Source organism: Papaver somniferum, chromosome 3 (assembly GCF_003573695.1).
Source record: "Papaver somniferum cultivar HN1 chromosome 3, ASM357369v1, whole genome shotgun sequence".
In the NCBI taxonomy this organism is placed as follows: domain Eukaryota; kingdom Viridiplantae; phylum Streptophyta; class Magnoliopsida; order Ranunculales; family Papaveraceae; genus Papaver; species Papaver somniferum.
This window is the reverse complement of record NC_039360.1, coordinates 55,030,509-55,102,597: the sequence shown is the minus strand read 5'-3', so window position 1 is coordinate 55,102,597 and position 72,089 is coordinate 55,030,509. Positions and strand designations below refer to the sequence as shown.

At 36.6% G+C, this 72,089-nt stretch overlaps 4 protein-coding genes across 4 annotated transcripts; 3 read left to right on the top strand and 1 right to left on the bottom strand.

Moving 5' to 3' along the window:
* The first annotated feature begins 416 nt into the window (after positions 1 to 416).
* LOC113356190 (probable alkaline/neutral invertase D) lies at positions 417 to 3,941 on the top strand. The gene is made up of 5 exons (XM_026599243.1): positions 417 to 560; positions 824 to 1,301; positions 1,406 to 1,837; positions 2,637 to 3,195; positions 3,455 to 3,941. The coding sequence occupies exons 2-5, from the start codon at positions 897 to 899 to the stop codon at positions 3,748 to 3,750; spliced, it is 1,692 nt and encodes a 563-aa protein (XP_026455028.1). The 5' UTR covers positions 417 to 560; positions 824 to 896; the 3' UTR covers positions 3,751 to 3,941.
* Positions 3,942 to 13,004: 9,063 nt separating this feature from the next.
* Positions 13,005 to 15,961, bottom strand: LOC113356189. The gene is made up of 2 exons (XM_026599242.1): positions 15,780 to 15,961; positions 13,005 to 13,522 (listed from the first exon to the last, which is right to left on the bottom strand). Exons 1-2 carry the CDS (start codon positions 15,850 to 15,852, stop codon positions 13,302 to 13,304), a joined length of 294 nt encoding a protein of 97 aa, XP_026455027.1. The 5' UTR covers positions 15,853 to 15,961; the 3' UTR covers positions 13,005 to 13,301.
* A 12,566-nt stretch (positions 15,962 to 28,527) lies between these two features.
* Positions 28,528 to 41,454, top strand: LOC113356188 (DEAD-box ATP-dependent RNA helicase FANCM-like). Its single transcript, XM_026599241.1, has 22 exons — positions 28,528 to 28,728; positions 28,822 to 29,182; positions 29,279 to 29,428; positions 30,519 to 30,601; positions 30,715 to 30,829; positions 31,575 to 31,666; positions 31,782 to 31,836; positions 31,926 to 32,047; positions 32,179 to 32,292; positions 33,243 to 33,436; positions 34,171 to 34,301; positions 34,955 to 35,015; positions 35,721 to 35,791; positions 36,212 to 36,261; positions 36,336 to 36,501; positions 36,890 to 37,017; positions 37,118 to 37,432; positions 37,518 to 37,584; positions 38,134 to 39,399; positions 39,535 to 39,586; positions 39,718 to 39,867; positions 40,538 to 41,454. The coding sequence occupies exons 1-22, from the start codon at positions 28,675 to 28,677 to the stop codon at positions 41,025 to 41,027; spliced, it is 4,287 nt and encodes a 1,428-aa protein (XP_026455026.1). The 5' UTR covers positions 28,528 to 28,674; the 3' UTR covers positions 41,028 to 41,454.
* Positions 41,455 to 58,303: 16,849 nt separating this feature from the next.
* LOC113359465 lies at positions 58,304 to 59,137 on the top strand. The gene is made up of 2 exons (XM_026603090.1): positions 58,304 to 58,404; positions 58,582 to 59,137. Exons 1-2 carry the CDS (start codon positions 58,304 to 58,306, stop codon positions 59,135 to 59,137), a joined length of 657 nt encoding a protein of 218 aa, XP_026458875.1.
* Positions 59,138 to 72,089: the final 12,952 nt, after the last annotated feature.

Below are 72,089 nucleotides of genomic sequence, written 5' to 3'. Positions count from 1 at the left end.
TAGCTTCAAAAAGAAAATAAAAAAAATCAATGTGAGGCACCGTCCCATGTCCTCTTTGGGCAACAACACGCTTCCAAAACAAGCAAAAGCAAGAAACATGAGTTTTTCTATAGTTTGACTTCCCATTAACCCGGTAAACGATCACTTTATAGGACATAAAACCCAAAGACTTCCCCATAATGTACCATGTTTTAAATTTAATGACCGGCTGCAGTAGTAGTTGCAACTTTTCTTGTCAGGTAGATGGATGATAGATCATTCCAATCCAATTCTCTCCTTAATTTCCATTTAATTTTATTTCCAATGTTGATAAAATAAAAAATATATATTAACGTTAATAATAAAAATAATTTCGACGAATAGTGACGATTACATAGACATAGTACATAACATCCCTCCCTCCTCTCTCTTGTCCTATAAATATACAGGGTTCATCAATCATGAAATTTTTCCTTCTCTCTTCACATTTCTCTACCCTTAGATTCATTGTAATCATCAACAACAACAACAGCTTATACTCCTCTTTCCTCCTCTATTGCCTTATTCACCTCTCCTCCAAGGCCAGTTTCTTTCTTTCTTTAATGTTTTCTTTTTGTTTCTATGTTTAATGTTTGTGTTTATCTTATGTTTTTTCTTGTTTCTATGTTTAATTTTAGTTCATAGATAGATCTGATCTCTATTTCTTACTTCATTTAATCTAGTTTTTATTTTCTTGGTGTTAAAGATAAGGTCTTAATTTGATAATGTAGTTAGAATATCTATGTTTCCTTAAAAAGACTCAAACCTTGTTTAATTTGGTAAACTTTTGTTTTGGTTTATTTAGCTTGTTGATCTTGGAATTGAGAGAAAAAGAGACAAAGGGTTTGTTTGTATTGAGAAGAAAGATCCATTGATTGATGGGTTTGAAGAGGGTAGAGTCAAGACCAGAATTGTCAGGTATGAAGAAGGCAGCATCACGTACATCACTACCAGACTTGGATGATACAGACTTATCTAGGCTATTAGATAAACCACCAAGACCAATAAACATTGAAAGACAAAGATCTTTTGAAGAAAGATCTATTAGTGAGATATCAGTTGGTTTAAATCGAGGTTTAGGTAGTTCTGAGACTTTGTATTCACCTGGTGGACGATCAACATGGGAAACTCCAAGATCTTCTGCTCCTAATGCGTTCGAGCCTCATCCTATGTTTGCCGAAGCTTGGGATGCTCTTAGGCAATCTATTGTGTTCTTTAATGGACAACCCGTTGGAACAATTGCCGCTAATGATCAAACGGAGGATGCTTTAAATTACGATCAGGTGATTTGATTATTAATGCATAAGTTATTTGTTATTTGTGTTGTGCTTTTATGAGATCTAGAATTGGATGCATGTATAAGTTATTTGTTTTTTTTAATGTGTAGGTGTTTGTTAGAGATTTTGTGCCTAGTGCGTTAGCATTTTTGATGAATGGTGAACCAGAGATAGTTAAGAACTTTCTCTTGAAAACTCTTTACCTGCAAGGGTGGGAGAAAAGAGTAGACCGATTCAAGCTAGGGGAAGGTGTAATGCCAGCAAGTTTCAAAGTTCTTCACAATCCCAATCGCAAGACGGATTCTTTGCTTGCAGATTTTGGGGAGAGTGCAATTGGAAGAGTTGCCCCTGTTGACTCTGGCTTGTGGTGGATTATCTTGCTACGTGCCTATACAAAATCTACTGGGGATTCAACATTAGCAGAAACTGACGAATGTCAAAAGGGTATCAGGCTTATATTGACTCTTTGTCTTTCAGAGGGATTCGACACGTTTCCAACCTTACTTTGTGCGGATGGATGTTGTATGATTGATCGACAAATGGTAATATTCATGTTCATGTCCTTTTTTTATATGAATTCCTATGCTTTATTAAATGCTTTTGTCGTGTCGTAATGCCTTTTCTTTCCTAGCTTGTCGTATTCCAACTCATGTTCCGTACATATTAATACATCATTGTGATCTTGCATTCATTTAAGATTGTGATCTCGCATTCATTTAAGATATTGTTCAAACAATAACGTTAACTTGTTAGGTTAACCTTGTTAGTTGTTATTTATAATAATCATAACAGACATGCATGTGGTTAGTAACTTCATAAACAACACTTACAGGTAAACATGCTCGTAAAGGAATTAGATCATCAACTGAGAATATGAGAACAGGAATATCTTCTCTTTGTTTTTTCTCTTACTGGAACACTATGAATAGTATCAATTTGATATCTTCGTGTACTAAATACTAGTTAATAAGTGAGTGAATGTTTCATTTTGGAAGAATATGTTCCTTCCTAAACAAACTTAACAATGGGGTAATGTTTTCGAATTTTGTAAAACTATACCTGTCTTGCTTGACGGCTTGAGTTTACAGAGTGATGTTTGTAGCAATTCTTCCATTTAGTTTAACTTTATCAATCTTCCTTAAGTTTAATGAGTTATATTGATAGCAATTCTTTCATTTGTTTTAGCTGTTGGTGTTTTGTCTGAGTTCTCTGTACAGCTAGAATTACACTATAACGGCTTGTGAACTATTTAGGGAGAAAAGCATGCAAGTTCTGTCTATATTTGTTAATCGCTGGAAACATCTTACTTTTCCTAATCTTTGTGTGAATCTCGTGTTACAGGGTATCTATGGTTATCCTGTCGAAATTCAAGCATTGTTCTTTATGGTGTTGAGATGTGCTTTGGTACTGCTTAAACATGATACAGAAGGCAAAGAGTTCGTGGACAGAGTTTTGAAACGTTTGCATGCATTGAGTTATCATATGAGAAGTTATTTTTGGATCGATATCCAGCAACTTAATAACATATACCGTTATAAAACAGAGGAGTACTCTCATACAGCCGTAAATAAATTTAATGTTATTCCTGAGTCAATCCCTGAATGGCTTCTTGATTTTATGCCTAACCGAGGGGGCTATTTCATTGGAAATGTTAGCCCTGCAAGAATGGATTTCCGTTGGTTTGCTTTAGGTAACTGCATTGCAATTCTTTCCTGTCTTGCAACTAATGAGCAATCTATGGCTATAATGGATCTTATTGAAGAGCGCTGGGAGGAACTAGTCGGAGAAATGCCCTTGAAAGTATGTTATCCAGCTATAGAAAACCATGAATGGCGGATCGTAACAGGTTGTGACCCCAAGAATACCAGATGGAGTTACCATAATGGAGGATCTTGGCCAGGTTAGTTTATCTTACCTCTTTCTTTTTCTTTTGAGCACGCACGCGCTATTTCTCATGTGTGCATGTGAATAATGACACTTGAAACTGCTCTTAGTTACTTGCTTGTTACATTACATTTAAGGAGACCTTAGATGAGAATACTATATTCTCTTACTTAAAGAAGTAACTCATTTTTATCAACTATTCAAAGAAACTCATAGTACTTTTATAATTGCTCAATCAATCTAGTAATCTGCAATTTTTTGATCCTTGTAAACAGTTTTGTTGTGGCTGTTAACGGCCGCCTGCATAAAGACAGGGAGGCCACAAATTGCCAGGCGGGCAATTGATCTCGCAGAGAGTCGGTTGCTCAAAGACGGTTGGCCCGAGTACTATGATGGAAAACTTGGTAGGTACATTGGGAAACAAGCGAGGAAGTACCAAACATGGTCGATTGCTGGGTATTTGGTGGCAAAGATGATGTTGGAAGATCCATCACACTTGGGAATGATCTCGTTGGAAGAAGACAAAAGAATTAAGCCATTGATGAAAAGATCAACATCGTGGACTTGCTAGCTAGCTCATAGAGTAATCTTATGAAAGAAGAATGAAGAGAAGTAGTAGGCGATAATATTCTTGTTATTTACTACACTTCTATTCTTTGGTGGGTTTTTCTTTTTTCTTTGGTGTTTAATCTGTACAATAGGATTCCATTGAGGCAGGATTTTGCATTTTGCATTTCGAATAAAAATCCAGTTTTGATATTATATGTGTTCTCAACTCAGAGATGCGCTTTACATCCGCTGTCTGGCCCTGGCTACTAAAGCCATTCATAAACTAGTACCATAAACAGTACTCATTACACAAACAAATAAATGAAGTAGGGGAACATTACAAGAGAAACAATTAACCGTCTTGCCCACTTCTTTGCTCACATATACTACCTTAAAATCTGAGATGGAAAACTCTTCTGGGCATATGCCATGTTAGCCAATTTTGCCGAAAATCTGGACTACAGCTGAGGACAACCATTAGTGTTTTCCCACTACAAGGCAACGTAGGGCGCAACCCTGTTTGAATGCTTTTTAGTTCGCTTATTAGTACGTTAGCACGTTGGAGAGTGGTTAAACTGGACAAAACAAATTCTGAAGTGTTGGTTAGCTTACTTTCTGTATTTCTCTAGAGTTGGCGAAGGATGTTACAAGTTTGTTTTTTCTCTGGCACAACCGCAGAAATGACGTTCCTCCTTGGATGTATCGTTTGTCGTTTATTGTTTAAGCCCCCATAGTCATTGGAGTTTTAAAGTGCACCAATATTGAACCACGAGTTCTTTTTCAAATCAGTTGCGAGTCTGACCCTCATGCAGCAAGCCAATTGACAAACGTGCTTGAGGACGTCATTTCTGGTTGGGTAAAAGAAAGTTTTTAGCTCTGTGTAACCTAGTTTAATTGGGGGCCGTAACTTCTAATTGGGGGCCATGCACTACGGGACAAAAAAGGTCACCCAATCCTAATTTGGATCACTCCTTAAAAAAATATTTTCTAAATGGCAAAACTGCCCTTATATGATTAGTATTAGGAATTAATTAGTTTGATTAGTGTGGTAAGTGTATTAGATTAAAATCTGATTTTAGGAAAAAAATTGTGGAAAATGTGTTTTATGTGTTGAGAAGAAGAGGAGGAGTTTTGAGAGGAAAACCTAGGGTTTTTACAAATGAGTGATTCAAGTGGAGGGAATGAGATTGGTGAAGCTTCAAATAACAACAATGATTGTGTTGATGGTAAGATTGTCTCAACTAATGATATGGGTTGGATGTTTGATGAGGAGATGTTGATAGAGGAAGGCATGAACAATGATTGGAATGAAGATCCCATTGCTCAAGATGAAGGAACCGACACTCAAAATGAGGAACCCCAAGGCCAAAACAATCAGGTAAACTTCCTATACTCTTCAAATTGTCTGAATGGTGGTCCAAGTGGTCGATTGATGGCCGCCATTGAAACATCCAGTGTTAGGGTCGTTATAGTCGGGTGTAGGATAAACTAACGACTCTCTGTAGTCGTCAGCCTTTTTGAGATTATTTTGACGACTTTCACCTGCAACTTTTACATGTTATGAAAAATCGTTAGCGTTGTTTGATAAACACTGACGACTCTTTCATCTAGGTCACGCAGAGTCGTTAGTCTTTTTTCTTTTAATGTTGCCGACTCTAAAGCCAAAACTTCCTGTAAATAGAACAACAAGGGTCGTCATAAATTTAGTTATATTTACTGACGACCCTATGAATTTTTTTTGTAGTCGTTAGGTTGGATAGTTATATATATTAACGGCTCTCGGGCTGGAATATCATATTTTTTTGATTTCATAGAATCATTTCATTAATTCATAAAAGGCATACATCTTGCATAGCATTACATTGAAGGAAATGAAATAAAATAGATGATAACAGTGCACTTATACACTTAATCATATATGGCGTTGTTATACCTAGTGCCTTCCAAGATAAAGTAGCAATCGTGGAGCTCAAACTTTTTCCCACGAAGCTCCTCATAATAGCGATACGCCTTCCTCAACTGAAAATGCAAATATACTTAGTTAGTATAGATCAAAGCTTTTTATAAGTTTTACCTCTTGTTCAAATACTTAATCTTACAACACTCAGCATATCCGGAAAGGCTTCCCTAACAGCCTTAAGTTCTCTTTTCAAAACATCACACTCGAATTGTATCTTCTTGAACCATTCCTTGACTTGTTTCAAAGACCTTGAGTTGCAATTTCCGTCCAACGCCACAAAAACGATGAATATGTGGTTCCACCAAGCATCCGATGTTTCATCAATGTCTTTGTCTAGACTTTCAAAGTGGTTAGTGACTGTTTTCCAAGCTCTTGTAATGGCACAATTCTCTTCATTAGTGAATGGAGTCATGATGTTTCTCTTTTTTTTGCTCTTAAATGGTAATTAAATGAGAAGGAGAAGAGGAGGTTGATAATTAGGGTTTTGATATGGAATAGGTGAGATATGGGCCTCTATATATGGAATGGAGCGACCAAACTGCCTCAACCACATTTGGTTGAGTTAAATTCAAAAATAAATGCAACCACTAACATGAGTCGTTGATCCGTAAATATTAAAACCAAACGACTCTTCATATGTACCAGAGAACGACTCTTAGAGTCGTTATTTTAAATGTATACAAGGTGACGATTCAAGGTGAAAACTGGGCAGAGTTGGTTATATCTATCAATGTAGAGTCGTCACTTTATAAAAAGAGTCGTCATATGTCGAGAAAAAGGTCGTTTGTGTACAAAAAAATCTGGGTGACGACTTAAAGAGTCGTTCACCTGTAAATTATGTTGTCGACTGTCTGGGTCGTCATATTAACATCTTACAGAGTGACGACCCTATACTGATTTTGTTGTTCTTTTTCTGTAGTTGGTTGTACGGGTGAGCTCTCAACCTGAACCCCTCGACACTGTCGGCCCGGATACCTCCCAAGCATATATGACCGATTTGGTACGTTTTTATTGTTTGAGTCAATGTATATCCATACGAAAATTGTTTAATTAGTGTTTTATAATGAACGTGTTATTTGTTTAATGTAGAAGTGGAAAACAAAGGCTGAGGTCAAGGAATGGATTATTTCCAAGGCAAAAGATAATATGTGCGTAATTGTCCAAAGCAAACACGTTGATTGTAAGCAAATGGAGATGTATGTGAGGGAGTGGGGGATAAGGAAGAAAGTCACAAAGGGAAGAACTACAAGTATGTGAAGAAGACGACGAGGGTCTACAAAACTTCGTCTAAGAAGATAAAATGCCCCTTCAGGATTGTTTTCAAAAGGCATCCCGAAACTCTACTATGGTGGATGTATAGTATTCCGGATGGTCGTCACAACCATCCTCCACCTAGTACTCTTTTAGGGCACCCATCATATGCCCGATTGAAACCACATCAAATGGAAAAGGTTCGGCAGATGAAGCGATGTAGGCCCCTTAAGATTCTAAATGCAATAAAGGCGGAAGATAAGTCAAACTTGTCTATTCTTTCCACAATCTACGCTGCCAAAGCAACGATCAAGAGAACTGAATGGGATGGTAGATGAATTATGCAACAATCAGAGTGGTTGGCAGAAAAACATAACTATGCCATGCAAACAAGGGTCGGTCCGGGCGACAAAGTGACTCATATTTTTCTTGCCCATCCTAGGATGATGGATTTGGCACAGTGCTTTTACCAGGTCTTGTTCATAGATTGCACCTATAAAACCAACAAGTATAACATGCCGTTGTTGAACGTGTCTAGTCATACTTCGGATAAGCAATCATTCACCGTGTCATGGTGCTTTATGGAAAAGGAAGAAATAGAAGACTATGTTTGGGCTTGGAACAAGTTAGGTTGATTTACCGTGGCGAAGAGACACCGCAGGTTATATTTACGGATAGGGATTTTGCAGTCATGAGTGTCGTTCGTCAAGTTTTTCCCCTTGCTCAACATTTTCTTTGTACGTGGCACATCCAAAAGAATCTTTTTAATAATTGCAAGAATCAAATCCAAAAGATCAAACCTGCAAAGGGTAATCAACTTCCAAGGAGGAAGACGAGTGTCTTAGTAAACTTTCAAAAAAAGAGATAGCGGAAGAGAAAAAGAAATCCAAGGAAAAATTTGATGAAGAGGGGGATGTATGGGAGGATTTCTGCAAAGATTGGGACCTTTTGGTCCATTCGAAGACCGAAGTAAAGTACTATGAAAATTTGCAAAAGTTCATCGATATTTGGAGTACGGATTATAAGAAGGTGGTCGACTATTGCCAAGATACCTAGTTGAATCCTTGGAAGGAGAAGTTTGTTTATGCATGAACCAATAAGTACAAACACTACCAAAATGAGTCCACCAGTATCGCAGAGCAGTCCCATGGACGTTTGAAGAAAATTCTTCGAGAAAACATTGGTGGGGTAGTTACTGTACAGGAAGCTATTCATGAGCACGCCCAGGATGATCTTAGCAAGATAGTGACTCAGATGGAGTATAGTAAGGACCATTTTTTGAAGCAATACCTGGAAGACAAACAATTGCTACACAGGGTTTCGCACCAAGTGTCATGGTGGGCAATAAAGCATATGATGGCTGAACTTCACAGATTTCGAGCGAAAGCTTCAAGTGGAAAAGTGATGAACTGTAATTGTACAACTGAGACGTGGCTTGGCCTCCCGTGTAGACATAAGCTTGGTGGTTACAAGTCGCTCATTCCTATTGAAGATATTGATCCTTTTTGGAAGCAACTTTCGTTCACCCCTAATCCCACATGAGACGCTGATGAACAATTTGGAGACCTTGAGATTGGCAAGTATATCAGTGAGAAATATCAAAAAGCGCATTGTGAAGGAAGACATATATTGATTTCTAATTTGTGGTCGGCTGCCCGTAAGAGCTTGGGAGTAGAAGAAGAGCCAATCAAACAAAAACCACTGGGCAGACCAACAACAAAAAAATCATTTAGAGAAACCGTGAAGGCGGCCAAGAGTTGCAAAAGTGACCCGTCACGTCATGATTATGTCCAGGCGGAATATACAGAGTATGAGAAGTCTCTCCTCCCCAAGGCAAAGGGTCGACCAAAAAAGGATGATTTGACCCAAAGTGAAACAGAAGTGAAACAAATGGAAGACATGGATGTTGCAGAGCATGTGGTCAGTACCCAGAAAAGCCAAACTAGCGGAATGGTAACCATAAGAGGAATTAAGGGAAATCCGCGCACCCCTAGAGATTCTCAAGGAAGACCACATCGTGTTACTTATACTTTGTATAAAGAGTACACCGATCAACTTCATCACGTCATCTTGGATCACCTTATATCCACCGACGACGTTGACGGCGATGGAAATTGTGGTTACCATGTTGCAACAGAATAATTAAGGCATTTCAACGAGGCCGGCGAACTTAAGCTCACCCAAGTCCAATATGCAAGGAAAAAAATGGCAGAAAAGCTTGTTCAGGACAAACAACTGTATTTGACAATGCTCATGGAAAGAGATCCAAAAAAGAGGGAAATGAAGTTTAGGGAGTTGGTTTGTAACGTGAAATGGAGGACGGGGTCGAAAAAGGTCGGTTATAAGTTTTGGATGCAAATGCCTTTTGGTGGTCAACTCTTAGCGGACACATTCACTTGTGTGGTAATTGTATTCAGCAAAGGCTTCCCCGGAGCGTCTTGTATGTACGTACCCTCAAGAACTAGGTGCGACGCGGAGATAAAGAAATGAAGAATTGTAATGGCACATGTCAACAATAACCATTACATAGGTTTGAAGATTTCCGAAGAATGTACTTTACCACGGGTGGCCTATGGTGATTGGGGAGACTACACCAAGGAGTGGACAAATCAGTACAAGTATGGAATGAACCTTTGGAATGCTATGGACCCAACCCTGGTTTACGTAGACATGGGCGATGAATCGTGAGACAAGATGTACATTCAAACCTATGCATTGCATTTTTAAGCATACTTTTTGATAATGGTTGTATCCTGAACCCTAATATTTGTATTTTGAAGAATGCCTAATGAATACAATGCGTTTTATCCTGCGGCATAAGAATCAGTTAAACTTATGAATGTTTTTCCAACTTGGAGTCGTCATTAATATATACAGAAACCCTAACGACTCTAATGGTCCAAATTAGGTGGTCTCCTGGAAGGTTTTAATAATTGTAAGGTCGTCAGTGATATTTTCAGATACCCTAACGACTCTAATGGCCCAAATTAGGTTGTCTCCTGGATGTTTTCCCAACATAGGGTCGTCATTGATATTTTCAGATACCCTAACGTCTCTAATGGTCCAAATTAGGTGGTCTCCTGGAAGGTTTTTCAACATAGGGTCGTCAGTTATATATTCAGATACCTAAACGACTGTAGTGGATTACACAACAGTCGTCATATTTATAGTGTATACAATGACGACTGTTTGCAAAAAACCCCAACGACTCTTTTTCTATACACTTTTTCCCATAAAAAATAGCCGTTACAAATTATTCTATAAGTAGAGGAACATATCAAGGTGCAAAATCAATTGAAAACAACCTCATGAAAGTTTTTTTTCAATGGCAACTCCTTCATCAATTGAAAGCATACTTAGAAGATGCAAAACCCAAGAGTCGTTACGCCATATCCTACAAAGGAAGAATTAGAGATGCGCGAGGCTGAAAAACGGGTAAAAGAACAAGCGCATCTCCGGGAAGTATTCAAGCAAGTCGAGGAAGAGACCGAATGGGTTAAAAACTATTACAGCGTCAAAGATCTTGACGAAGAAGAAAAAGATGAAAGCATATTTTGGATAAACGTTGGTTGCGGTCCTTTCCTTAATTACCATGCGCATCTACGTTATGATTATGAACCGTCCCACATTCGTGATAAGACAATTCACGTTATGAGATTGTGCAACAAGTACAACGAGTTTCTCGCGGGGCACAAAGGCGATAGACGTGCGGCCCAAAAAGAATATACCAAATGGAGAGGAGAGCAGTTTTATCACATAGAAAGGAAGTTGGAATGTGTCGACTTCAGCGTGATACCTTTCACAGAAACTAGATACTGCGACCTTGTCATACGGAATCACAGAGTTCACAACGGCATTTTACAAACCTGAGTTTTCAACCAAATCTCTAACTCTTGCACATTCACCTTCTAGCGGCCACAACTCCATTTTCTTGAAAGAAGATTGGTGCCGGAAAAGACGTGCGGCATCCTTATGATCCTACAAAACATAAACAAACACGTATTTAAAAAACAAAACATAAACAAGTTAACACCAATTAATCAAATAGCAAGAAAATTTGGGATTCTTACGATTGTCTCACTAATGCAATGAGCCCACGATCCAGGATATCCAAATAGAACTTTGCCCCCATCTCTAAGTTCTCCTCTAAGTTTACCACCTCGAAGAGGAGGCAATATCAAATGAGTAGCGGGAACGTGTATCGTACTGGGTGCAATATCTGTTCCATCCTTCTTAACCCTCTTTACCGGCTTTTTCGCCTTTGCATTCTCTTCCTCATCCTCAACAGTGGTTTTACCATCATCACCACCTTCATCCTTTTCATCATCATTACCTTCATTCTCTTCCTCCTCATGATCATTATCATCACTGCCATTATTACCTTTATGTTGTTCCTCCTCATTACCATCATCCTCATCATCACCACTACCATTACCTTCACCCTCTTCCTCCTCTTCTTGCTCTTCTTCTTGTTCCTCTTCTTCTTCTTGAATCTCTTCTTCTTGTATCTCATGTTATACACCATGTTCCTCCTCTACTTGCTCTTCTTCTTGTTCATCTTCTTCTTCAGCACTAGTGTTAGCTGAAACAACAGGAGTGTCTGATTCTGACGAATCGGACAACTCATTACCTTTGTCTCTTGGTTCGGTGATAGAAAATGATACCTCACTCGGCCTTCTTCCACGCAATGGACCGGAAAGTAAGTATTTATCGTTGCGGGGAGGTTTCGAAGGAGGAGTTATCGTGATTTCAACCTTGTCTTTCGTTTTCTTGTCACTACATTCCAAACACGAATTTTTTTTTTATAAGACATCAACTTTATCTCTATCAGTTAAAGAGTCATCAATGATATGCTCTAAAAAACTAACGACTCTTCATTACAAAGTAACGACTGTAATTTATAAGGTAACGACTCTTTGCAAAAATTGGACAGTGAGGATGATTTTGGTCCTTAAAGGGGCGTTAATGATTAAACTTGAGTCGTCAAACAAGTAACTGCCGACTCTATAAAAGAGATGACGACTCTAGGGATTATAGATTACTGACGACTCTAGTCTAGGGATTATATACTACTGACGACTCTATCGTTTTCTCCAACAGAAGGCAGTTCAAGTTCAACCCAGAGTCGTTATGCACTAATTTGGGGTCGTCAAACTACAGTCGTCATCTTCAACCTAATATGGAGACGACTCTATTCTAGGGCACAAAAAGTCGAAGAGCAGAACAAGGGTCGTCATATTTACACTAACAGGTTAACGATTTTTCATAGAAAAAGCATAGAATGTAAGAGTCGTTAAGGTATTATTTCTTCAATACTAACGACTCTCACTCTGTAACTTCTATTTTTCAGCTACCAATCTCGATTGCACAATCAAAAAACAACCAAAACATCGAATAGGAGGTGGGTTTAAGTTCACGTACCCTCTAATTGGAGCCATTCCCTTTTTGGGTTTCGATTTGCTTGCTTCAGGAGCTCTTCGCACGTACACCTTTGCATTCACCGTATCTACAAGATTAGGAATTTGAAGTGCTTTGCGAGCTGTTTGCTTTGTTTTAGCCATATTTGTAGAAGAAGTTAATCGTCGATTAAAGTTTTATCATCGACGATTACGCGATGAATCGGTTCGAAGAATTTTCCTCGGTGGAGGTGGAGTCGTTAATGGTGGAGGTGGAGAAGAGAAAGGGAGGAGAGGAAGATGAAAAGAGAAACTGATTTTCTCTTTGATTTAATTAGGGTATATAGATTAGGAGCCTTAATTAGGATAATTAATTAGTGAAACTGATTTTCAATTAGTGAAGGGTAAAATAGTATATTTATATGACGATATTTACACCCTTGAAAATTTTGGGGGGCAAACAAAATTGGATGGCCCCCAATTGGAAGTTATGGCCCCCAATTAAACTAGGCTGTGTAAGCTTTGTGAAACACCAACCTATGAGTAAACCTCAACAAGGAAGAAACAATGTTTCCTTTCCTGGTTCCACAATAACATGGGACGGGTTTCTTTTCTGTATATTGATGAACACAGGTTTCTGAAGCTGAAAAACAAGCATCTCTTTCGATGTCGCACAACATGTTTCAAACCATTACGACTTTTCCCTCAATTTCTTTACATAAATGTCTATCAAACAATCAGGAGGTAAAAGCTAAGCAAAGAAGCAACACAGTAAAAAAAAAAAAAAAACATTGTCAGGCTAATATCTGGAATTACATGATTAAATTATCAGAAATAGCCTTTAAGAAAATAATGTTTTGAGCCAATATTGTATTATTAAGGCCCGACTCAGTTTCAAAAAAAGAAGGCCTGTACAGCCTAAAACCATGTTTCTTATTTGCAAGACAACTAGAAGAGACTTTTTCCTCAGCCAGAAGCAGTCTTCTTTTGTTGGAAAATGACAGCGTAAACTGGAACAGCCACACCAACGGCAAAGCAAGCAAACACAAAAGAACTCATCTTCAGTTTCTGATGCTTCATCCTATCCAAGTTATACATGTGTTTGGCATGAAGGTAGTACTCGGCGTCATTCCCATGTGCATGTCCACCCATCTTTTTCACTCCAGTAGAGTGGAATCCACGGTTAACTGATCAAACACAATTTAGACTGATAATGGTAAGTAGGGTCACACGGTACAAGTAGATACGATCATCTCGCATTATAAACAAAATCATAATAAGAAGAACGGACAAGAGTTAAAAATAAACGTAAAACTGGTTGGAGAAGAAAATGTGAACAATAATTTATCATTCCCACGTAAGAACAATAATACTGTACAATTGCTTTGTTGAAATACAGAATGATGTTCCAATACAAAAGCAGCACAATTATGCCAACCATTGAAAACACGTGTGCACTTGAATAGTGGTAGATGATACGCATGATGCATCAGACGCAACAAATTGATTTTTCACCAACAGACACAGCAAAATCGTCGATTAGTGAATAAAGAAGTACCAACTATTCGTTCAAAATGCCAAAGCCCATCACTACCATGTCAAGAATAAAATCCAACTATACCAATAATCTTTTAGAACTACAAGTAGCAGTGGCAATTTATAATGAAACCACAAGTATGTATTACAAGCAAACCTAGCATAGCAACAACATCACTCCCATACATATGTAAAATTTACTCCAGCTCCACTACTGTCAACAGCAAATCCAGAATATTTGCTCGTTCTACAGTAATTTATAGATTAAGCAAATATTGGTCTATGCTCCTAAGTTTCAATAGATTTTGGTGCAACTGCTTTGGTGCTACCAGGAGTGTTCCACCAAAAGGGTAACATTTTTCCCCAGCCGATACCACTACCAGGGAACTCTCTTTCACCTTTTTCATAACCCAAAACTAAAGAAACATACAGCATGAAATCTAATAAATGAGGTCCTTACAAGGACTCGTCCGTATGAAACATTTTAACAGCTGTATCGGCACACAACATAACATGAAAACCATATATCTACTACAGTGTGACAAGGAGTACCCTAGACACCACAATACTCACGATATGAAATATTAACATCACCCTCCTTGGAAAACGCTAATCATTAAAATCCACAGCTCATTTTGATATAGTGGTTACTGTGTTGGATTAGAATCAGAGAGACTTAACAGTCAACAACAAGTGATTGTACAAAAATCCAACACCACAAACGAAAAATACCCAAACTGGATTGTAAGATGTCACTAAACAGTAAATACACGCCTTTACAGATGTGAGATAATCAGAAATGAAAAGAGAAAAAAACTTATCAAAGTACAGAAATTTAAAACGAATCAATCAAGAGAGGTCAATAAAGAAGCGGGAACTCTTTAATCACAATTACGACAAATTAGAATAAATAGGGGCACCCAATACAATCATGTTGGTATATACAATAAAAATGTAAAGGAAAATAATAAGAGTGAGCATTGTTAAAATTCAATGTATAACTGGTTGCAGACGACGATCCATGGTAACAATATTACTGTTCATTTATTTCTATTATTTTTTCCAAAAGCAATGGATGCTAGTTGACTGATACAGAGTTCAATAATCATGTGAACCGACCAGAGCAGTAACATCCTCTAAACAGAGTTCAATAAACACAAACTATATTATAATAACAGCTGCAAAAGAACCCTGCAGTGAACAACAGTAGATGGTATGCATCAGAAGCCGCAAATCGTTATTCACTAATAGACACAATGGAATCATTAGTCGGACTATTAAGTTTTCCCTAGCCACACGAATCCTTCTGACCAAACTAAGAGGTAGCTCTCACTCTGCCTTTTCTAGATTAAAAGAAACTAAAATGAATAAATACAATGACAATCTTATAACTGTGAGTCCTAATGAAGACCAATATTATGAGTTCTAATAACCTCACACAGCAATCTACAGAAAATGAACTGTGAGTCCTAATGAGACCAATAAACCTTTTCAATACACAGCACACCAAGTAAAGCTTTAAATCTACAGAAAATGAACTAAAGTTTGACATCAGCATCCAACACAAGAAGAAAAATCCCTAAACTCCACAACAATTATGTCCGTGAAATGAAATATTAACATCACCCTTACAGGTGACTGTCGCCAGATATGAGGGTTACCAAACCCACAGTATTCAGACAAATCCCTGATGCCCAACAGTATTAGAAATGCAAAATACCAAAAATCGGAATTATTAGATTCATCACTGTCTATCGGATGTTATATGCTCAAAAATGAAATAAAGAAAATCGATCCGACTATAGAGATGTACAAAAATGTTGTGACCATGAAACAAAAAATGAATCGATCTATGAAGATTAATAAAAATAAAAAGGGGGAAATCCTGATAAGGAAGAGAAGAGTGACCTGATTTTGAGAGGAGTGATTCAGAAGAAGTGAGCAATTTCATGCCAGATCTCAATCCGGTGTTTAAAGCCATAGCCGTGATAATCTTTCTTCTCTGTGTGTGTAGAGCTCGGGGTTTCAGATGAATTCTTTGTGCCCTAAACTTGAGCCAGAGAAGACCTAATAAAACTAAGTGTGTTGTACTTGCTGTGACGCGCCCTATTGTAAGCTATTTTTTCTGTCGTACACGTGTTACTTCAGACGGAAACCGAAACATAGTATATCCTATGGCTTATTCATTAACAGCACGTTTCAAGGAATTGGATGCTCGGTAATCCAATTCCTAGGAAATGCACCTAATTCTTTGAACCGAACGGCGCAAATGAATTTTTTGTAATTGAAATTATAATTCCTAGAAATTCAATTTCCTCCAAAATAGTAGATTTTTATTGCATTGGTACAATAGCGCAATGGAATTGGATTCCGGAATACAAATATAATTGAATTACCTCAACCGAGCATGAATTTCTAGGAACTGAATCAAATTTTTTGGAATCCAATCCCAAGAATTGGTTTAACCCGTAATTGAATTCTTAGGTTTCCAATTCTCCCAAACGAAACAAGTTGTAATATTAATACAGAACTAGTCATAAAAACCCAAGGTGACCAAACTTATGATACAAAAACCCCGTTCAAATATTGGGAACCATTAAAACTTCGTCTTAAACAAAATTGATACAAAAAACCCGAAATTTTAAAATTTGATACAAAAACCCCAAATTTCAAAATTGGTTTCATCAAATTTTATGATGAAACCAAAATTGGTTTTATCAAATTTTATGATGAAACCAATTTTGATTTCATCAAATTTTTTGGGGTTTTTGTGTTACTTTTGTTTTTTTTGGTTTTTGTGTTACTTTTGTTTTGATGGGTTTTTTATAGATGAATAGTGACACCTTTGGGGTAATAACTCGCGGACCGAATTTAATACAAGAGTTGCTTTGCATATTCTACGGCCCTATTATTCGATAAAACAAGTTTTTATAAGAGTTACCAAATCTGCCCCCTCTTGCAGCGGTATTCAGAAAATCCAAAAGTCTAAGTGGAGTTAGGCCGTTAGATCTCCCATCTCTAAGGCTTAACTCCGAAATATCCGAAAAAGATTCACTTCACAGCTATTCTACACACCGTTGGATTTTTTCGTTTTTATTAACCGTTAGATTTTCCTCTTTCCGTAATTTATAGAAAAGTACCCCTTGTACATAACTCACCCAACACGATTTTCTTTGTTCTTTCTTTCACGAGTTTTTTTTCCTCCCTTAACTCGATGTTTCTTATAGAAAAGATGATTTCTTTATCGTCTAATTGTACGGATTCTTCTAACCGTGCGCTGGTAACACTATGTGCATATCTCTTTTATGATTTTTTGTTGGATTCGATCTCATATTAAATCCAACATTTTAAACAGAAATAGTCAATTTTCTCTTTTTTTGTTTCCTTTTTGTATATGGTTTTCCGATTTTGTATGTTTGTTGTAAGGTTAATCGGCAAAAGTATTACCAAGGAATAGGTTCTTTGGACGTTACTGAGGTGTTAGGGGCCTGTGATTTTATCAAAGAAGAATTTTAACGCAAAAGGTTGTTACTCATCAGCTGCGTTAATGCAGTTGAGATTCAACTATACCATACGCATACGTGTCGTCGCTGGAACGAGTACCATAAATGTGTGTTCAAATATCTTAACGTATGGGACAATATTGCTGAAATATTAGCTTATGAATGTGAAAGAAAAAATTGTTTGTTTTACTGGTGTGTTCGGATCAATTTTGTTGCAATGTCATAGCTCTCGGAAATGAAAAAGTAAGTGTCAAAAAACTTAATGTTTGTCGATGTGCAACGCACGTGCTCTCTACTTGTTTATATAAAATAAAATACTACAAGAGATATTAGAAATCCATGAGTATCCATTGCAATCTGATTTCTACAATCTTGTTCTCAGCTTCCTTTTGAGAATAGTTAATTTGCATATAATTAAGAGGGATATATGGAATTAGGTTAATACTGACTGACTATGCAGGTTGTTGCAGAGGAGCTAGAGGAATGGAGATTCCACAAGCAGACGCAAGGAACCCAAGGAACTTGGGCGGACTTGGGAAGTTTATTAATATGATAATAACAAATTTTAGTAATAATAAGATGTAATTGCTCTATTTATTTCAAATTTCTAATAAGTGAAGATTATTTACAATAATACTTGTATAAACTTTTTTCACATTGAATGACTAATGAGATAAATATAATTATTATTTTCATCATTAGATTTGAAGATAATATCTAAAATTACTCTAGATAGATAACAATACCAATTACTACCTCCGTTTCAAAATAATAGGCAGGTTTGTGTGTAAATTTACACACAAACATGTCTATTTTTTTTTTAGACGGAGGGAGTATAAAATAGTTTTATATAACTATATCATAGTTCTTCGGGTTGGGCGATTGCTTGGGTTATAAATATTTGTGCCCATGCTTTCCCAAATTTAACTCGGGTTTATAAAATTTGTGCCCAGGCTTGCCCAAAGTTTTGAAATATGTTGTCCATGTCCCCCTAAAGGTTAATAAAAACATAAGTTAAGACTATCAATAATGTTTATTTGATTTGATAAAGACCTTTACGATTGTATGTTTCGAGGTTAGTTTATCCTAGGTGTTGCATCTTTCTAATATTAATCAGAAATTCCTCCCCCTTCTCATACCAACTATCAGACTTTTATAGACTAGAAGATCATTCCTCCTTTATATTGCACACTACTCCATTTTTATGCTTGCATTCCATAGATCCTCTTTAAATTCAACTTCTTCTTTTGTCTAGTTTCTAGCTATTTAAATTTTTTCTTTCTCAATTTTCATCACAAAAACTCCAAGAAAACAACTTGTTTCCAACAAAAAAACTAAGAGAAAATCATCGACAACAAAAAAACTTAACCAGTCATTTACGTGTGTAAAACGTATTCTTATACTTCAAATTATGATACAAACTCATCTCTAACTACAATCTTTCAATTTCAATTAAGCTCTAAACCATGACAATAAGACTACAATAGTAAAACATACATCCCTGACCTAAATCTACATCATCATGGTTTTATTGTTACAAGATAATACAACTAGGTTTAAGGACTTACTTATATATTTACGCCAAAATCCAAGCTCCCATAGAGAAACTTGCAGAAATTTGAGAACTAAGGTTTAAAAGGAAAAGTTGGTTTATAGGGTTTTCTATTTGGATTGATAATCCCACTGGATGAAGAAACAACGATTATAAGGCATGAGTGGGTTTAATATCATGTGATTCCATTGTAATTTTATACAATTGTAGTCAAGCATAAAGATTAATCATAACCAAATTTGTCTATCATTACTTAAAACTAGCTACCACAAGCCTAATATCCAACCATTTTCAAAATTTAAAAATCGACTTCAACAGAAGTTCTAAATCATTAAATAAATCTAGTAACCAAACTACCAGATTAAACAAAATTAACTTCAACCAAAGGAAGTTTAACCGAATAACTTCTTAGAGGGAGGAAGGCGGGGGCTGGGGTGGGGCATTGTGAGATGCAAAGAAAAAACAATGATTTAAGTGGTTAATAAATTACTCAAAGGAAGAAAAAAAACAACTAAAAACATATACAAAACTAAAAATAAATAAATATTAAAAGCACATAGCAAAAAAAAAACAACTAAAAACACATACCAAAAGAAGTCGGATCAAAAATCAACTGGATTGGAAGCAGCATTTGGAACGGAATGAAGATAATAAGGGTTGCCTAAGTAACCCAAGGAATATCTCTAACTAGTTGCAGCTCAAAGGATTGAAACCAAAGTAATTAACATCCGATACTTCTCTGCAATTGCTCGAGTCATTGAGAGATTGATTAAAGCACCTCGTAAGATTGAAAAGATTGTAGATTTGACTCGAACTTTCTCAATAGGCGAATCCGAAACTTTCAACAACTCAGCTCCTTCTTTCTTAATCTTTTCATATCTACCCTTAAAAAGCTTCACCCTCTCTAACCTATCATAATTCGGGATTTCTAAATAATAATAATAATAAAAAAAAAAGATCTCAGCCCACATGTTTTAATTAACACCTTAACTTATTCTATTTTCTTATAAGAAAATTAACTTATTAAGCAAATTCTCAGTGTCATTCAAAATTTTTATACGGTCGTCGATTGCATTCTTCACGATAAAAGCAATCAACAAATTACACATGTCAAATATATATTTATAAATCAAAGGGGGTTAATAATTTATCAAAATAAATATACGAATATATCTTATTGCTCCTTCATCTGTTTTCAGCAATACCCAACTGAGCTTTCATTTGGTTTTCATCAGTAACAAATTTAGCATCATTATTGACGATAATTTTACAACTTCTTAGATTCAAGGTGGTGACATACTCGCAACAAAACAAAACATAAAACATCTATAAAAAAAAAGATAAATAATCATTGTTAATTAAATAAAATAAAAGTTTTAAATTTATTAAAATGATCATTCGTTGAAATGGATCGGAACTCAAACCCGCCTTAACTTTTCCTACCACTCCATCGAGAGTGGTTTTTTTATAATCAACTATACGGCTTTCTACATTTGAAACTTTTGTCGAATCACAAGAGGATTTAGCAATATTAAACAAGTATTGTAATTGAGATTGAATTTTGCACTTATTGACCCCAATCAAAGTAAAAGAGATCACTATGTCAAGTCTAGACAACAAAAATATAATAATAAATCAATAAAAAAGATTCCATCTTTACAAAACACTTCGTCTTTACTTTATATATATATATATATATATATATATATATATATATATATATATATATATGATATACAATTAAGAACGGGGAAACAAAGTGCATTTCTCAACTTCATAACTCGGTGACATACTCATGCACAAAAAAACAGAAAACATCTATCAAAACGAAAAAAAACAAACAAACATAAACATTGTTAATTAAATAAGAAAAAAATAAAATTTATTGCGCCGATCATTCGTGAAACTGAATCGGAATTCAAACTCGCCTCAACTTTTCTATCACTCTATCGAGAGTTTTTTTTTTAATCATCTAAACGACTTTCTACATTTGAATTTTTTGTCGAATCACAAGTGGATTTAAGAATATTGAACAGGTATTGTAATTGAGATTGAACTTTTCTCTTATTAACCCCGATCAACGTAAAAGAGATCACTATGTCAAGTCTAGACAACAAAAATATATTAATAAAAGAAATAAAAAAGCACTATATCTTTATAAAACACTCCATCTTTACTTTATACATATATATTTTAAGGATATACAATTAAGAACTGGGAAAAAATATGCATTTATCAACTTCATAACTTGGTGACATACTCATGTACAACAAAACATAAAACATCTATCAAAACGGGAAAAAACAAACAAACATAAACTTGTTAATTAAATAAGAAAAAGGTTTTAAATTTATTACACCGATCATTCGTTAAACTTAGTCGGAACTCAAACTCGCCTCAACTTTTTCTACCACTCCATCGTAAATTGCATTGGGATTATCATAATTTTGATACTCATGTTTTTCGCTGCCGCACCTGAAACATACCCTACCTTTCTTCCCTGGCATTAGGTAGTAAGGATAACGCTTATCGTGCTCTCTTTCCCCAAACCATATACTTGTTGGATCTTTATCCACGATACCACCTGGACACCACTTATCCTTATAATCCTTAACATATTCTTCATCAACTGCAACTTGAGATAATCTATTAGCTATCCAGTTGAGTTCTCTTGGAATACAAACAAACAACAAAATTAATCCTTTCCTCCAAAATTTATTCACAGCCAACTCAATGATCTACCTTGCTATTTTTTGTATTTAACATGATACCTCATATCCCCACTAAGTATCGATAACTGTTGCACATTCACATGCGATTGTTAAACCATTGTATTCCTCTGATTTAACACGTTTCATGATTGTTCGAACTGCTATGAATTCCCACATTGTGGTATCTCTTTTGCCTTAAAATTTCATAAAAAAACTAGAAAAGATAATGGTTGCTGCCTTGTCACGCATTAATGTGCCGAAACCAACTTTCTTCATCTTAGAATTACGTGATTTAGGAGCAGCAGAATCAAAATGACCTTCATCTTAGTATTATATAATTGATTTACAAGAGACACCCCCAACTACCACCATTACCTTCTTTCCATTTTCTTCTGGTCTTTATGGATATTTAGAAATGAGCTGATATACCGCCAAAAACAAGCAACACCAGAAGACATTTTAACATGTGAGGTAAATCAAAAACATGAGTACACTTAGACAAAGGAGACCCTACCTTCTGTGACGTTCCACCAATTAATATCCCATCAAGTGGCATAAGAACAACAACGACCATCTCGGTGGGATGGTCCATCCCTAACATGTATTGGATTAAGATCAAAAAAAATGGGGCTTCTAGGAGACACTCTGGAATTGCAGGCGCAGGTTTCATCTGCAAGGATTCAAACTGTTGAAACTCGGGCCATGTTAATGGCATCCAAAACCGCGACAAAAAGACATATAACGCCACTATTTACCCCTTTGAATATTAGTTGTTAAAAGTTAATGGTTGAAATTAAGATCGGTAGACGGTGAGGTTTGGTATCTCGAATTGTGCTCATTTTTAGTAGGAATGTAGAGTCTTATAAGAAGAACATATCATCAAAATATTAGATTTAAATTCATTATCTTATGAGTTTAGCAGAGAAAATGACTCAGATCATGTATGATAGTGTCCATGTAAGAGTGTCCATGAATTTTCCCTCAATAATAATAATATTTTTTTTTGGTTACCCAAAATAAATAAATTGATATTTTCAAATCAAAACTCATCTTCGAAATGTGACAAAACAATAGTTGGGAGCCTAGTAACAAGTTGAGCCCCGACTCCCTTTTGAATAGCTACACCTAATCTATGAAAAAGAAAATTGTCAACCTTAAAATTAACATCCTGTATAATATATTAATTTTAGGGTCGTGCTATCACACACGGTCGCACGAGAGACTTTTATGAGCTAGCAACTTAGGAACCGTTAGATCGGGTGAAATCTCATTATCTTGATTTTTGTTTTATTGTTCCAGCTGGCAACAACTGTGAAAAACATATATAATTTTTAATACATCCTTAAACTTAATTTACATTTATTAAGTACTTCATTTGAATTTCGCTCAGATTCCCTTCCACTTGTTCCCGACGGATGACATGAAAAATTAACTTAACTAGGATACTTCTTCCAGAACATATTCTACTCATTGGTTAACTTTGATCAAGTGAGACAAGTTTCCATAGGTAGACGGAGACACAAAATCTGAATGAGTAATTAAGTTCTAGTAACAATACACTTATAGGAGATGTTACTTGGGGAAACAAGTTTATGATTGTGTTCTTCCACAATACGAGACACAACCAATCTGTCATTTTTCTTCTTTATCATCATCACTGCTTTGCAATCTGTCCTCACATCGGCTTGCTGCCTTTTTCTTTCTTCCACATGCTTAGCTCTACGGTCTCTCAGTCCTTAACGTGAACAACAAAATGTGCGCCCTATCACTTCAAAAGGCTCAACCTTAAACTTATTTGTAGAGTGCCAACGAATACTAAATCCAGTTTTACCTGCAAACCGATTATAGAAAAAATATGCATCATTTTGAGATTTAAACTCTTTTCCAACATACGAGTAGACACTGTTTAGTTCTTTTTCCGTCAGTTCTTTTGCGTTGTTTGCTGTAATCACCGCACTCTAAAATCCATTTTTTTTCTCCATCGGAGGTCCTTTTAAGGAAGACAAAGACATCTATAGAGGTTGTAGTTTTTTTAAATTAAAATAAGGACTTGTTCTAAATTAAAATCCATAACAGTTGTACATTCATGATGGACGGATAAAAAGAAAGATATATTCGAATCTAACGGTTCCTAAGTTGCTAGCTCATAAAAGTCTCCCGCGCGACGATGTGTGATACACGACCCTTAATTTTGAAGTCTATTATTGGGGCGTCACATTCCAATAGAGGGGCTTCACTAATAGGACAAAAATAGGTCACTGGTTAGTAATTTCAAAATCCCCTTATCTTAATATTTTTCTAAATGGCTAAAAAAACCCTGTTTAATTAATTTTAATCATTTAATTGGATTAATTATTAGACTAAGAAAGATTAGTGATTTTGATATATAATTAGAGATAAAAAAAATTAGAGTTAGTATTCTGGGTTTTTGAGAGAAGAGAAGTAGAAAAAAAGAAAGGAAAAAAATTCGGAAAAAACCCTAGATTTTTTACGGTTAGGTCGCAATGAACTCCAAACCGTAACTGAGGAATATTAGGAGCAACCCAGTTTAACCAGTTACGGTTGGGATTTAAAAAAAAAAACCGTAGGTTTGCTCACGGCCAGGTTTGATTGTAAACATAACTATTTTTCAAGATATGGTTCCTCTACTGATCTTCGTCTCCATCACTACCCTTCCTCTTTACTGTGTAATTGAGAAATTTACACAACAGGTAATAAGATTTATGTATTGGAAATGAACGAAGATCAAAGAACAGGTAATAATCAATAACTCTTCGTATTTCATTTTCATCAACATAACAGAAGTATCTGAAGTTCAAGAGATTTTTGTTTGAACCAGAATTGGTTGGAGGTTTTGGTCCAACCATATCCATGGATTCAAGGAACGGTAAAATAATCTCAAGAGTGCCTGTTAGTTAACATACGCGTTGCTCCGATTTGATCCATACATTCTTGCAAGCACCGGCATGGGTTGTATTTTGATATAATTCAGCTCAGCGTTTATGCATATTGCAAAAGAGATCCTTGTGGTTTCTCTCGATCCTTATTGGCCCCAGAGATTGTTTCTCCCTTTTTCTAAAAACAATGTTGGTGAATAAGGTTAGTTTCTTCACGCTTTTTTGGTTTCTCAGTATTTTGTGATCATCTTATAACTAGAATTAATTATCATCTACTCAATCCTCCTTGTTCATCTTTTAAGGACAATGTTTAAGAACTTTTTCATGTTGTTTTGAACGAAATTTGATAAAAACTCCTCATCTGAAATTCGCAAGAACAAATGGATATTCCCAACGAGAGAAGAATCCGAAAAGATCATGAGAACAAATGGATAAAACCTTCTCAAGACACGAAGAGCTTTAGTCATCGATTTCACTAGTTCAACTTCTATGTATGTTGCTGAGGCTTCAACTAAAATATATGAACCAGTAGGAGAGCGAGCAGCTAGGATATCATCGAAAAGATCAAATGATTCAACAAACTCAATAAACACATTATTGATATCCGTGAAAACCCTCTTTCGCCCCTCTGCTGAGCGTATGCAAGAGGCAACCAAAAACTGGCCAGCCTTGATAGCTAGTTTCTGCCTCCAGTCCCCGTAAACTTTCTTTTCCTTCTTGTTGCTTCCACATAAGGAAGAAACTTGTGAAAATATGATGAAATATTCCTCCACTGCAAATTTCAGGAGGGCCCATTAGAGGAGGACCTATGCAGTTACTGACCTCGGCATCTCTTTGAAGAAGAATAGGCACGAAAGAGGAATATGTCAAAAGTATCCCGGTCAACAACTTCAGCACAAAAACTGTCTTTGCAAAAGATGCAGAAGCTTCTTGGCCACTGAAACACTTGTCCGATGAAAGATTTGTTAGTAAATAAACTAGTCATGAAAAGAGACGTACTGATAAGAAAAACTAAAAAGACATTACGGTTAGCTGCATGTAACGAAGAATCCTAACTGTATATATTTACGGTTAGCTTCATGGGTCGAAACAAACCGTAAACAAATTACGGTTGGCTACTTACCAACAAAAACTAACCGTAATTTTGACCTTAGCAATTTAGTATAACTCCAGGATCTTTTACGGTTACTTAAAAAAAAACTAACAGTATTAAAATCACGGTTAGGTTTTATGAGACTCGAAATCAATCGTAAAGAAAATTTACGGTTAGAAAATTATACATTCCTAACCGTAACTGGTTTTACAAGCTTAATTTTCTACTTATATTTCAATAGATCAATCAAACAAAAACAGGGGAAGAAAAATAGATGGATGGGTTTATGTGGAGTCACACCTAACATAAACCATTGGGTGTGGTTGAGGAGTTTGAGATTGTACACCGGCTTTTTCTTTGTTTTCTTAGTTGGGTCATTGATAATCAGTTTCTTTGTTGAATTGTCGTCAATTATCATCACAACTTTGATAAGAACAAAAGATGAGATGAAACTAATTTTGATTTTAGGTTTTTTGTTGTTAATTAGATGAAAGGGAAAATTTGTCTTTTTAAGTGCTTGTAGGACAACCCCGAACCATCTAAATAGACAATATGAATCATGGGTGAAGCCCCTCTATTGGAATGTGATGCCCCAATAATAAGCTTCTTAATTTTATTAAATAAAAGTAAATAAAATAACATTATTAAGTCAGTTGACTGATTCGTATCAAAAAAAGAAGAAGTATGAATTACTGTTTAGTCCAATTTTTCATGACCCAGTTAATGGCTAGTCCACTCGTGAAAAACATTTACTCCCTAGTCCAAAAACATGTTTTTGGACTAGATTATTTGCTCTCTAGTCCAAAAACTTTGTGGAGATTATAAAGTGTATTTTCTAAATATCTAAAACACCCTTCCATGTCTAATTAGTATCAACACATGTAAATGTTACTAGTATATGATACTACATATTAATATGTACTATACTAGTAGTAACAAAAATATCTTACTAATTTGTTACTAGTAAATTAGGTAACTACTTTACTATACTAGTTACTACTAGTATATACTAGTATCCTAGTAGTATGCTATATACTAGTAACTAGTACTAGTAGTAACATGTAGTATCAATACATAACAATTTTTTTGATATGTAGTATCAATACATAACATACTACATATCAATATGTAGTATCAATGTATAACATACTACATATCAATATATAACATACTACATATCGATATGTAGTATCAATACATAACATAACAATATTGAACATAACGTATTGATATTACTATGTAGTATCAATATATAACGTACTACATATTAATATGTAATATCAATATTAATATGCAATATCAATATGTGGTATCAATATCTAACATATTACTACTAGTATTAGTTACTAGTAGTATAATGCATATTACTACTATACTACTAGTATACTAGTTACTACTATACTACTAGTATACTAGTTACTACATATTACTACTAGTTATTACATACTACATATGTAGTAACATATATACGTATTAATATACATAAGTAGGAAATACCATATAGTCATAGGAATAATATATTCGAGAGAGTCTAGTCCTGCTGACCTAGTCAATTGTCCGTTTGGTCCTATTTGGTAATATAAATTATAGTTTGGTCCTAAAAATTATTGTTTGGTCCTACGCTGATGTCATGGATGATGTAAATGTCATCATGTAGTGGCAGAAATACCCTTTTGGATAAGGACCATATATATAATAAAAAAGTAAGAGAGAAGAAATCATTATCAGATTTACTTTCTCTCACCTCCATATTTTCAGATCTAGAACATCTCTCTCTCTTTCTTCTTCTTTTTTTCTTCCTTCTGCTGCAGTAATGTTGTGTTGATGAAGATGAAGATGAACTCGTGCTGGTGATGATTTAATACAAATGTTTTCTTTGATCCGTAGACGATGATGTTGCTACTGTTGATATGTTTTCTTTTCTCTCTTCTTTTCTCTTTTGTTTTCTTGATTTGTTTTTGCGAATCTAGATCTGTTGATGTTGCTATTGTTGAATACGTTGCTGCTGCTCATGTTGGTGATGATGAATACATATGTTTCCTTGAAGACGACGACGACGACGAAGATAATGATTTTTGAATGAACTGTTGTTGTTGATGATGATAAAGTTCATTGTTGTTGTTGTCGATCTTGATTGTTGAATTATTTTTTGTCTCTGTTGATGGTGATGACGATGAAGATTTTTTGCTACTGCTGCAGTTGACGATGAAGATGATGCTGCAGTTCATTCCAGAAATGAAGTCTGTTTTCATATGGAGTTCATTTTTGGAATGAAATCTGTTCTTTTTAGTTTTTTATATGGAGTTCATTTCCTGAATGAACTCTGATTTTTATGGAATTTTTTAGGTTTTTTTATGGAGTTCATTTGTGGAATGAACTCTGTTTTTTTAGGGTTTTATATGGAGTTCATTTCAGAAATGAAGTCTGTTTTGTTAGGTTTTTATATGGACTTTCATTTCTGTTTTTTTATGTTTTTTATATGGACTTCATTTCTGTAATGAACTGATACAAGAAAATAAGTAAAAGTTAACACGGAAGGGTACTTTTGCCAGTTTAATATTTTTAAATAATTATGGACCAAACAGTAAAGGCGTTTGACCAAAGGACCAAACAGACATGGGCCCACCTAAAAAAGGACCAAAAGATTATTTTCCCTATACATAGTATTATATGTTAGAGTTAGTAGAGTAATTTTACTCTTTCCAAAACTTTTTTGGACTAGCGAGTAAATATGTTTTCCCGCCGGACTAGCCATTAATCCAGGTCGGATTTACTAGACTAAACAAGAAAGTTCCCAAAAAAAAAAAAAAAAAGGTCAGTTGACTGATTAATCCAGCCCAGTCGGTCCGTTAAAATTCCGCCTTGACCGATCAGGAGTCCGAAAAAAAAAGAATGGGAAATTGGAAATTTGACGCTTTGCCGCCAACCTGAAATGTTTTGAGAGAGATAAAAAGAGTGAAAGAAGGAAGAGAGGGATCTGAGCCAGGTAAAGAGTGAAGAGGACTGAAGAGACCGCGAAATCAGTTTAAACTCCAATCGCTAAGACGATGCCCTCAATCACAAACCCTAGCGAACTAATCCAACTAGACGAAGACGACGATGTAAATTCCAATCCCTAGCATTTACAAATCAATCTAATTTCTCCCTTGATCCCCAAATTTCTGAACCCTAATGTTTCATTTTTTTGTTTGCAGGATTTCGATTGGGAAGCAGCTGTGAAAGAGATTGATATCAGATGTCAAGCTACAAAAGCTTCAACTTCACATCCACCACCACCACCACCACCACAACGGCAAGACTTTAGAAATGAAGTTCCTCAACAAGGAAAATTTCCCCAACACAAGGGAAAGATTAGTGGGGTTTCTAAGCAATCAACCTTAGATAGGTTTGTGCAAACTACTGATAGGAAACAACCTCAAGTGGAGAATCGGTCTTTTAGCCATCAAAATGAACCGATTCATGTTGTTGAAAATCAAGGGGGTTTCAATGAACAAGGAGAAGAAGTTTGTCACAGCCGCGTTGATCTTGAAGCCGCCAAAACATGGATTTATCCAGGTTACATGAGCTATATATATGTTTTTTGGTTGGTTTAACTGGGAAAATTCACATTTTTCATTGTATTTGGCTCACTAAAATTACATTTTAATGTAGATAATGACAAAATTCCGCGCCGTGAATACCAGTTATCTATTACAAAGACAGCGCTATTTTCAAATACATTAGTTGCACTGCCAACAGGACTTGGGAAGACTTTAATTGCGGCTGTTGTTATGTATAATTACTTTAGATGGTTTCCTGAAGGTATGGTTCCAGTAATGTCCATGGCCTATATTCTACCCTCTCCTGTAGCTACCTTTTGTAATTTTAAGTGGGCTGGAGCTTAACTTTTAAGCTCATCTTTTGTGTTTCTAGTTGTCAGTATCAGTGGTTAGGTTGACATGGGTTATTTAAGTAGCATCGTCTTTGTGGTTTATTTATTCACCGCTAGTATTTTTGTGTTACCACATTACCACCCATGCCAAGTTTTTTTTTTTTTTCCTTTTCATTCTTGAATTACATCACTTAGCATGCAATGTGTGTTTTATGTGAAGAAACAATAACTTGATAGTTGATATGGCAGACGCCTATCCCTGTTTTTTCCCTTAAGCCATGAGCTTGTTGATGAAAAAAGTATATTAATACTGGTAGTTGTTTGGAGCTTGAGGCCTTGGGTCCCTTAGGTAAGCGTGGCTGTCATTTACCTTAGTGTTAGTGTAGATTTTCATGCTCATCATATGTTGATCTTGTCAATCTGTATTTTCGACTGACATTTCATGACTAGTTAGCTTATAAGTTACTTATTATCTTCTCCTAGGTGATGCCTTAGAAAATATGAATGTATATCATGTTCGCTGTTATAATATGCTTATTCTCAATCCTACCCTTTTGTCTTTAGTTCGCGGCTTGCTGGTTAAGGGGCGTACATATTCCATTGATGCACCTTAGCAGTGCATCCAAGAAGAACATATTAATCATGTACTACATGATATATCAAGTTACAACAATCAAGGATCATTTACAGATTCTCTTAGAATTAGAAAGTTTTCTGGTAGAAACAACCTTCTTATTGCAAGGACTCTAATAACTATTTAAAGTGATGCATATTTCTGATTTTATGATGTAACTCTGGCAATCAGGTAGGCATTTTTTAGTTGTTGATAATAATTAAGTAGGCAATGAGTAGCGTACGGACCAAAGAACTATCTTTCTTTTCTAGTTCCTTCTCATCTACTGATTAGTCGTTAAAGACAATCCTGTACCATTTCTTTTTACATGAAAACTTGACGTATTCAACGGTTTCTAGAATATGTAACGGTTTGAAACTTTAAGCTAACTCGGAGGTCCACTACAGGGAAAATCGTTTTCACTGCCCCTTCTCGACCTCTTGTTATGCAACAGATTGAGGCTTGCCATAATATTGTGGGGATACCTCAGGTAAGCCATTATTTAGTGTCCACATCTCTCTAAAGAGATTGGATTACTTTTTTAAGTTCTGCATCATCACTATCAATACGTATATGAAAAGATCCGATTTGAACTGATTGCAGGAGTGGACAATTGAAATGACAGGCCAGATGACTCCTCCCAAAAGAGCATGCTGTTGGAAGGATAAGCGAGTTTTCTTTGTTACTCCGCAAGTGCTCGAAAAAGATATTCAATCTGGTGAGTTGCTGCTGTAGCTTTAATTTCTGTTTTATATCTAATAAGGTGGATTTGTAATTCTAATTGTAAAAGAAATATATGGTACTCATGGAATATGCGTAATTAATAATTATTTCGTTTCGGTTGTGAATAAGCCATTGCTCATTCTTCATTGTAATATCCTATGTAGTTGCAGCGTCGTCCTTTTTGCATAGAAAACGTAAGTTTTACCTTTCCGTTGTACAATGACAAAGGGAACGCCAAGGAACATCCATCCTATTTTAGAAGCACCCGGAGAACATGAAGATTATCATGTTCTTTGCTTGAGGGAATTTTGTAATCCTTAACTAGGAGTGCCTATACGCAGTACTATAACTTGATTCCAGCTAGTAATGTTGTCTGGAGGCACTGTAGTGAAAGAACCCATGCTCAATATTCTTTTTAATATTCCTCTTGGAGGAAAATAAAGGATAATGCTTCTCACAAGTTTGTATGGCTAAAGAATTTTGGTTATCTCAGCAAAGGTGGATGCTTTATTCTGATAGTCAAACACTTGTATTTTAACCTCAGAAAGTAGGCATGGTTTTTGATACTTAGTTAGCTGTCATGCTCTAGCATAACTGAAGAAGTTCGGCTGGTGGATAACTTGATGTACATTTTTCTTTCTAATATTCGTCTTTGTGAATAATTATAGTGCTTCGTCAAGCTTGTACAACCTCTTCTATCTAACTTCTTTCTTCCTTTCCTTCTTTCTTCTTTACTTTAGGTACATGTTTGGTGAAAAACATAGTCTGTTTGGTTATTGACGAGGCTCATCGGGCAACAGGAAATTATGCTTACTGTGTGGTGGTTCGCGAGGTGGTTATATAACTTCACTATGTTGCGTGTTATACAATATCATTCAGTCTGCATCTGCTGGTTGAATGGATGCCTTTCAAAGCTTTACAACCTAATCTGTTCTCTGCATGTTCAGTTGATGGCTGTACCAGTTCAATTCAGGATACTGGCTTTAACAGCAACACCAGGATGTGAGTCTTCCTTGGTATTTGTGGTTCTGTACTTGTGATACTTATAATTACTTAGCTTGGTGATTCTGAGGTATAACGTGATTACACAGCAAAGCAGCAGGCAATTCAAAATGTGATTAACAACTTGCATATTTCAAAGCTGGAGTATCGCAATGATGACCACCCAGATGTCTGCCCACATGTTCACGATCGGAAGCTCGAATTAATAGAGGTACATAGGCTATAGTATAAATACAAATATATGAACATATATATGTATTTATCTTTTGCTGTTCTTTTTTTTTTTCTTATTTATTGTCTATTTGTTTCCTGGTAATAACTTTGTGCCTCGAATAATTCCAGGTTCCAATGAGTGATGATGCTATTGAAATAAACAAGTTGTTGTTGGAAGCTGTACAACCATTTGTGACCAAGCTTTCTGCCTTAGGGATGCTGTATAACAAAGACATCCAAACAGTATGAATCCTCTTATTCCTGGTTTTGGTTTTATTCAGTTTCTTTAAAGTTTTCCTGGATTTTTATCAGCATGTTGAACTGAAACATGGCTTTAGAGTTTCATAATGTATATGTGAAACAATTCATGGGAATATTTGATGCTTTCTGTTTTTCTGGCGGTGAAAGTTTATTCTTCGAGGCAACAGGATAATAGTGATCTTATGCCCAAGTGGTAGCTGAGAATAGAAGAAGCCCACTAAACTGTTTATGTTTCCTCAATATCACAATACACATGCTGGTACAGGAGAAGTCCTGGTAGTGGTGATCATTTAAGTGTAGTATGATAGTGCACATTTCTCATCGTTAAAAGGAAGCAACATTCTTCTTAAAGTTCGTCTGCTAGGGAGTAATTGCATCCGTCCTAATTATTCAAGTGCACATTGTGCATTCCAGGAGGTATCAACAAGTATATGTCTAACAAAATGGATTTCATAATGCAAGCTGTTGATGCCCTTTCCATCAAAGATTGTTAAGAAACAAATATGCTAAGCACCCTGAGAGTTTGAGTGAGGCAGAGTGCAACACTGTCCTCTAACAAGGTTTTGTTTGTGGGTGGGAAGAATAGACAACATGCCTCCCACTATTCGGTACAGCGTGTACCAAATACTTGAACCCAAGATCTCTACAGCCTTTGGGCTTTGATGAAAATTTCACTAAACCCTCTTAATGATAGAGGTGGTGTAACAATACATGAACCGATAAACAAATATCTGTGGCTTTTATAAGGAATCAACATACATTCAAGAACCCTGTTATGTGATGCAAAACCATAATACTCGCAGTAATACGTTTAACTTGTTACTCAATCTGTAGGTTTTTTTTTTGTTCCTCCCTCCTTTTCCAATTGATGTCAGTTAGCCATCCAGTATTGATTTCTCTTTTTGTTACTTACAATATTTCATCTTTCACAGCTGAGTCCACATCAGTTGCTTAGCTCTAGGGAAATATTTCGGCAAGCACCTCCGCAAAATCTTCCTCAAGCTAAATATGGAGAACTAGAAGGATATTTTGCTGTTCTCATTACACTGTATCATGTAATCAAGTTGCTTTCAAGTCATGGTGTAAGACCTGCATATGAGATGCTGAGCGAAAAGGTGCAACAGGGGTAGGTTTCTATGCTGCTCGGTTAAGAACTTCATAACAATACAATATTAAAGCTGATTCCTTTAAGTTGTTCTTTTAGGAATCCCCGTGATTTTGTTTAAGATTAGATGAGTGGTCAATTTAAATCTCGAACATCCAGTATTGATTTTGGGTTTCCAAACTGTGGTATTGGCATCATGTCTGCCACCTGTATGATTAAAAATTAGTACAAACGTATATAGTTTCACTTTAGTTAAAGCTTTTCCTGGAAGATCAGCATACAGCATAAAGTAATTAAAAGAGCTTGGTTACAGGTTTCTAATCCTTAAAGATTGCCAGGAAGAGCATTGAGAGGTTCTGAGAATCCTTTGCTTCTCTGAGCTAATGTTGAGCATTGGCACTCTGAAGCACACGTCATTTTTTTTTTTGTAGAAGGTAGATCTTAGCGGTACTCCCAGATATACACGTAATGAAAGTGCGAGAGTGGGAATTGGTGAACTGTGGTTGTGTTACAAGTTACAATCATGTATCCGAGGGTTGTCAGAGAGCGAGTGTGTTATCTTTGGCAATTCTCTATACCATGTAAACTTAAGTAATTATACAGAAGACCGATGATATGGTTCCATTACCAAGGAAGGGAGTTCTAGAATGCTATATCTGATGAACAAGTCGGTCCTCATGATACGTTCAATTCTTCTTTTGCTATAGTAATAGACTTTGAAGTGACTTTTGTGTTCTTTTTTTTTGATGTTGCAGGTCTTCTGCGAGGCTTTTGAGTAGAAATGAAGTCATGCACAAAACTAAACTATTGATGCAGCGAAATTTGTCTCATGGAGCACCAAATCCGAAGCTGACAAAAATGACTGAAATATTGATGGATCATTTCAGTAAGTGTTGTCTCGTTATTATCACATGTCTCACTTTGGGATTTGATTGTTTAAGGTGCCTTACAAAATACACACACACACACACATTACTAAGGCTTTTGAATAAGGGAATGTTCATTTGAAAACGTGTCTTAGTCTTGTCGAAGAGCACCAGGCAAAATTATAATTTGCCTGTCTTTCCTGCTTTTGTTTTTTCGCACCTCTTAAGGGTGGATTACTGGGGAGATTATGTGACTTTGTAAAATCACTGACTTTTTTATTTTCTTTTATAGTGATTTAGTGATAGGCTGTTTCCCACTTAATATCCTTATCACAACTATCAACATCGTTTGACAAGTATTCATTAGTATTTGGTTGCTAGAAAACTTGGGTCAAGTTCTACTTCACCACTTATTGAGAATGATTAATTGAACTGTTGTTTATGTGCGTGTCTAGTACCTGTTATATACTTAGAACCTGGTCATATGAATTTTGTTATGCCTTGGACATTTTTTTTATGCCATAACAATATTTCAGTTCTGTCTTTTTCCTCCAAGTTGCAAGAGATATTACTTTCAAAGTTTTTTCTGTTTACCAATTGTGAGTCTTATTGCTGTTGCTGCTCGACCTAATATTAAACTCTGTGTCTTTGGTCTCTTTTATTGTCTTTGCAGGAAAAAATGATCCGAAGAATTCAAGGGTTATCATTTTCTCTAATTTCAGGGGAAGTGTCAGGTGAAGACAGTTTCTTCAAATTTGATAAAGCATGAGCTGTCATTGGTGATATCTATGCATTGTTTTGACATTTTATCGTCTTTGATTTCATTTTTATTCTGTTGCCGACGACTATCTTTTATTTGTTCTTTGTGTTTACTTTACTGCGGCACTTCTTCTGCAGTTCCTTGGTAGCGATCATTGGTATTATTCCAGTGGGTTCAACAAAAAGACGCAATAGTTGTTAATGTATTTTATAATTATAGAACTGCAAATATTCACAGCATTTTAGTGTTACACCTTATTCATTGAATCACTGTGTATTACCATGGAGTATAGACTGAAGACCCAAACAAAGTTTGCCGATTTAGTGATTTTTTTTTATATTGAATAGTCCAATTACCACACTATAATAGCCGGGACATCCCACTCTCTGAATTATGTCATGTCGTACGGTGTTTGACACTTGCTGGCATTCAGCGGGTGCTTGCACTTAAAATGTTAGGTGTTGTGTCTGCCGGCATGGCTGCACATAATTGTGTTTGGACATAATATATAGTTTAAACTTCAAAATAAATGTTTCACCTGTATATTTACTGCTCTTATATATAATTCCTGGTTATACCTAAAAAACAAAGCACTAGTATACGACTGCAAGTAATTTTTGTATCTTTTAATGTGAATTAGAACAATAGTGTGCTAATAACCATCCCTCACATACTGCAGGGACATAATGGATTCGTTATCAAATGCTGGGGAGTCTGTTAAAGCTACCGAGTTTATTGGTCAAAACTCAGGTTAATATGCTTTTCTCTATAATTATTTCAGTATGATCGTTCTCCCCTGAAAAATTGAGTTCCAGCGTCACATTTTTCATTTTGTTAATGAAGTTCTTTGCTTGATAATATTTGTTGAGGAATGTACATTAGTTTGGTGCAATGATAACCCTTGAATTCTTCGGATCATTTTAGGATGAGTTGCTACTTGCCTCTCTCACTCTCTCTTCCTGAATGTGTTTGTGTGTGTATGATAATTGTTTGTTTGTATCCTTCTTTCACTGCAAGGATAAAATAGTCCAACTTTTACTTGTCTGAAGTTTACTTTTCTGACTTTTTGAATGGCAAGTGTCTCAATTTAGTTACTAGTTGACGGGAACAATAAGATGATGTTAGTTTCAATATATTAAATCCACTTCTCAATATTCGAGCGATTTGCAGGGAAAGCTTTGAAAGGCCAGACACAGAAAGAGCAACAGGCAGTCTTGCAGGTAATCAATTATATAATACTTAAAGTTCCTCGTTAAGGTCCTTCTACTGGTTAATTTACAGTTTTCTCCTACAGAAATTTCGAGCCGGTGGATTCAATGTCATCGTTGCAACATCAATTGGTGAAGAAGGTCTAGATATCATGGAAGTCGATCTAGTGATATGTTTTGATGCCAATATCTCTCCTTTAAGAATGATCCAGCGCATGGGAAGGACTGGAAGGAAGAATGATGGACGAGTTGATATCCTTTTTTTTCTTTTTCTTTTCGTTTTCTTTTTTATTTCCGTTTTTCGTTTTCTATTTTCTTTCATCTTTTGGGTGGCGGGAGAGGTCATGCTATACGATGAGAAACTTGTTGTCCTGGTAAAAGAGAAACTAGTGTAATTCCTCAAAATTTCAAAAACATGGGCTTATGTGAGTCGGAGAGAGTCCCTTTAAACCCAGGGATTGAGGTTGACCCTGTTATCCATTTCTTCACAAATGATCTCAGGATTAGCGATTTGGAGGGTTTTCTCTTTTCCTTCATAAAATTGCTGATCCCAAATTCCACTTTAACTCCGTGCACAATATGTCTTCTGAAGTATATTTCATTTGTGCTTATTCAGCTATGTTCCTTGACAAAGGGTTACTTGTTTTAGCTTGTAAAGGTTCAGAGTTGAAAGGATACCATAAAAAGCAAGCAAACAACAAGGCCTTAAAGAAGCACATGAATAATGGGGGAATAAATAGCTTTGATTTCCATGCGAGTCCTAGAATGGTAACCACTACAAATTTCAAATTTGAGGTTTTTTTAGTGAATCATTTGTTCCCTTATTGCATTAAAGGTTTTTGATATGTTCTGGAATCTATTGTTGTAGATTCCACATATCTGCAGACCAGAAGTTCAGTTTGTTCAGTTGGCAATCGAACAGTATGTTCCTCGTGGAAAGAAAGTCAAAGACGATTCCATTGATGGATCTATTAGCTTGAAAATGTCGGATGCTGAGATTGAACTAATTTCCAAGTATTTTCACACCCCAAGGGAAGGCACATGGAAACCTTCTCTTATTGCTTTCCCACACTTCCAAGTGTTCCCTTCCCGAGTTCAGAATGTCATGCACTCATTTAGAACGGGGTTGCTGATTGATACCATGCAACAGTTGCAAGGACTTAGTGAAACAACCGTAGCTGAGGTTAGCTTTTTATTTTATTTGATCAGTAATTTCCCTTTGCACTTGGGTCGATATTCATTTTTGATGTACTTTTTCTGGTTATAAGGGTGAGACGTCTTCTTTCCAATCTTTGGAAGCTGAAGCTATTGAACAGGGCGACATAATTCAAGAAGGTAAGCTTGCCTTTTACCATCTGTAGAGAATACATTTAACAAAAACAGCTTCAATTTTTGTTGGGTTGCAGATTGTGCTAAATGTCTGAATCATATATCTTGCATGTCCCTTTTAGAGATTTCATTTAGTATAGGTACACAAGGCCATTAAAATTGCAGAGTTCATATGCATTTAATCGGCAAGAGTTTCCACTTCTGGAGTGCCCTTTTATTATCTTTGTGGGAAAGAACATACTAGGAAGAGAAGTAAAACATTGTTAAAAACTACTGCATACTTCCACATTATGCACGAACCAGGGTTTTTATTGGAAATTCAGGAAAAGGGACTGTTGTATAATTATAAACAAACCCAGGTAGGTTGTAGACATACTTATAGTTCCTTTTGAATATTTCTGCACCAGCAGACTGCTAGAGACTATCTTCTCTTTTCTTTTGATTATTTTGCGATAGCTATCTTACATATCTTTCCGCGTTGTTCTTCTGTCTACTTCTCTTTATTATCTATGCAATTTTATATTGTTTTACCGGGTTCAATCATGGCAATTGCAGATTTGACGAGTTACCCTGGTTCTCCGGAACCACAGTCTGATGGAAAAGCAATAACTACCGAGGCATCATCACCTGTGGTGGCCCCAAATGGAAACGAGAAAAGTGGTTTGCCTCGTCTCACAAGCCAGGATCCTTCTATGCGCTGTTTTCTTTACAGTGAGGGCTTTGTATCTGTAGATGCTGCTGGAGTGGTCTCAATTTTATCTGTACCAGGCTTACCTTTTATGAAAGCAACTCCACCTTGTATGAGTGCAGCAACAGAAAGTGCTGAGCTACTGAATGCAGTAAAGCAAAAGTTGGGACCTTCTAGGTTGTCACCTGCAGATTATTTGGAGTTCAATCCACGGGCTAAGCGAATTAAAGTTTCAGCTACTTCTGATGAGGCAGGAGCTGTAAACAATGAACTTCTGTTAAGCCCTAAAGCGTGCAATTCTGTATGCAATCAAGAGAACGTTGTAAATTGGGTTGAGAGAGATGCTTTACTGACACCAAGTCCGAAGAGAAATTTTTCAAGTTCAGAAGAAATAATTTTTGAGACACCAGGTACTGCAAATAAATATCCAATATTAAATACTGATGAGCCTTCCACTGACCTAAAAGACATGGAGATGAGCCCTCGGTTAACTAACATGGTCGAGGAAGGTGTTGTTCCAGAGTCTCCTGTAGGGGGAAGTGGTTATTCAGGTTCACCGAAAGAAGAAAATTGTTTGAATGTTAGCCTTAGGTACAGAAGTGGTGGATTAGATCAAAGCTGTAATGCAGAATTACATGAAAACGAAGTCCCTGTTCATAAGCGGTTCCATTCTGAAGAGCCTTTCAGTTCAGAGGACGGAACTGTACCTCCTTTACTGCATGTATCCCCAGCCAAGTCGCGAAGTGGACTTCCATCACCATGCCCAAATTCTGAAAGGTTTGAAAAGGTCAAAATGAAAGATAGAGCCACTGAAGGAGGAGTTATTCCTAATTTGACAAATGAAGATACTGATACTCCTCCGGTCAAAATGAACTACTATGGCAAAGCAAGAAAATGTTCATCTGATTCTCCTGTGAATGAGAGTGCTCCCACTCCATTGGCCAACCTGTCTAAAAGTAATAGTTGTAGTAAAGGCTGGCGCATGAGTTCTGGAGAGTCGTCAAATAGTGTTAAGCCAGCACCAAAGTTTAAAAGGCTGCGCAAGAATGGAGATACGAAAAAACAGAGTTTCTGTGCAAACCTTGATAGTTCTTTTGCTAGTACCCGAATTGAACCCATACGGAATAACAAAGGTAACGATTTCTTAGCGTAGGCTCGCAGCTGTGTTTGGTACTTCAATCTTTTTGAACTTGATTGTTTTCAGCAATGCACACTAAATTTTTGTTAATGTTCTACTGCGGTGACTTGGTTGTGGTTGTTTTGTTCAGATAACCGGAAAACAGTTAAAAGGATGAACCACTACATTGAAGAGGAAGCAGAGTACGACCATTTCTTAGCGCCTTTTTAGCTTGACGAAATATTGAAGTGCTTTTTCTTTCTAATTTAATTGTTCAACTAATTTGTGAAATTGACAATTTTGAGGTCACTGACTGGTAGTTGGTTCTTCTCAGAGTGTCTGTGGATGCCGAAGTATATGATGATGAGGAGGAAGAAGACAAGGACAATGATTCATATGATAGTTTTATTGATGACAGAATAAATCCTACTATTGCAGCTACTCAAGCAGAAGCTGCCACAATGGACACGATGGCGATGTACAGGTCAGCATGTACTGGAGTTTTCTTCTCTTTATTTATTTATGAATATAGTTGTGAGTATTTTTCTGAAGCTTCTCCCGTGCTAGCATGTATTTAATTGAAGTCGGTTTTCCTCACCTTTTTCCGGATCTACTTGCTTTCTTAAGCCTCACTGCAAAAGAATAATAATCGTCGACCCTTTTTATGGTTAGGTAGATACCATTAAGCCGAGGTATTTGCACAGTGGCATGAAACTGCATTATGGAGAACACCTGTATCCTTCTCTATTAAGCATTTAGGCTCTTCAAAAGAAAATCCTTTTTTTTTTTAAAATAGATCCTTGCTATGTTGACCATCCATTGTTTTGGTTGTGGTCTGAACCTGAATTCCTCTTTCTCACTTGAAGTTTTATTCAGAACCTATTTCTGTCCACGCGAACCTAAATAGAGCAAGTTATTAACCCAACTGGAGATTGTTGTGCTTGTTCTGAAAAGTAAATCCATCTTAATTAAGGGGTTCAAATGGTCTCCGTTACATCGTTGGAAACAATCATAAATGTAGGGAGAAAATGAAAAATAACATACTGTTGTATATTTAATGACTTCCCTCAGATGTTTCTGTATTCATACAATTGTTATATTTGGTTACTGCAAGTTATGAATTCATATAGTGAACTAATGGAGATTTCAAACAGGCGTTCGTTGCTCAGTCAACCAATTGAGAGTCAACCAATCTTTTCCACCGACTTCAGTCTTGATATTCTGTCTAGTGGATCCAAAATAATTGAAGTACGAAGCTCTTCTGGAAAGGTCATTCATTCTTCACAGACACCTCAAATGGGTTCTGTAAGTGGGGTCCAGAATCCTTCTTATCAAAGGGATCCAGATCCATCCTCCCTATCAGGTATGCCTCCTGAATGCAGTGAAGGAGCACCAAGAGAAGAAAGCAAGATAGACTCTAGAAAAAGAAAATTAAGCTTTTGTCAACCCGAGGATGAGAATTATGACGAAGATGATGATAAGTTTTATGAGGGTGTTGATTTTGATGAATTGGAGGCGCAGGCTACTAAAATTCTGGGATGCAAGTCCGCATTGTTGCAAGAGAAAAAACAATGGACTGCAAATACTTCTACAGAGGAAACTCTTGGATTATTAAACTCTCCATCATTTGATTTAGGGATTTGATATACTGAAACCATTTCTAAGAGTGCAATTCCACCACAACAATCTCTTAAAGATCATCGCATGGTAGTTTCACAGGGAATGCAAGACGGTGAAGAATAAGAAGTTTCAAGTCCTAGCATCTCAGTCAGTGTAAAGTCGGATTTTATTTATCCAGATCATCTTAGGAGTTGGTTGTTGTTTTGTATTAAGAGCCACTATATAACCTGTACAAAAGAGAAGAAAAATGTATATTAGTCTTACCGATATGCCTTCATATGTTAACACCCAGCAAGTTGACACCTGCTGGTTTATGCAAGTGCTTGTGTTCGCTTGATTATAAATGTCCGTGGGTTCTTACTTAACAGGATGTATGTACATAAGTTGTAATTTGGGAATACCTTAATTGTGCAGTAAAAAAGTAGTAATTTATTTTCAATTTCAGAATGAATCATCTGTGTTCCTGTGCTGAAATTTTGCTTCTGTTCTCGAGGTTAACCATTGATGACTGATTGCTCACAGAGTTGTTCAGAAAAGGGTCTGGTGCATCAATCATTCAGAAAGAAATGCTCGTCAACGGTCAATGATCTCTTTGCATGTAATGCATTTTCTGCGGTTTCTCCTTCATTCTGTGGTGTTCTTTCAGACGCACTATGTAGATTTGTGAAGGATGTATTTCCTTATTTCTTCGAGTTGTACTATTTGACAGAGTCTTGATTCTCTCCTTCGATGTTTTGATAAAGAAATGCAACGAGCCAAATTTTAAAGTAAAATTGATGGTTTTCAGGTAGCTTAGGCATGATGCACGAATACTGGCAGATTTTAATAATTGGGCCGATAGACCGAACGGCACGAAGGGAGGTAGTAAATTGTGGAGTAAATGTCCAATCTTACAGAAAGATTTGAAATTCTCCAGTTCATTTTTTTTTATATTTTTGTTCCAAATATACCCCTACGCGTTTTCCGGTTATAGCCGGGCGCTCATGGGATTTTCGTAGATTTGGTAAACGCGAGGGGTAAATATATATTCTTGGTCGAACAAGCAGACACAAATCGAGCTAAACCCAAACATATTCTCCATTAAGAGCAAGTCTTATGGTGGAATCCATCCTATTCCAAGTGTGGAAAAATTGTGGAATGTCAAGTCTAGTGCCTTCCAAATTGGTGTTTTTCATGAAAATCCAAGCAGTGTTCCATGGCTTCGTGGGAGGTTTCGTGGAATCCATATGAGCGCTAATCAGATTAGCATAAAACGCTGTTCAGAATAGCGCACTAGAAGACGGAAAGCGGTAATCAGAATAGCGCACTAGAAGACGAAAAGCGCTAATCAGAATAGCGCTCAACGCTATTCAGAATAGCGTTTTTTTTTTATCCGTAGATTTAAAACGAGCCCTTGAAAATCTAATGGCTGAAAAAAAAGCGCTAATCTTAATAGTGTAAAGCGCTATTTTGATTAGCGTTTTTGTCGTTCCACCATTACACTTGCACTTCCATCCGCAATTCCAAATGCTGATGTGGCGTGGAAGATGGAAGGTGGAACTCTTTCACCATAAGACTTGCTCTAACGGACATAGATGGATAGTTTTAAGAACTTTCTCTCAATTTTCAATCGCAATTCATTGATTCAGAGAAACCAATTTTACTCAATTTTACTAGGGGTGTACAAAATGCCTGGAAGCCTACGGCCTGCCATGTACCGCCTGAGCCTGAAGGTGCCTATGGGCGCCCGGCGGCCTGCCATGGGCTAGCCCGGCCTGCCCGATAATTATAAGTGGGCGGATCCGGGTTTTTGTTCAAAAATTAGAGTCTGACCTGTTTACCTGCCCGATAGCCTGTTTAATTACTCGGTCTGCCTATGATAGACGCATTTATGTGTCTAATTTGTCCTTAATGTTTCGTATTGTTTGTACTCGTTTTCGTCCTTATCATGGTGTTTTGTGTATTTTTAGGTATTTTTGGAAAATAAATATTGTTGGAAAAATCGGCTCGAAAAATCACTCGGAACACCCCGGAGGACACTTGCTATACGGAGCCCAGATTTGGTTAAGGGGCACCTCAATTACTAAGGGGCACCCCAAAAAGGCAGCTGCTATTCGCACCCCACAGCTGGTTAGGGGGACACCATCTTCTTCATTTGAAACTTAAAAATTGGCGGGAAAAATGTGGCAGCTCTCTGAGAATGTTTCGATCGAAATTTGAAGATGTTCTAGGTGGACTAAAGGGCTGAAACTTCATGGGTAGTTGTGATATGTCATAAAAGAGCTGGTATGGGTGTTTGTTTCGATCAAGTTTGGCTGGAAAATCCGTGACAAGGAATCAGGGAAGCCCGTGCATGAGAATAATAATTCACGGGTTTTGGAAGATTTATGCGTGTTCTGCTCGTGTATGATGACTCTAGCAACACTCTGGACCGTGAATAAGATAAATGAGGATATTTTGCAGCCGTAGAAACACGTGAGAAGCTAAAACAGGGAAGAAAATATTCCCAGAATATTTTCCTTCACTGCCGAGTTTAATGAAAATTTGAGAGAGTTATGGCGTGATATTTTGCTGCTGTTGAGTATATATAGGGTGAGGGGATCATAGAGAAGGGATACAGAGAGATTGGGAGAGAAAAGGAGCACCACAGAGCGAAAAATCAAATTTGCAGAGCTACCATTTCTGCTGCTGCAAAACTGAAGAACACGAAGAACGGACCTGCACCAGCAGTCGTTTTTGAACAGTGACAACAACTTATTCTGTGGGTCGCAGTTTACAAGCAGACTTAAAAGCGCAACATCAACGGCTCTTTGTAACGGTTTTTGCAACAGTTATAAGTGTTGCAAACCCGATTTTTATTATAATTCTCCCTTATTCATCATTTGCAACCCTTTGAGCATAAATGAAATCAACTTTTGAGCGTGTTTCCAACATGATGAGCGGCTAATTCTCTCGTAACCAAGGCAATGGATGAAGCTATTCACACATGAACAATGGGTAACTATTTCATTTTCTCTAATATTTAATTATAATTCACTCAATCACTGCTTTTGCAGAGTTCTTAAAAGTTTACATAATTTTCTTCATTAGTTGTGATTCAATTAGATAGGTTATGCTTTGGTTAGATAATCTATGCTTAGGGGATACAATTAATTTTTAGAATATGTTTGATTATTTGTGGATTAAGAAATAAAGGATTAAAAGGATAATTAGAGTTATGAAATATTTGACATCATTCATGTGTAATAGTGGATTCTAGTGTCTTGGTTATTTTCCAATCATTTGAAATCAATTTTGAGTTAAGTTTTCTATATTTTTAAGTTCTATTAAGTCTAGAATTCATTGCCTTCACAAGCCTCAACGAATTCTTTACTACAACATCATTGAAAATACCATCACCTACCTGCCCGATAGCATGTTTAAATACCCGACCATCTTAATAACCCATCTAAATAATACCAAAATTATATGCTTTAAAATGTAAATACATATAAATTATTGGATTATTCCCAAATTTTACTTTCCCTTTCTCTGGTTATTCTCTCGTAATCTCCTCCTAATACTTTACTTTTCTCTCATTATTCTCTGTCATCTCCTCCTAAATATCTAGGTTGGAGAGATTTTAGCCAAAATCTTGTCTATTGTTGGTATAAATTCACAATCTCAGAATGAATTGTTATAGACTCTGTAAAATTGAAATCCCTTTTAACCATTATACAATTCTCTTCTTTTTAGGTTAGCATCGATTCATTTTCTACTGTTAATTTCTTTTAGAGAAGAAGGAGCGAATAAAATAGTAAGTTCTTCTGTTTTAATCTAAATTTATTGCATTTCATCTTTAACGAATTTAGTTATGTTCTATGCTTCTATTTTGGATTGTAATGAAAGCATGATGCTTTATTGGTTGAGTTGGTTTTTAACTTTTTATGGTCCTGATAGATTGATACTTGATATTTAAAAAATTGATCAAAGAAAAAAAATACTTCCTCTAACAGTCAGTTACATAATTTGGATTCTATACCAGTCGAACTGGAGTAAATTCGTCTTTAGGTGAATATTATAAGCAAAGTGCATGTGAACAGACTAACATGATCCAAATGATGTTAAAATTATTGATGCACCGTATTAGTTACTAACCAAATTAATTGTGCACCGTAAATCTGAAGTCTATAAAGCTACTACCTGATAATGTATACTTGAAGTCCAGAAAACTACCACCTGACTTCTTTTTTTTTTTCAATAGGTTTCTGATTTTGCCTAATTGAAATGGATGCTCGTCAGAGAAAACGGACGTCGAGAGTGTGGGAGCATTTTGATCAAATTAGTGTACTAGATCCAAATGATCCAGAAAATAAGAAGATGTCAAAGCTTGCACGGTGTATGATATATGGGGAAATTAAGTCGGGGGATCCAAAACTGGACACTTCTCATCTCTATCAGCACTTTAGAAACTGTTTCAAAAAGAACCAAGCTGGTGATCGTCCATTTACCTTTTTTTGTTTCAAGTACGAAATAAAATTTTGTAGTGGATTATGAATTTATGTTGAATTTAAAATTTGATCTGCACAATCTACAATTTTATGCCATTTATACGCATTTACTGATTTTACTAAACACTAGTAGTGTTTTTTATATTTACTGTTGACAAGTCCCGATACCCGCCCGGCCTGGCCTGGTCCGGCCTGTCTTGCTTCACAGGCCATGGGCAATAAATTTTAGCCGCTGTCCGGCCCGATCTGGCCTGTCAAACTTAATGGGTAGTTAGATTGGCAAGCCCGCCCGGCCCAGCCTGTGGTATAATCGGTCTTGGGCTGGTATGCCCGGCCCGATGTACCCCCTAAATTCTACCACCACCATCACCCTCGGCGTTGCTCCAATTTTTCACGCTCCAATTTTACTCAGAATTCATTTTTTTTGTATCCGAATTTTTCCCAGAGTAATTTTCAACCTCTCAGTGTTTCAATTTTGCATTAGAAACTTTGATTAAGCTACTATTTTTCAGTTTAATGTTCATGTTTGAAAGGTAAAAAATAGCTGCAAATTGATCAACGTTATAGGTACATGTTAACTCTACCTGTTTGATTAAATGCCTACTATTTTTCAGTTTGATTTGTAGATGGAAACCTTTGACCTTTGAGATCTCTTTTTCGAAAAATTCTATCGCCACTTTCCAGTTACCAGACTCTGTTTCAGATTTATCCCAATGGGTAAACATCTATGCATTGCTTGGGTTCCGATCCTCTGGGGTAAGAAGAATAAAGCCAAGGATTGTGCTCATCCTCTTGTAGAGTTATTAGAAGTTCCTGAATGTGTTGAAGCAGTTGAGGAGGGTCCTATGCCTAATCTTCCTTATGATATCATCACCAACATACTCACTAGACTTCCACCAAAGTATATCTCCCAGTTGTGGCAAACTAACTCAACTGACGCATTATATGACTTAACCACCAATCCCTACTTTTTACATACACTCCTAGACCGGGGCCAATCTACTCCAACCATTGTTGTGCAATCTCATACACAATCCATTCACAATAGCATCAAACTATTTTTCTTTGATGATAAAGCTGGGGACGTTAAGGCTACAAACTTTGATTTAGTTCATGTACTGCATATTGCGAGGGGCACCCAATTGAGCTCTGGGGTTCATATGATGGGTTTCTTTTATTCAGAAACAAACCTGGATTACTTTTCTGTATTTGGAATCCGGTTACAAAAGAACAGGTTATTATCACTTCCCCACATTATCTTTTTTATGTATGTGGATTTTACTTCCATCCACGTAAAAAGGAGCACGAAGTGGTTGGTGTATGTTGCCATGGTAACCAAATGGACTTCCAGATTCTTAGTTTAAGAACTAAGCATATAAGAAGTGTTGGTGAGTGCTCTTATCCTCCAAGTAGAGAAAAATGCCTGTATTTATTAACGAGACTTTTTACTGGATGGTTAGTGGTTTAACGTATTTGATTCAACATCGAGTTTACCCTTGCGTTTCCGAATCAATATTGTCATTCAATATAGAAACGGAGGAGTTTCAGACCATAAAAGCGGTATGCTATCGGAAGATGTTCAAAGTGTAGAAGATACGCTGAATATCAGTTTCAACTATTTGAGATGGAAGGTGATTTATGCCTGTTTGATCCTTCGTCAAAAACTGGTGTGGCGGTCATATGGGTGTTTAATCATAATACCAAAGGTTGGGTTAAGAGGCATTCAATGACGGCGTTTCCCGATCACAAGGAATTCTACGCGTATTTCGAAAAAGTTGAATACATCAAGATGAGAGGAAAATTCATAGTATATCATAGCTGGAATCGACAAGCACCGTATATTTACAATCTACATTTAGGTACTCGGAGGTTGTTCGAAAGGAAAGGATTTGAAAATGATTCATATACAACAATTCATACTCCTAGTCTTGTCTCTTTAGATGCCGCAGGTTCAGTTATAGCAACGCAGTGTTATCATAATTTATGCAATAGTTAAATAAACAACTTCCAAATTATAATGGTTATTCTTTGTACTATTACTAGTAAAATTCAGATATCCATAAGATGGCACATATAGATATATAAATTTGATCGTTTGTTTGGTTTTTCTCATCAAAAGTGTACATACCTATCTAACGGCTTTGAGCATTGTGATACCGTATTTCATGTGTATCATACACAGTTTATGTAAAAACCATGTAATACTCTTAAGGAATACTAGGAGTACTCTAGAACCTCTAATGTAACTTAAGTCCCTACGTCCGAGATATCTAAGGTCAAGAGTGTATGTCTCTTGATCCAAGCAAGGGGAAGAGGGCGGCTAATAACAAGCTCTATTGGGGATCTGAATCTGCATTCATCTAGCCTAGTAATTTTTCTTTTTCGCAAACAGTAACTACCACAGTTAACCAAAGACGCATAATCATCTTCATCACCTTTTAGATTTGAACCTCCAGAAATTTTCCGTGCACATGGATGATGGTCTTGTATATTGATTCTGAAACTGGGGTCTGGATTCTATGTGCATATAATGCTGTGAAAGTATATAATAATCTTATGACGTACCTGAAAACATGCAAGGTTGGTATACCTTCCAAACTGATCATAAAACAATAGACACGGTAGGAATAACTGAATGCATCATTAGCTTCATTCACATTTAAAATTTTAAGAGAACACAGATATACTGAGTACAAATATGTGTTAGTTGGTTCTTGGATAATGTATGACCGGGTCCCGTTGGAATACATCTACCTTTTTTTGGAGGAACGAGACAACCAAAGGATTCTCGTTTAGTAACCTTTCCCTTTCTCTCATTCTTCTCATTGGATCTAAAGCTTCCAACCTGTTTTCTGGGTCAAGGAGCATGTAGAGTTCAGGAGATTGGAGGTTAGCTGCACTAAGTGTGAAGAAAATAAATGGTGGCCCCAAATGATTCACCTTCGATATAAACTCCTTTAGCCTACTGTACAAATAAGCTCTGCATCCACGAATCTATTGCGCAACAAAAGAAACACGGCCAGCTAATCGGATGTCATGTGATAAGACCATTTCTCGGATACTTTCAATCGAGAGTTCACCATCTTGTGGGTACTTGTTAATGTAAATAGACCAAAAAGATAATGCACGCCACTTGGTCAGCAAATTCAAAGCAAAATATCTAAATCTTGAGTCACGAGCATAAAGATAATGTACCTGATCAGATACCATGACGGGCGTTTCGCTCGTGACTCAAGATTTAGATATTTTTCTTTGAATTCGCTGACCAGGTGGCGTGCATTATCTTTAGGGTCTGTTTACGTCAACAAGTACCCAAAATATGGTGAACTCTCGATTAAAAGTATCCGAGAAATGGTCTCATCACGGGACATCCGGTTAGCTGGTCGTGTTTCTTATGCTGCGCAACAAATTCATGGATGCAGAGCTTATTGGTACAGTAGGCTAAAAGAGCTTATATCGATGGTGAATCAGTTGGGGACACCATCCATTTTCTTCACACTTAGTGCATCTAGCCTCCAATGGCCTCAACTCTACATGCTCCTTGACCCGGAAAAAAGGTTGGAAGCTTTAGATCCAATGAGAATAAGAAGAGTAAGGGCAAGGTTACTAAACGGGAATCCGATGGTTGTCTCGTGGTTCTTCCAAAAAAGGGTAGATATATTCTTCAAAGAGATTATAAAGAAAGAATTTCCTTTGGTTGATCATTGTTGTATGTTCGAATGGCAGAATAGAGGTAGCGGACATGTGTACGGCCTCCCGTGGTTCAAAGATAGACCTGATGCTTCTCGAATTGCAATAGATGAGCAGCTAAGTGCATATTTGATGTGATATCCTTGTTTTCTAGGAACAGTTGTACCTAATATACAAGTGCATATACATATAGTCTAGATCTTGCTGGTACCGAAGCTTGTATGGTGTTTTATACTTGTATTCCACAAGACCTAGTCGTACATTAGCCAATAACCAACTAACACGTATTAGTACTCAGTATATCTGAGTTATCTTAAAATTTTAGATGTGAGTAAAGCTAATGATGCATTCAGTTATTCCTCCTGTGTCTATTGTTTTATGATCAGTTTGGAAGGTATACTAACTTTTTCAGTTTTCAGGTACGTCGTAAGATTACTGAATACACAATATCATATGCACATAAAATCCAGACCCCATTTTCAGAATCAATATACAAGACCATCATCCGTGTGCACATCAAAATTTCTAGGCCAGATGAATGCCGATTCAGATTCCCAATAGAGCTTGCCATTAGCTTACCAGCTGATAACAACATTTACAAATTTCTTGGCCGGAGAAATGATAAATTGTTGAATTCTCACAATCGAGCGGTTCTACAAACATGGAGATCAAACATCCACTGGTCTACTATAATAACCACGGAATCCGTTACCCGTTATATCGCCAAGTATGCAGCAAAGTGCGAACCAGCATCAAAGGATTTTATCGGCACTCTGCGAGGAATTATTGATGATCTACTAATACCTTGCAGTGACACATCTGCGATACGAAGATTGCTCATTAAGAATGTATCGAAAAGAGATGTAACCGCCCAAGAGGTCTGCTACTTGCAGATGGGTTGGATTATGACAAACTCTTCGAAATTGGTGCAAACACCGTGTTCATCCTATTGTTAGATTTTTCCAGATTTTAATGGGAAAAACATCATGCCAAATACTGATCGTTGGGAATTCTATTGCAAACAACAAGTACTGTTGAATAGCCGTTACAGGAGTAAGCGAAATGAAATTTTGCTACATGTTCAGAATGTTATCTGAACTCATCCGTCCTACTGAAAATCCGTCAGTAGATCTTGGCATGGTTGAGGATGAATCAGAGGACGAAATGCATACTGAAGATGAGCATTTAGAGGAATGAATGGTTGCAGCAATGATGGCACCCAATTCTAGGGTATTTGAGGATATTGATTTAGGTTTGCGGGACATTGATGTCAACAGTAAATGGTCACAAGGGTTACTGCACCACCTTTCCATTCACGAGAAGAAAGGATTTATCCACACGTTAAAACAAACTGTGCAAGAGACAAATTCGGCTTCTGATTCCGTTACTTCTCTCATTGGTCGGTCAACACACCAACAAGTCGCACTTGATCTGGTTATGGAATCTTTGAGATCGAAATCAAATATTCGTTTGATTATCAGTGGAGGGGCAGGCACGAGAAAGTCAACTTTTATAAGTGTCATTGTTCACTCAACGAGGGAATTGTTTAGCAACGACAAGTCTGTTCGGATCATGACTCCCACCGTTGTAGCCACATTTAACATTAGGGGTTCAATTGTTCACCACGAACTCGCCATCACAGCGGATATGAACCTTCGTACAAGAAGCTGGAGGAAAAACGATGCATACGTATATAGGGGTTCTCCACTTGGATCAAAGTTGCCTTAGGATTAAGTTAAGAGATTTTGGAACCAAGCAATCAATAATCACCGTTAGATGAAAAAATTGAATTGAAATTAACATAGTAACAGACTGGTTAGGATGAACCGTAACCGAACCGTGTACAATGACCTGTTCATGTAGGTTATCCGAAACTAGCCAATTAAACGATAAGCTTAACCATTTTCATATAAAAATTTAAGACTTTCTTGAATCACACATATGATAAAAAATGTCTAGATAGTATTTTTAGAGAGTTGTTCAAATGCCAATTATCTCATAAAAATAATTCTGATGCATCTGAAAACATTCGAGAGGGCAAGTACGTGTACCTGGTACGTGTATTGTACCTGTTCGTGAATATCTTTGTCATGGTACGTGTACAGGGTATGGATACCCTCAAGACAAAAACAATTTTAGGAACTCACAAATATTTTTTAATGTTTTGCATATTGGGTATGGGTACCGATTTCGGATTTGCATACTGGGTACCTTTCCTGGTTCACGATCAATAGAGTTTATATGGTATGGATACTAGGTATGTGTACCACAAAGTCGCTGCCGAACTATAACTACATCGGTACGTGTATTGGGTACGTGTACTGCGGTTCCGGACTTATAACAGTTCTCCCAGCATGTGAATTGGTGTGCATACTATCCTGTATCCAGACTAATAGTAGTTCTATATCTCTCTAATAATCAATGCGAAAATTTCCGAGTAACGTCAATGACACATATCACTGTTCCGCGCTATTTTCAAATGATTAAATCTTGAATCATATTTAGGTTGAAAACAATAAATTGTTCTAAACCAAATTCATCAAGTATGAACAAATATTTTTATGCTTAGTCATATTTCGAGAATAATATTCAAGATAAACTTGACTCGAAATTTCTATTATGCATGTACTGTTCTAATTTAGTCATGCGACAATGTCTCAAACATAGAAAGGTGAAAACTTGAGAAATAAGTGGTTCAGTCTTCACTTAACTTTTGTTAAAGAAGTTCTCCAAAAACTTCGGTTGATCTTTGCCTTCAAACGGTAGAATGCAGTGATGTCTACTACTCAACTACACACTTCTATCCTAATCTGAGACTTGACTAAATGTAGACTAGAAATTAAGATATAGTTTTTGAAAATGCGGGGGTCTAACAACCATACCCAACAATTCATTTGGCAATCTGAGAGGACTTACTCCAATACACTTTCTAGAGAATCAAGTAGACAGTCAGACTCAATCTAGAATAAAGTATATCAAAGAGTTTAATATCTCTAACTCTTAATTCAATCCGCAATCAGCAAATAAAAATCTGCGAGCCTGATTGAATATAAGAGGAATTACTTGAACGGTACCAAAGACCAATTTTCAAGTGTCAATCAATGTAAGTCAACAACCAAAGGCTGGATATTCTAATTGATTGATCTTAACGCACAACCTGTGATATTTTAATTATATAACAAAATATAATGCGGAAAAGAAATAACATATACACCAGAATTTTGTTAACGAGGAAACCGCAAATGAAAAAAAACCTTGGGACCTAGTCCAGATTGAACACTACACTGTATTAAGCCGCTACAAACACTAACCTACTACCAATTAACTTCGGACTGGACTGTAGTTGAAACCTAATCAATCTCACACTGATGCAAGGTACAGTTGCGCTCCTTACATCACTGATCCCAGCAGGATACTACGCACTTGATTCCCTTAGCTGATCTCACCCACAACTAAGAGTTGCTACGACCCAAAGTCGAAGACTTGATAGACAAAACTGTGTCACACAGAAAAGTCTATAGGATTGAATAAATCTGTCTCCCACAGAAATACCCAAGAGTTTTTGTTCCGTCTTTTGATAAATCAAGGTGAACATGAACCAATTGATAAACCGGACTTATATTCCCGAATAACAACCTAGTATTATCAATCACCTCACAATAAACTTAATCGACTAGCGAAACAAGTTATTGTGGAATCACAAACAATGAGACGAAGTTTGTTTGTGATTACTTTTCTATCTTGCCTATCGGAGATATAAAATCTCGAGCCAATTATTTCAATTGCACTCAACACGATAGAAACAACAAGATCAGATCACGCAACTACAAAGATAATAGTTGGGTCTGGCTTCATAATCCCAATGAAGTCTTCAAGTCGTTAACCTACAGGGTCTCGAGAAGAAACCTAAGGTTAAAGGAGAATCGACCTCTAGTTATGCAACTAGTAACACACAGGAGGTGTGGGGATTAGGTTTCCCAGTTGCTAGAGTTCTCCTTTATATAGTTTTCAAATCAGGGTTTGCAATCCAAGTTACCTTGGTAACTAAGCATTCAATATTCACCGTTAGATGAAAAACCTGATTCAACCAAGCTAATATCTTTCAGCCGTTAGATCGAACTTAGCTTGTTACACACAAATGAAATATACCCTCATTTAGGTTTATGTAACCGTACCTAAACGTGTACACCAGGTTGGTTCACAAAATAGTTAACCGAGGTTAGCCATATGATTACTCTCATATCGACCTTATTCATCTTAACCATAACTAGTTCAAATGAAACTAGTTAAAGAGTTGTTCAATTGTTTAGAAAACACAATTGAAACCACATCGGTTTGATTCAACTTGAATCAATCATGGACATTCATAGCCACGGTTGCAAAGATTGCATTCCTTATGATTTAAATGTTTAAGTCCATGAACTGACCGATTTGACAAAGTAACCAGCTTAAGTATGCGTACGGGTATGCGTACTTAAGCAACCGGTTTTGAGTTTGTAAAGTTTCCAAACTCAGCAGAAATTTTCAGTTCAAAAACTTCCGACAGTATGCGTACGGGTACTCATACTTAAGGTGACTAGTTAAGAGTTCGTCAAAAACCAAACTCAGCAGAAATTCTTGGTTCAAGAACTTCCGCCAGTATGCGTACGGGTACGCATACTTAACCTGTCTCCTTCACCAATTTCGTATACACACATATGCATACTCTTGGCTTCCGGTTTATGGATTTATGCACTAATGTGCAAACACACTATATATGCTTATATCCAAAGATGGTTACATCATCAACTCTTTATTTCAATCATTGAAAATTCTTCTATAATGACAATAGCTGTTTTCACACACTATTAGCATCAAAGCAATTTTCAAGATATTGAAATAATCATTATCGAAACATTCTAAGCCTACATCAAATGATTGTATCACACAAACCATGTAAGATGTTACTCGGCAGTTTTCTCATGATATAAGATGAACTTGGTCGAAGCGAAATCTTACCAACACATATTTCGAGAAATATGTAAGCGAGATATACTCAGCTCGAAATCTCAAATGTGTATAGAGAAAACTATATCGTAACACGAATTATGTCTCAATATAGGAGATAGTAGAAATAAACTTTCCAAGTGATAGATAAGTTCAAGTCTCCACATACCTTTTGTCGTAGAAGTTCCACAAGATCCCCTTAGTAGTTCTTCGTCTTCAAGAGATGAATGTCGAGAGATCTAAGCTCAACTACACTATCTATGTCCTAGTCCGAGACATCTATAAATAGTCTAAAAATCAAGACTTATAGTTTTGATCACTAACATTGACAAACATGCTTGAGATAGCAACGTATGCGAGTTCGACCGAGCAATGCACTAATAGTTTTCACAACTAAGTTTGACAACAATCTTGAGATAGCAACACTTGTGAGTTCGACTGTGATATGCTCTAACAATCTCCCCCTTTGTCAATTTTAGTGACAAAACTATTACTCCCTCCGTTACTTTTTAATAGGCCAGTTTCTTTTTTGAGAAAATTAAGGAAATTAAGAGAACTAATTATTGAAAGTGGTCCTCTAGACACTTGTCAATAAAAGAAGTGAAGTGAAATGGTCCCCATGACACTTGTCAACCAAAGAAATAAGTGAAATGACCCACATAACACTTGTCATCAAAAGAAGTTAAAAGAAAAGTGGTCCCAGAAAATTAAAGTAACATTTGACTTTCCCAATTAGGAAACTAGCCTATTTTTTTGAAATATTTATTTATAGAAACTTGCATATTAAAAAGTAACGGAGGGAGTAATACATATGAATTAAAAAAATAAAGCTTCAAAACTCCAGAATTCATCATGCTTGATTCACTTGGCTCTTCAACTCCTTGAATTCTTTGCTACTTCAAATTGCAATGTACCTAAATGTGTTCAATTCAACATCGTTATTGTTGAATATCCGTAGCGATAACAACTTTGAAAACAAATATTCTTAATCGTCGTTATATAAAAACATAGTATTATTATCTTCTCTAAAGTCCAATTGTATCACAACTTCGAAGTAATACTACGGTGATATTTTTATCCCCCTTAATCAATGCTTACATCTTTTGCATACTAGGTGAAACCTATAGACATTGATTCATCCTCCCTTACATAATGATCCGTAAACCATATGTATGTATTGCGAAATTACTAATTAATCATGTGGCGATCCTGTGATTTGTCCTTCATTTATTGTTTTAGCTAGGCTTGATTACTAATAATTGTGATGTTCGTACTTTGAAAATTTTTAGAAACCAACCCTGAGGTTGGTTAGGCCTTGTTTGGTAATAGTTTTTTTTACGATGTTAAATGTCCGTTTGGGTATGCTTGTGTTTGTGGGTGCAGATTTAGCTTAGTGACATATAGTGTATGTGTAAATCTGGATTGTTTTAGCCTAGTCAACATCAGATTTTGGTTACGTGGCGAACTCCTACCTTGACACAGTGGTTTGTTCTTTTCATTGGGGATATAAAACTAAGAAAGATCAAACTTTTGAACTTTTTCATCAGAGAGATAATTTCTTTTCTTCAATCGCCTGTACCAATGTTAGATCGAGAAGAGTTCAGGCGAAAACCCAAACTCGTGAACCTTAACCTAGGTTTTTGTATTCAACCTAGTGAGGGAAAAAGGTGATGAATTTGATACTCTTGCAATATCAATCTCAGGAGAAACTTCAGGTCAATCGAAAAGGAAATTTCGGTATTCTTGACTGTAAATTGAAGGTATGATTTAACTCTCTCTTACTTCTTGTTCAACTGTTTGAACTTACCTGTATAATTCTACCAAACCTATCACTCTCTAATGTTATCAATCTCTGAATGAATAGATTTAGGGGTATCAATTGAAATTGAATATTAGTTTTCATGATTGCTGAATTAGGATGGTTTGGAACTCGACTGGATATTGAGACATGAGTATGAGTCACTGCAAACCTAGGTTCTACATGGAAGTTAGCTGATTGAAATGAATATTTATTTCATATTTTTTTCATGGTGTTGATGGATATGCCAAGGTTTGATATGTGTTATTCTATCTACTGATTCATGATAGGGGTTGAACTCTGTTAGGACTTAGAATTAGATATGTGTGACCTTATAAGTAAGTGCCAGGTTTCTTAAGAAAATTACCTGTATTGAAACTGATCACATCATCTCAGAAATTTATGTGTTGTCCTGTGACATTTCGGCTCGATTTTAGGGCACTTTAGGTAATGAATTGAAATGAGATTTCTCCGCATGAAATTTAGTTCTCTGAAAGACATTATATTGTGATACCAAGTATTCCTTTTTGAACTACATATCGCGAGATATATCTAACTTAGTCACTGCCGCTCAACGCACCAGCCAGTTCTATTTCCAGTGAGATTGGCGTTTATGCAACTTGATCTAGCCTAGAACTTATACTGATAAGTTTTAGGTGTTTGTGAACAACAATTTCAGCGTGGTATTCATTGTTCCTGATATAATTATATGTTTGATTATGCCAGCTTGTGTGTCTTGCTTTTCACAATCTCGGAAGTTCTACTTTTAAGAAAAGTTGTCACTTGCAACTTGAGTTAGCCTTAGTTCTTACGCATGGATTATAATACATCGAACTACCTATTTTTAGAGATTTAGGTTGCTTGAATTGGAGTTGAATTCATTAAGTTGGGATAATTCTTAGTATTTATTATGAAATCTGGAATTTTCTTATAACTGCGATAAGTAGGCATCTTCATAGACCTTTATAGGTATGATAGAGATTGTTTTAGTTCTTGAAGTCTTAACGAAAGTTGTAGAGGAGGATGCTATCTTTATAAAGAGCTATTGGATGTTAAATTTGGACTAATGATGAGTGTTTTACGCACCCCGAAACTTAGACCCTCGTGCTGTTTACAAGGTTTACGTTATGGTCAGTTTGTTATGTCATATAGATCAGTTTCAGCGAGGTTGTTCTGTTTTCTCTAACATTAACTTGTGTGTCATTAAGGTGTCTTCGGATTCGATAGGCGGGCTGCGGAGATTAAGGTTTGAGTTGTGAGTTGAGGTGGGAACTTACACTTCTCTTTTCTAATCATTGATGGCTTTTCAAAAAATATTATGTTTATGCTCTTATATAAACTCATGCATTGTTGGAGTTGATTTCTGATAACTCAGTAGATTATTCAAGTCTTTTCCATCACTTGGAAATGACCTGACGTGTACTTGCTTGTCTTGTGATTGTATGGGAAATAAGAATTTCCATCTGTGGTATATAGGACACACTCCATCATTTATAACTACTTTCTTTTCAGCTTTTATGCAATGGCTAGGGCGATACACCATAGTATTACTATCTAGCTGTGGAACTGGTTGACACCATATTATACATTGTTTGAAGGATGAGTTTTTTGTCCATATACTTGATTGTTTTGTGTGTGCGGATTCTCTTTTAAATTTTAGAGTTCTTGCTTGTTTATTTTCTCTGAACTAAATGTGTTACTATCGTTTAAGGAAAATTTGCATTCTTTTAAATTCAACTTTGATGATTATATTTTAGAAGTCTAAGTATCCATTGGGATTTTTATCTCACTCTTCCACCTCTTTTAGTGACAGGTAGCCTCGATGCAAGTGGTGTTGATTCGGCCGAAGAAGAACTTAGCGTTTGGGTCGATTAGGTCGTAATTTATGTCCTTGAGAGACCATTGCTGGTCTCAGTAGTACTGTGTCGTCTTGTAATTTTCTGAAGGTGTTTTTTTTTTTTGAGTATTTTGATTGTAAGTAAAACTCTAACTCCTGGTTGTATATTTGTATGATATCAAACAAAACACTTGTAAATTGGTTAGTGTTATATAATATGAAAATCCTAGTTTATGTCCTTGGCTTGTTTTGGAAATTAGAGCTCAGTTTGAGTTAGTTTTAAATTTTAGAGTCATAATTACTGTTTTGGGAAAAAGGGGCGCTACATTGTTGGTATCAGAGCCCATTAGTAGATCTTATATGGGTGCTTAGTAAAAGCTAGAATCTAAAAGACATCAAGAATAAAAATCATATTGAATATAGTAGTTGTTATTTGTTGTTGTTTGTGTGTAGTGTGCTTATAATATGTCTTGTAAAGTTTTAGATATTAAGATTTATGTTCTTGTTGCGGTGGTAGAGAATGGCAGACAATATTGAAAATAAGAGTTTAGAGGGTGGATCTGGTCAGCAAATTGAGAGTAGTAATCTGGAGATATTAATGAAGTCTATGGAAAAGATGAGGCAATATCAAATGTTATTGGAAGAAAGGCTTGGGATTTTTCCTCCAAGACACAACTCAGGGGGTACAAGTCAGACTTCGAACCAAGGGGATATGATTATGCCAGCACGAAATCAAAATCAACTTGGACAGTTACTTCAACAGTATATAAAGCTCGCTCCATAGGAATTCAATGGCAGCCCACCAAATCTCGAGAAGGCGGAAGAATGGTTGCAACATGCAGAATATGTTTTAGAACATGTAACCGATGATAGAGATATGTGGATCAAGTTGGCTACCTACAGATTTCGAGGACCGACACGATATTGGTGGAAGGCAGTAATGAAAGCGAATGGTGAAGTAATGACCTGGAAAAGGTTTAAAGATTTGTTTATGGACAAGTATCTACCTGATGCGGCAAGAGATAGGAAATTTTATGAGTTCATGTTTTTGACGAAGGGTGGTATGTCTGTTAGCTCTTATAATGATAAATTTATAAGGTTGTCGCATAACGGAGCGGAGTTGGTAGCCACGGATGAGGCTAATGCGAAGAAGTTTATCAGGGGATTGGATCCCGAGATGCGGAAGCAACTCTCATGTTTACGAATCATGACTTATGAGGATGCTTTGAATCGGTCCCTTGATTATGAGAAGGAGATGGAGGATCAACTTGCAGCACGAATTAGAGAAAGACCACAACATTTTTCAGCAAGACAAGATCCAGGGAAGCAGCCAATGTTCTCAGCTCCTAATTAGACCTTTTTTCAAACCACCAGTAAGACCATGGTCAGTGGGATCAACATCCGTACCACCTAATACACGTCCACCTACAGTTAGACCTCAAGGGAGATGGGTAAGTTTCCAGCAAGTACGTCCGGCTGCACCAACAAGTTCTGGTCCGAATTCTTACAGATGTTTTACCTGCGGTGATTGAGGCCATCTTAAGAAAGATTGCACAAAGAACCCCTCAACCGGGTTGGCTCAACAAGGATCGGTATTTGCTGGAGCCGACATTAACTCCTAATCAAGAAACATCAGAAGAGAGTCAAGTGCTGTATACATTGGTAGAAGGGGATGGTTCGGTGACTGATCAAATGGTTGAAGGTAAGATATTGTTATTTAATCATCTAGTTCATGTGCTGATAGACACCGGTTCTACTCAATCATTTATTAATCTAAGCATAACAACTGAATTGGAGTTAGGCATGATATGTAACAACAAAACTTTAGCTTTAGCTACACCATTAGGGAGAAAAACTTTTCCTTTCTGAGTTTGCAAGAATTGCTTGATGATGGTTAATGACCAGGAATTAACTGCAGACTTGTTAGTGCTAGAAATGTGTGGTTTTGATGTCATACTAGGTATGGATTGGTTAGCTAAATATCGTGCTAGTGTGGATATTTTTTCAAAAGTAATTACATTTCTTTTGCCTGGTAAATCTCCGTTTGTGTTTGAGGGTTCCATAAAGCCACAAAGTTTGTTTCAGAAACTGAAAAAGGCTGGTGGTGAAAATGGGTTTGGTTTGCTTGCTTGTGTCACTGAGGATACAGTGACAGTAGAGTCAATACCTGTAGTACCTGAATTTAAAGATGTGTTTCCGGGAGTTCTGACAGGGTTACTACCTAAGAGAGACATATATTTTAGCATTTATTTACTGCCGAGTACTTCTCCAATTTCGAAAAATCCTTACCGTATGGATCCTTGTGAAAAGAAAGAGTTAAAGTCACAGATAGAAGAGTTATTAAGTTTAGGATTTATTCAACCTAGTTTTTCTCCATGGGGTGCTCCTGTTTTGTTTGTGAAAAACAAGGATAATACGTTTAGGTTGTGTGTTGATTATCGGGAATTGAATAAAGTAACTATTAAGAATAGGTATCCACTTCCAAGGATAGATGATTTGTTCGATTTGAAAGATGCCAATTTTTTTTCCTAAGATTGACCTTAGGACAGGGTATCATCAGTTGAGAATCAAGGAAGGTGACATTCCAAAAACAGCTTTTAGGACAGCGTTAGGGAACTATGAATACCTTGTTATGCCTTTTGGTTTGTCTAACGCTCCAGCAGCATTCATAGATTTGATGCATAGGGTACTTTGGCCATATTTGAATGAATGCGTGATTGTGTTCACAGATGATATTTTGATTTATTCAAAGACTCGTGAATACCATGAGATACACTTACGGAAGGTTCTTCAAACCTTGCGTGAAAATCAGCTTTACGCAAAGTTTAGTAAATGTGAGTTTTGGTTAAATGAAGTTAAGTTTCTTGGTCATGTTGTTTCAAGTGGGGGAATTGCAGTAGATCATTTGAAGGTTGATAGTGTTTTGAATTGGCAGCAACCAAGGACGGTTTCAGAAGTCCGAAGTTTCTTAGGGTTGGCAGGTTATTATCGTCGGTTTGTGCAGGGATTCTCCAAAATTGCATCACCATTGAGTCGATTAACACAGAAAGGGGTCAAATTCGAGTGGGCATCTGAGTGTGAATCTTCTTTTCAAGAATTGAAGAACCGTTTAACTTCATCACCGGTGTTAACAGTACCAACTTTAGGGGAAGTTTATGACGTTTATACAGATGCATCTAATGTTGGACTTGGGTGTGTGTTAATGCAGAATAGGCAGGTTGTCGCTTATGCTTCCAGGAAATTAAAGGTTCATGATAAGAGTTACCCTTCGCATGATTTAGAGCTGGCAGCGATTGTGTTTTCTCTGAAGATCTGGAGACATTATTTATATGGTGAGAAATTCAACTTTTATTCCGATCATAAAAGTCTGCAATACTTGTTTTCGCAGAAGGATTTGAACATGAGGCAGAGGCGCTGGAAAGAGTACATGAAAGACTATGAATTTACTTTATTGTACCATCCGGGTAAGGCAAATGTGGTGGCTGATGCTCTTAGTCGTAAGAAAGAGGGGATTCTAGCACAACTGATGATTAATGAATGGTTGTTGTTGGAGGAGGTTGCGGATTATACATTCCAAGAATTAGAAAATGGTAGTATTTGCGAAGGATTCTTAGCTCAGATGACAGTAAAATCTACTTTGGTTCAGAGGATAGCCAAGGCGCAGATAAAAAGTCAAGACTTTGTCAGGTATTTAGACACGACTAATGACAAAGACAACAAGGACTGGAAGCTGCATTCTGATGAGACTCTGCGTTTTAGGAATCGTTTATGGGTGCCGAAGAAGACAGGTTTAGAGATGAGGAATGAAATATTAAATGAAGCACATCGCTCTCATTACACTATTCACCCAGGAGGCACTAAAATGTACAGAAATCTGAGAAGACACTTTTGGTGGCACGGAATGAAGAAGTCTATTGCTGAGTTTGTGAAGAAATGTTTGACATGCCAACGGGTAAAAGCTGAAAATGAGTTACCAGGGGGCCTTCTTCAACCCTTAGCTATTCCAGAGTGGAAGTGGGAACATGTTACAATGGATTTTGTTAGTGGGTTGCCTAGAACTAGTGATGGAATGGATTCCATATGGGTTGTGGTGGAAAGATTAATGAAGACGTCTCATTTTGTACCGGTCAAGACTACTTACTCGGTAGACAAGCTAGCACAGACGTATGTTTCCGAGATTGTTCGGTTGCATGGTGTTCCGTTATCCATCATATCAGACAGAGGGGCTCAATTTACATCTGATTTGTGGAAGGGTCTTCATAAAGCATTTGGTACTAATGTTACTCTCAGTTCAGCCTTTCGTCCACAGTCAGATGGGCAGTCGGAACGGGTCATTAGAATACTTGAAGATATGCTCAGGGCATGTGTATTGGAGTTTCAAGGTAGCTGGAAGGGTCATTTTCCGTTAGCTGAGTTTTTATACAACAATAGTTATCATGCAGTATTGGTATGGCACCGTTCGAGGCGTTATATGGGCGACCGTGTAGATCACCAATTTGTTGGACAGAGGTTGGAGACAGTTTATTGACTGTGCCAACAATAATTGCAGAGATCGCAGAGAATATTATAATCATTAAAGAACGTCTTCGGGCAGCTCAGAGTAGACATAAAAGTTATGCAGACCATAGACGACGTCCACTACAGTTTGAAGTTGGGAAATATGTACTGCTACGAGTATCACCAAGGAAGGGCATTACTAGATTTGGACTGAAAGGAAAACTCGCACCAAGGTTTATTGGACCATTTCAGATTGTCGAAAAGATTGGCGAGGTAGCATACATGCTCGCACTACCAGCAAACATGAGTCAGATTCATAATGTATTTCATGTGTCTATGCTTCGAGGTTATGAGTCTGATCCCTCTCATGTTTTAGATTGGCAATCTCTGCCATTAGAAGATAATGGTTCATATAAGGAAGGGACAATAGAGATTTTGGACCGTAAGGAGAAGGTTTTGAGAAACAAAATCATCCTATTAGTGAAATTGCGTTGGATTCATCATAATATCGAAGAAGCTACATGGGAGAAGGAATCCGATATGCGAGCACAATACCCAGAGTTGTTCGCTTGAGGTATGTTAACTTGTTTTCGAGGACGAAAAATTCTGTTAGATGAGGTGATTGTAGTGATCATGTGATTTGTCCTTCATTTATTGTTTTAGCTAGGCTTGATTATTAATAATTGTGATGTTGTTACTTGAAAATTTTCAGAAACCAACACTGAGGTTGGTTAGGCTTGTTTGGTAATAGTTTTTTTTTAGGATGTTAAATGTCCGTTTGGGTATGCTTGTGTTTGTGGGTGCAGATTTAGCTTAGTGACGTGTTAGTGTACGTGTAAATATGGATTGTTTTAGCTTAGTCAACATCAGATTTTGGTTACGTGGCGAACTCCTACCTTGACACAATGGTTTGTTCTTTTCATTGGGGATATGGTTGGAAACAAAAGAGTACAACTAAGAAAGATCAAACTTTTGAACTTTTTCATCAGAGAGATAATTTCTTTTTCTTCAATCGCCTGTACCAATGTTAGATCCAGAAGAGTTCATGCTAAAACCCAAACTCGTGAACCTTAACCTTGGTTTTTGTATTCAACCCAGTGAGGGAAAAAGGTGATGAATTTGATACTCTTGCAATATCAATCTCAGTAGAAACTTGAGGTCAATCGAAAAGGAAATTTCGGTATTCTTGACTGTAAATTGAAGGTATGATTTAACTCTCTCTTACTTCTTGTTCAACTATTTGAACTTACCTGTATAATTCTATGATGCAGGGCATACTACAATTCCAGAAGATTCCGCTTAGAGGTTTGGCTTCCATGGTTTCCTAGTTTCAGTCTTTCTTATTTTTAGGATTCTTTTAGATTTCCTTTTAGTTTTCTGTTGTTTCCTAGTTTAGTTATTCTTCAAGCCTATATAAAGGCTAGATTAAGTCTTGTAAGAGCTATCTATTACTCAATCAAATTATTAAACACAAAACTTATCTTTCTCTTCTTGCTTGAATTCTCTTCTCTTCTTGCTTATAACAATCTAGTATTGCTTTCTTTTACCTTGTTCCACATTAGTTGGTATCAACCGCTTAGTTTTAGGTTTTCATCCTATAACTTGATCCTTTACATCGCTTCCGCAACACCTTTCAGTCCTTTTTTAGTTCATTTTCGTACACAAAAAAAAAAATGACTGCTCAACCAGTTACTCTAGCAGCAATCGAAGCTCTCATCAAATCTCATACCAAGATTTTGGCAAAAAACATTACTGAAGCTCTTGAGAAATCCATGGAGGACAAATTAGGGTTAAGAGATACCAAGCTTGAAACCATGCAGAATCAACTTTTGAAGGTTGCAAAACACATAAATATAGATTTGGATATGCCTGAGCTTGTAGACTTAGAAGGAAAAACTAAAGAAGATATACTTCAGTTTTTACAAAATGATGAAGTACCTGAAGATGTATTGCGTACTTTAAACATTAAGAAACCGTATGAAGGTTTCATAGGTCATTCAAAGAAGAAGATAGTTTCTCCTGCACTTGACAGTGATGATGAAGATGAACGTGAGAACGATCTAGAGAAGAATTGGATTGAAGAACGACGTTTAAAGACTGGTCACGACCCTTACAGTTCTTTACCAGAATATAAACTAAAAGCTGAATTTCCCAACTTCTCTGGAAATTTTCGTATTGAAGAACTAACTGATTGGTTCTTTGAGGTAGAATCTTTTTTCGAATTCATGGAGGTCCCTGAAGATTCTAAGGTTAAACTTGTGACATACAAACTCAAAGGAGGAGCTGCAGCTTGGTGGGATAAGATCTGTGATGATCGTAGAAACGCTAACAAACCGAAAATACGTACTTGGAAATGTATGAAAACTTTGATCAGGGATAAGTTCTTACCTAGAGACTTTATGCAGCAACTTTTCATCAAATTACAAAACATTCAGCAGGGGGCACGAACTGTTTAAGAATATGTGTCAGATTTTTATAATTTGGTCGCACGAAATCAACTCAAAGAATATGAAGAACAGTTAGTTACAAGATTCATTGAGGGACTGAATAGATTGATACAAAATGGTATGAATCATTCAGTTTTTACTATGGTCGAAGCTGTGCAGCAAGCTATTAAGATAGAAAATCGTCTTATTCGTTCTTCTAGGATTTATCCATCCAGACAAGGGCGTTATCAAAATACTTACAGGGGTACCAATTCATCTCAAAACTTTTCTCCAGATACTGTTTTGAATATTCCCAGGCCTCCTTATGATGATGTTAGCCATTCACATCGACAACCTAGCCATATTGTTCCTTATACTCCACCTCTGGCTACACCTATCTTAGCCAATCCAGTTGATCTTCAGCCGGGTCAGCAGTCTCACTCTATGCAACCAACTCCTCCTACTACAGGGAATCGGTTTCATAACAGGCAACAACAATTTCCACCGCAACAACGAGCTAATAATGCTTATACAAAATTTTGTGGAGATAAGTGCAATAAATGTCAGCAATCGGGGCACACTTCTAGTGATTGTCGGAAATTCAATGCTTTGATTGGTGAACCTCAGTTCATTAATGAAGTCACTGGTGCGCTTAATGAGTTCGAAGATGAAGACTCACCTGGTGATGACGACGAGTTTGTTGGGATGATTCGTCCATTATTTCTTACTCAACAATGCAAGTCTCAGAGACACATTATTTTTAAATCAAGATGTTATATTGGGGGTAAAATCTGCAAGATGATAATTGATAGTGGCAGTGTGGATAATTATATTGCTGATCACGTAGTTAAGAAGCTTGAACTACCAGTAACTTCTCATCCAGAACCTTACACTGTAGGATGGGTTAATGCCTCTAGCACACAGAAGATTACTCTTCAGTGTTATGTGTCATTCTCTTTTGAGGGTTATGAAGACACAGTTCTATGTGATGTCATTAATATGACGGCAACCCATCTTCTTCTTGGCAGACCTTGGCAATACGATCTTCACGCGGTTCACAATGGATTCGAGAATACTTACACTTTTGTTCATAATGGGAAAACCAAGGTTCTTAGTCCATCCAATTCCACTTCAAACTCTTGTGCGCAGACTGATGCTGTCGTAGCCACTGTTATTCGTTCTTTGCACCCACAACATTCTTTACATTCCCATGAAGATTCTAAGCCTATGATTGAGTTGCCTGCAAAGGTGAAGCCCTTATTATTTCAATATAATGTTTTATTTCCAGATGAACTACCAACTGCATTACCTCCTTTACGGAATATTCAACACTGCATCGATTTTATTCCTGGAGCCTCTTTACCAAACCAAGCACACTATCGCTTGAGTCCTGCTGAGCATGAGATATTACAGGGACAGGTAAATGATTTGCTTACAAAGGGTTTGATACGACCTAGCAACAGTCCTTGTGCCAGTCCTGCCTTCTTGGTTAGTAAAAAAGACAATGGATGGAGGATGTGTATCGATTGCAGAGCATTAAATCGCATCACCATTCCTTATAGATTTCCGATCCCGCGTATTGATTGAAGATGATTTACTGTCGGGCTCTATTATTTTTACTAAGTTGGATTTACGCAGTGGTTACCACCAAATACGCATTCGAGGTGGAGATGAGTGGAAAACAACATTCAAGACACGTGAAGGTTTATATGAATGGCTGGTCATGCCATTTGGGTTATCTAATGCACCTAGTACTTTTATGCGACTATGAATCAGGTTCTCCAACCCTTTCTCAGTAAATTTGTTATTGTCTATTTTGATGACATACTAATTTTTAGTCGCAGTGAGCCAGAACACCTCCAACATCTTTCACAAGTGTTTCAAGTTCTTGCTGACAACTCTTTATATGTTAATTTGAAGAAGTGTACCTTCATGGCTTCTTCAGTAACATTTTTGGGATATGTGATTTCTACTGATGGTATTCATGTCGATCCTTCTAAAGTTCAAGCAATTGAAGATTGGCCAGTTCCTACTTCTATTCGTGATGTTCGTAGTTTTCATGGTTTGGCTTCTTTCTATCGAAGATTTGTGAAGAACTTTAGCTCTATTTCTGCACCTTTGACTGACTGTCTCAAGAAGGAGAAGTTTGAGTGGACGGAAGCAATGGATAAAAGCTTTATTCTTCTTAAAGAAAAGCTTTGTACGGCACCAATTCTTGCACTTCCGAATTTCAACAAGCCTTTTGAAATAGATTGTGATGCATCTGTTGTTGGTATTGGTGCAGTATTATCACAGGAGGGTCATCCAATTGCATATTACAGTGAGAAGAATTCAGATGCACAAAAGAAATGGTCTACATATGAATTAGAGTTATTGGCTCTTGTTCAATCTCTTAAGCAGTGGCATACTTATCTTATACATAGGGAATTTGTTGTCAACACTGACAACCATGCTTTGAAGTTTTTGAATACTTCTGCTAAAGTTAACAGAATGCATGATCGATGGCTTTCCACACTCAACAAATACACTTTCTCCGTGAGACATAAAAGTGGCAAATTGAATCAAGTTGCTGATGCCTTAAGTAGAAGAAGTCATCTATTAACTACAATTCGTAATGAGAGTTATGCATTTGACTATATCAAAGACATTTATCCAGAAGATGAAGATTTTGGCAAACTATGGGATCAATGCAGTTCTCAAACTCATGGGGTTGATGATTTTCTTATACAAGAAGGTTTTCTTTTTAAAGGGAATCGATTATGTATTCCTCAAGGGTCTTTACGTTTACATCTTATGCGAGAATTACATGGCAGTGGTCTTGGTGGTCATTTTGGGAGAGATAAAACCATTGCCCTGATTGAAGAAAGATATTTCTGGCCATCTTTGAAACGTGATGTACAAAAGTTCGTACAAAAATGCATGGTCTGTCAGAGAGCAAAGGGTACAATTCAAAATACCGGGTTGTATACTCCTTTACCAGTTCCTGATGCACCTTGGGTTGATATAAGTATGGATTTTATACTTGGTTTACCTCGTACTGCTAGAGGTAATGATTCTGTTATGGTCGTAGTTGATCGTTACTCTAAAATGGCTCACTTCGTGGCTTGTAAGAAATCAACTGACGCTTCTAATGTTGCTTCTTTGTTCTTTAAAGAAGTAGTAAGATTGCATGGGGTTCCAAAGTCTATCACTTCTGACAGAGATACCAAATTTTTGAGTTATTTCTGGAAAAGTTTATGGATGCGCTTAGGCACAGTTCTACAATTCAGCACAACTTCACATCCGCAAACTGATGGACAGACTGAGGTTGTTAATAGATCACTTGGGAATTTGATTAGAGCTAAGTGCCTGGATAATAGTAAGCAGTGGGATGTGTTATTGCCACATATGGAATTCGCTTTCAACACTTCTGTGAATCGTTCTACTGGGAAAACTCCATTTGAGATTGTGTACTCTAAAGTACCTAATCATACTCTTGATTTGGTAGCCTTACCCACCACACAGAGTACAAACACTGCAGCCGACTCTTTTGTAGACAAAGCAACTGAATTACATAATGAAGTAAAATCTAAACTGGAGAAGTCCAATTCTAAATATAAAGAGGATGCTGATAAACACAAGAGGTTTAAAACCTTCAAGGAAGGGGAGCTCGTGATGATACATCTAAGAAAAGAGAGATTTCCAGTGGGTACTTATAACAAAACCAAGATGAAGAAATATGGTCCTTTCAAGGTTTTAAAGAAGATCAATGATAATGCTTATGTTATTGATCTACCAAATGATTGGAATATCTCCAACACATTTAATGTTCAAGAGATTTTTACGTTTCATGGTGACAATGAACTTCTGGTTTGTTTGGACAACTCGAGGACGAGCTTTACTCTAGAAGGGGGGACTGATGCAGGGCATACTACAATTCCAGAAGATTCCGCTTAGAGGTTTGGCTTCCATGGTTTCCTAGTTTCAGTCTTTCTTATTTTTAGGATTCTTTTAGATTTCCTTTTAGTTTTCTGTTTCCTAGTTTAGTTATTCTTCAAGCCTATATAAAGGCTAGATTAAGTCTTGTAAGAGCTATCTATTACTCAATCAAATTATTAAACACAAAACTTATCTTTCTCTTCTTGCTTGAATTCTCTTCTCTTCTTGCTTATAGCAATCTAGTATTGCTTTCTTTTACCTTGTTCCACATTATTCTACCAAACCTATCACTCTCTAATGTTATCAATCTCTGAATGAATAGATTTAGGGGTATCAATTGAAATTGAATATTAGTTTTCATGATTGCTGAATTAGGATGGCTTGGAACTCGACTGGATATTGAGACATGAGTATGAGTCACTGCAAACCTAGGTTCTACATGGAAGTTAGCTGATTGAAATGAATATTTATTTCATATTTTTTTCATGGTGTTGATGGATATGCCAAGGTTTGATATGTGTTATTCTATCTACTGATTCATGATAGGGGTTGAACTCTGTTAGGACTTAGAATTAGATATGTGTGACCTTATAAGTAAGCGCCAGGTTTCTTAAGAAAATTACCTGTATTGAAACTGATCACATCATCTCAGAAATTTATGTGTTGTCCTGTGACATTTCGGCTCGATTTTAGGGCACTTTAGGTAATGAATTGAAATGAGATTTCTCCGCATGAAATTTAGTTCTCTGAAAGACATTATATTGTGATACCAAGTATTCCTTTGTGAACTACATATCGCGAGATATATCTAACTTAGTCACTGCCGCTCAACGCACCAGCCAGTTCTATTTCCAGTGAGATTGGCGTTTATGCAACTTGATCTAGCCTAGAACTTATACTGATAAGTTTTAGGTGTTTGTGAACAACAATTTCAGCGTGGTATTAATTGTTACTGATATAATTATATGTTTGATTATGCCAGCTTGTGTGTCTTGCTTTTCACAATCTCGGAAGTTCTACTTTTAAGAAAAGTTGTCACTTGCAACTTGAGTTAGCCTTAGTTCTTACGCATGGATTATAATACATCGAACTACCTATTTTTAGAGATTTAGGTTGCTTGAATTGGAGTTGAATTCATTAAGTTGGGATAATTCTTAGTATTCATTATGAAATCTGGAATTTTCTTATAACTGCGATAAGTAGGCATCTTCATAGACCTTTATAGGTATGATAGAGATTGTTTTAGTTCTTGAAGTCTTAACGAAAGTTGTAGAGGAGGATGTTATCTTTATAAATAGCTATTGGATGTTAAATTTGGACTAATGATGAGTGTTTTATGCACCCCGAAACTTAGACCCTCGTGTTGTTTACAAGGTTTACGTTATGGTCAGTCTGTTATGTCATATAAATCAGTTTCAACAAGGTTGTTCTGTTTTCTCTAACATTAACTTGTGTGTCATTAAGGTGTCTTCGGATTCGATAGGCGGGCTGCGGAGATTAAGGTTTGAGTTGTGAGTTGAGGTGGGAACTTACACTTCTCTTTTCTAATCATTGATGGCTTTTCAAAAAAATTTATGTTTATGCTCTTATATAAACTCATGCATTGTTGGAGTTGATTTCTGATAACTCAGTAGATTATTCAAGTCTTTTCCATCACTTGGAAATGACCTGACATGTACTTGCTTTTCTTGTGATTGTATGGGAAATAAGAATTTTCATCTGTGGTATATAGGACATGCTCCTTAATTTATAACTACGTTCTTTTCAGCTTTTATGCAATGGCTAGGACGATACACCACAATATTACTATCTAGGTGTGGAACTGGTTGACACCATATTATCTAGGTGTGGAACTGGTTCACAATATTCCTTTGTGAACTACATATCGCGAGATATATCTAACTTAGTCACTGCCGCTCAACGCACCAGCCAGTTCTATTTCCAGTGAGATTGGCGTTTATGCAACTTGATCTAGCCTAGAACTTATACTGATAAGTTTTAGGTGTTTGTGAACAACAATTTCAGCGTGGTATTAATTGTTACTGATATAATTATATGTTTGATTATGCCAGCTTGTGTGTCTTGCTTTTCACAATCTCGGAAGTTCTACTTTTAAGAAAAGTTGTCACTTGCAACTTGAGTTAGCCTTAGTTCTTACGCATGGATTATAATACATCGAACTACCTATTTTTAGAGATTTAGGTTGCTTGAATTGGAGTTGAATTCATTAAGTTGGGATAATTCTTAGTATTCATTATGAAATCTGGAATTTTCTTATAACTGCGATAAGTAGGCATCTTCATAGACCTTTATAGGTATGATAGAGATTGTTTTAGTTCTTGAAGTCTTAACGAAAGTTGTAGAGGAGGATGTTATCTTTATAAATAGCTATTGGATGTTAAATTTGGACTAATGATGAGTGTTTTATGCACCCCGAAACTTAGACCCTCGTGTTGTTTACAAGGTTTACGTTATGGTCAGTCTGTTATGTCATATAAATCAGTTTCAACAAGGTTGTTCTGTTTTCTCTAACATTAACTTGTGTGTCATTAAGGTGTCTTCGGATTCGATAGGCGGGCTGCGGAGATTAAGGTTTGAGTTGTGAGTTGAGGTGGGAACTTACACTTCTCTTTTCTAATCATTGATGGCTTTTCAAAAAAATTTATGTTTATGCTCTTATATAAACTCATGCATTGTTGGAGTTGATTTCTGATAACTCAGTAGATTATTCAAGTCTTTTCCATCACTTGGAAATGACCTGACATGTACTTGCTTTTCTTGTGATTGTATGGGAAATAAGAATTTCCATCTGTGGTATATAGGACATGCTCCTTAATTTATAACTACGTTCTTTTCAGCTTTTATGCAATGGCTAGGACGATACACCACAATATTACTATCTAGGTGTGGAACTGGTTGACACCATATTATACATTGTTTGAAGGAGGAGTTTTGTATCCATATACTTGATTGTTTTGTGTGTGCGGATTCTCTTTTAAATTTTAGAGTTCGTATTTGTTTATTTTCTCTGAACTAAATGTGATACTATCATTTAAGGAAAATTTGCATTCTTTTAAATTCAACTTTGATGATTATATTTTAGGAGTCTAAGTATCCATTGGGCTTGTTTAGCTCACTCTTCCACCTCTTTTAGTGACAGGTAGCCTCGATGCAAGTGGTGTTGATTCGGCCGAAGAAGAACTTAGCACTTGGGTCGATTAGGTTGTAATTTATGTCCTTGAGAGACCATTGCTGGTCTCAGTAGTACTGTGCCGTCTTGGAACTTTCTGAAGGTGTTTCTTTTTTTTTGAGTCTTTTGATTGTAAGTAAAACTCTTAACTCCTGGTTGTATATATTTGTATGATATCAAACAAAACACTTGTAAATTAGTTAGTGTTGTATAATATGAAAAAGCCTAGTTTATGTCCTTGGCTTGCTTTGGAAATTAGAGCTCAGTTTGAGTTA

Excerpts from the sequence above, each read along its gene's own strand:
- LOC113356190 (XM_026599243.1), top strand. The coding sequence starts at position 897 with ATGGGTTTGAAGAGGGTAGAGTCAAGACCAGAATTGTCAGGTATGAAG. Across the intron at positions 1,302-1,405 it reads ATGCTTTAAATTACGATCAG|GTGTTTGTTAGAGATTTTGT; the intron begins GTGATTTGATTA and ends TTTAATGTGTAG. Across the intron at positions 1,838-2,636 it reads GTATGATTGATCGACAAATG|GGTATCTATGGTTATCCTGT; the intron begins GTAATATTCATG and ends CTCGTGTTACAG.
- LOC113356189 (XM_026599242.1), bottom strand. The coding sequence starts at position 15,852 with ATGGCTTTAAACACCGGATTGAGATCTGGCATGAAATTGCTCACTTCT. Across the intron at positions 13,523-15,779 it reads ATCACTCCTCTCAAAATCAG|TTAACCGTGGATTCCACTCT; the intron begins GTCACTCTTCTC and ends GTGTTTGATCAG.
- LOC113356188 (XM_026599241.1), top strand. The coding sequence starts at position 28,675 with ATGCCCTCAATCACAAACCCTAGCGAACTAATCCAACTAGACGAAGAC. Across the intron at positions 29,183-29,278 it reads CAAAACATGGATTTATCCAG|ATAATGACAAAATTCCGCGC; the intron begins GTTACATGAGCT and ends ATTTTAATGTAG. Across the intron at positions 36,502-36,889 it reads GAAGAATGATGGACGAGTTG|TTGTTTTAGCTTGTAAAGGT; the intron begins ATATCCTTTTTT and ends ACAAAGGGTTAC.
- LOC113359465 (XM_026603090.1), top strand. The coding sequence starts at position 58,304 with ATGGCAGACAATATTGAAAATAAGAGTTTAGAGGGTGGATCTGGTCAG. Across the intron at positions 58,405-58,581 it reads AAGTCTATGGAAAAGATGAG|CCCACCAAATCTCGAGAAGG; the intron begins GCAATATCAAAT and ends ATTCAATGGCAG.